At 44.8% G+C, this 72,089-nt stretch overlaps 1 protein-coding gene across 1 annotated transcript; it reads right to left on the reverse strand.

Moving 5' to 3' along the window:
- Positions 1-1,072: 1,072 nt before the first annotated feature.
- TTC34 (tetratricopeptide repeat domain 34) lies at positions 1,073-47,002 on the reverse strand. The gene is made up of 7 exons (XM_077837591.1): positions 45,399-47,002; positions 43,632-43,857; positions 38,776-38,968; positions 30,602-30,768; positions 19,126-19,396; positions 17,864-18,078; positions 1,073-1,594 (listed from the first exon to the last, which is right to left on the reverse strand). Exons 1-7 carry the CDS (start codon positions 47,000-47,002, stop codon positions 1,073-1,075), a joined length of 3,198 nt encoding a protein of 1,065 aa, XP_077693717.1.
- Between the last annotated feature and the right edge of the window lie 25,087 nt (positions 47,003-72,089).

Here is a 72,089-nt window from a genome sequence, read left to right on the forward strand (position 1 = left end):
TCTTAGATTGCAAGCTCTGTGGTGCAGGGGCTGTCATTTGCTATACAGTTGTACAGCCCCTAGCACAGCATGGCCCTGACCTGATTGCCCTCTAGGGAATATCACTATATAAATGTTATATAAGGATACCTGAGGCTATGGGTCTGTATCAGGGGTGGGCAAGCTACTGTCCGGGGGCCGCATCTGTGCCGCCCCTGCAGCTCCCATTGGCCCAGAACCATGAGCATTCATGGCCTGCCATACAATTTCCAGATGTGGCCCTAAGGCCAAAAAGTTTGCCCACCCCAGGTCTGTGTATTGAGAGCTTTCTATGATTTTCCTGTGAACCAATGAATAAGGTACATTTTTAAATCACTTATTTTAAATCCTGCTCGTCTCTTTAGCCTACGAGCAATTGTCTGTATAAAGCATTTGTGGTCTGCTCGGTAAAGGGACTGAGCACCCCCAAACCCAGCTGTGGAGCTCCCCTTATCTCAGGATTGGGATATTGGCAAGACTGAATACCAATGAGCAACATAAAATGCATAGCAAATGTCTTCTTTGCTGCGACAGTCATAATGCTTCCATTTGACCTCCTCATTTGACATATACAGCGCAGGATCTTTGAGACAGCTAATGAATGTTACAGGTAAAGAAAAGAATAGCAGTCAATAGTATTAATACACTAATTATTCACAAACATTGCACGCCATTTAGAATTTCCCTTCAATCTGACAGAAGACTATGTGCTAGCCAAAATTAATCTTCAGACTATCCAGAGAAAATACCTGCTCCATAAGAAAATCTTAAATTTTAATAAATGTGTCAAAAATAATTGAAAAAGATACTGGATATTGAAGTTTGCACTCCTTTTCTTTACTTGAATTTCTTGGTCAGTTTTGCTCTAATGTTTGTAACTTGCTCTGAAACCATTGATTTTGCTGTACACAGTACAGAGTTCATCTTGTGCCATGCAAAAGATACTCAGAACATTAATTGGATGGTGCTGTATATGGTAAACTTCTAACCCTCTCCTTTGTTCTCACATAAACAAAAACCATAGCCAATGGATCACGGGGCAAAACAGAACAGATTAATGAACGCTGCACCCGGACGCCTCTCGTTTAATTCTTGTTTTTAGTTTCTTGAGTTCATTATTGTTTTTGTCAATTATGAGACCGTAATCCACAGTTCTCCAGGCCTCTTCATAATGGGGAATTTCAAAATAATGTTGTGCAATTTGGTGAAATGTTTGGGCCAAAATTTTCCTACCGGGGCCATTAGTGATGCTGCACAAGGCCAGGGACTGGTCTAGTTGCAATGCCTGAATGTACTCTTTAACTGCGGCTTCTGCTTCTGCAAGTGATAAGAGTATCTGACCCTTTGAGCAGTGATCCTCCACTTGAGTTCTTAGGCCATGAGACTCGTGTTTCTGGATCACCTTGTCCACATCCTTTAAAGCCTGGCCATATTCCTTCAGGTGCATTAGGCAGGCAGCACGTTGCCGAAGGTATTGTGGATTATTGTTGCTTGTTAAGATAGCCAGGGAGTAATAATTTAGAGCCGTCTCATAGTGATGGTCCTTAATCAATGCATTTCCTTCCTGGGCTGCTACCTATGGACAGAGAAAGTACTGGTAATTATTCCTTTAAAAATGAGCCAAACAAATAGTATTTCAGCTATTATACACATCCATCCGTCTTTGCACGCTGTGTTGTTTCCCCTCTCTAATACGTTTATGGTTGAAGTTCTGCTTACTGCCTTTGATAGAGTCTGTTCTACACATGAGTTAGTCTCAGCACGAAGGCTTTTCTCCTGAGCACTTTCAGTGCTGACCCATTTCTCAGTTCCTTTGGTACTATCCCTAACTTTAAAGCTCTGATTCAGCAAGATGCCTGAATTAAGCCATCTTAATAATAATGAGTAATCTCACTGCAGTCATTGGGAATACTCACATGCTTAGAGTCTGCTAGCTTCTTCCTTAGCTTTGTACATCACAGTCCTTTGAGCCATATCTCCACCACAAGGCCCTGATCCACAAAAGTATTTAAGCACATGCTTAACTACATCCCTATTCATCTAAGCACTCAAGCCGGTCTTAAAGGCAAACACCAGATGCACATGGGCTGGGAGAGAACATGGGTATAATCATATTCAAATATCAATGTGGAAGTCCCAATCATATTCACATATAAACTTGAAAGGAATTTTGGTCTTGGCAGCCATTCCCCTATGGAACAGGGTCAGCTGCCTGCTCAGCACAACCTTGGGGCCAGATGTCACTCTGCAGGACTCTGCCTCTGTTCCCCTCTTCAGGGCCCCTTAATAACTCAGTCCAGAGGGAAGTTAAACATTCCTCTCCTGGGGTCCCGTTTCTTTGGTCCTTCCACACTGACCTTCCTGGTCCCAACCCCAGTTCAGCGTCTCTATCCCCTCCAGTGGGAGTCCTGAGCCCTTCTTCCCAGAGCTGGGTCCTCACCAACAGTCACTCCCAGGCACTTCCAGGCTGGAGTTCAGCCTCCTGGCTCTGACTTTCCAACTCCCCTCGTGTCAGCATCTTCTCTGAAGGAGCCTTTCTGCAATTTCCTGAACCCCCCTCCTTCTCCCGCCATCTTCCTGCTGCCCTTTACAGGGGAAATCCCTTAATCCTCTATCAGGCCCCATCAAGGTGAAGCACACGTGGGCTGAAGCTCTTCCTTCTGTGACGAGGATTGGCTGGCCGCTGGCCTCCAGTCCTTAGGGGGAAGCCACCTTGTTACCCCCTAAAACAAACCTTTACAGAGCGTGTGTTACTAAAGAGGTTAAATGATGCATTATTTTCATCCAGGTTATTAAAACACTTTGTTTTTCTGTGCCTTGTTTACCCATCTGTAAAACAGGAACAATACTGACCAGTGTCACATGGGTATAGGGGTTCATTAATATTTGTAAAGGTGCTTAATGTCTTTCCTACAAAACTAAACCAGACAAAGCACTAGAAAGTCCCTCATGCAAAAGTCGTATAGACTATGATGGAAAAGGACCACATTAGATTTATAGAAATTGTTGTAAACCATAGAATTGAACAGAGCGTGGTAATTTATCCATGGGTTTTTTGACTGCTTTTATAGAAACGATAGCAGGGGACTTTTTTGTGTCTGTTAAAGTCTATAGAGTGCTTGGGGGAAAAAAGTGACAGAAAAGTCGTAATTTTTCATTATATGGACTTTCTCATAACGGCTAGATTAGACCTCAGCAGTCTTGTCGATCTCTAACTTCAAAGATTCTATGGAAAGACTAATCAATAATATGTAAAAATGGACCCAAGCTTGCAGTTCTTGATCACTGGAGAAAGTTATTAAAAATATCAGGGTATGTCCACAGTGGGACCCCTCCCATCTGAGACAGCAAGTCTCAGAGCCCAGCTCAGCTGACTCAGGCTCATGTGGCTTGTGCTATGGGGCTAAAATTACTGGTGTAGACATTCCCACTTGGGCTGAAGCTTGGGCTCTGGAACCGGCAAGAGGGGTGGGTCTCGGAGCCCAGGCTCCAACCCGACCGGGAACATCTACACTGCTATTTTTGGTGAGCCTGAGTCAGTTCGCCCAGGCTCTGAGACTTGCTGCCACCAAGTTATTTTTTGCAGTGTAGACACACCCTCAGTTTTGTTCCCTAGAGGCATCATGCATGATTTTCAAGGATTCTAACAGGTTGTGTCCATGTAATCTTTCCAGGAAAGTATCTTTATTCTCTTCATTCTCGGATGAGCTTTTGGCGGTTACTGTGAGCTGTTTGTCACCCGCGGCTGACAACGATAATTACCTAGCTGGTATTTTCTTCCTGCCCCTTGGCGAAGACACTTTCCTGGAGTCTCTGTCTATAGTAGCAGCACAAAGGGTCTGTAAACCTCTCAGGAGGGCTGTCCCATGGGAGTTCTGAAAAGTTTAGCCTGAGATTCAGGGAATTTCACAGACTCTATTCCAAACATCTGCTGATAACCCTATGCTTTTCTTTGGGAAAGAACATGAGCTTAGTTACTTTGGGTTTTGGTAAAATTTCCAATGGCATTTGAAAACTATTAATGGAAGAGTGTCTGGAAATGCAGTCTTGTATCTCTAGCTCTATTATTTGTTCAAATCCAATCTGGCCTGGTCATAGGCGTCGACTTTCTAATGTGCCAGGGGGTGCTCCCCCCGGCTCCGTCCCAGACCCTGCCTCCACTCCACCCCTTACCCCAAGGCCCACCGCCGCCCTGCCTCTTCCTGCCCCATTCCGCCCCCTCCCCTGAGCATGTCCCGCCATCGCTCCTCCTCCCTCCCCCCAGCACCTCCTGCACCTTGCGGAACAGCTGATTGCAGTGGGCAGGATGTGCTGGGGGAGAGAGGGAGGTGCCGATGGAGAGGTGGGAGGGGCTGCTTTGCTCCCTCGGAGTCAGTGCCTATGGGCCTGGTAGTGACCACAAGCTGCTACCTAAGATATATTGAGAGACAGCTTTCCAATGGTGAAATGATGAGCTACATGCCTATGTATCAGTTTGGTTGTGGGAGCAGAGAGGGTCATGCATAACTTGGTATTGTGCAATTTTGCAAGTTTTCTCCAGGGACAAGAACCCTGCTACCCAGGGTCTGATGGGTATGACTCTGTAGTAACAAAATAAATAAGCACTTTGCCATTGACTTCAATGAATGCAGAATCAGGAGCTATTTTGGGGATGTGTACTTTTGCTATTTTTTTCTCAGTATGTTCCTTCTGAAGTCCAGTTTCCTCTTTTTAAACTGCTATGTGCAGAAATGATTCATAGATTCATAGATATTAAGGTCAGAAGGGACCACTATGATCATCTAGTCTGACCTCCTCCACAATGCAGGCCACAGAATCTCACCCACCCACTCCTGCGAAAAACCTCTCACCTATGTCTGAGCTATTGAAGTCCTCAAATCGTGGTTTAAAGACTTCAAGTAGCAGAGAATCCTCCAGCGAGTGACCCGTGCCCCATGCTACAGAGGAAGGTGAAAAACCTCCAGGGCCTCTTCCAATCTGCCCTGGAGGAAAATTCCTTCCCAACCCCAAATATGGCAATCAGCTAAACCCTGAGCATATGGGCAAGATTCACCAGCCAGATACCCAGGAAAGAATTCCCAGAAACCCCTTTAATGGAGGAAACAAACCACGAAACTCAGACTGAGCTGTCTCTTCATGGAAACAATTTGCTCCTCTCTGTTTAAAGTGTGGTTGTGCTCTGGAAGATGACTGTATAAAAATGACTGCCTTTTAGTCAATTGCTCTGTGCCCTAGGTGTAGACAGAGTTGAATGCTCTCAGATTAGGGATAATAAAAAAGTGTGCTACTTTTTACTTCTGTTCACATTGCAGAGCCAGCCCAGCAATAGAATGAGCTGAATTATTATCTGATTCACACACCGTCAACAGGTGGAGGCCCAGCTGGAAGGCCAAATTCTAGCTTCTTTCACACATTGAAGATAATGGGGCTGCACAGATTCAACTGAGGATAAAATCCAATCTGCAGAATCTTTGTCATGAGTGATGATGCATGAAGCGGAAAGACCCTTGACTCTTAGATCCTCAGTTGCATTTTAAGTCTGGTAGTGAGAAACCCCTTCAACACACAAAATGTCATTGAGAGATGATTAACATTGAAGCTCATCATGCCACATTTACCTAGTCACTTTTGGGACAGCTCCCACAAGACAGAGAACAAACAGATCTTCCGAGAACTGTTTGGATTTTGCTATTTTCATCTGCTCTCAGATGGTTTGCATAAAGATATTTAAGTTGTTCCTGCACATTATGTCCCTGTCACAGTTTCAGGGCAACTGCACCTGTAGTCCTCCTCCATGGTCCATCAAGGGCAGTCCCTTTAGGCATCCAGCTCTCAGCAGCACCACTCTTAGGTGGATGCCAATGTCACACTCCCTCCTGACCAGGGATTTTAAGTTTACATATCTGCCTGTCTTGCACTCTGTTATCCCCAACAAGCCAGTCTTCCTGAAAAGGCCAGCACCTGCACTTTGCTTTCCCTCCCAGGGCAATGGCCAGTGTGTCACCCGCAGTTACAAGTTACCACACAGCTCCTTCTAAGCAAGCACATTTATTATGAAGGTAAAAGCATCATAGAGAAAGCATATAAAAGATAATAAAGAACCTACACACATGCTAAAACCTTAACAGAGGTCAACCACCAGCTCCAACCTGGGGTTATGGTAGATTTTAGTCCCTCAAAACCCAGAACTGGGTTTTCCTGGTGGTTACCAATTCATCCATCTTAAATCCAGAACCAGAACAGAGACTGGGCAGATCCAGCCATTTCTTTATACAGCTCAGGCCTTTGATCTTGGTTTTCTCTAACAGGTAATCAGCAGACAATGACTCTCTCCACCGAGCATAGCTTCAAACATCTGGGTTTTTGCATAACTGGAGTTGGGGAATTTGCATTCACCTTTCCCCAGAGATTCCCCAGGAAATCCACTTAATACTTATTGTCCCAAAAGTCCACACTTGTCAGGCCTGTTTTCAGTATAGTCTTTGGAACTTAATACAATAAGGTCTTGCAAGGATATGGCCGGAAACTGCCATATCTGTCAGAGTACCAATTCTGCTGGCTCATTGTTTTCATTCAGCTATCTGCCGTGCTCTACCTGATGCAAAACGTGGCAAATAATTCTGAAGCAACCATGTTAAGAGCACAAAGGGGGAATCTCTGTGTAAACACCCAGGTCTTCATAGCAAAGATGGAGCTAGACTGAAAATGAAAGATTCCGGTTTCAGGGAAAATTAGTCATCTGATGGCTTTGCTAACCATTATTCTTGAGCGCAAGTCAGCGATGAGCCCTTGTCAAAAGGAAACAACAACAACAAACAAACAAAAAAACCCACAACCCAACACCACGACTCAGAAGGCTGAAAGAGCCAAATAATTTTTCAGGTTCAGAAAGATCAATAAGGAAAGTTCCATTAGAACTGTGTGCCTCTCATGCATTTCTCATTACTGCTAATACTAATAAATGAAGCAGTGCTTTTACATGCTGTAGCAGAGGGAATGCTTAAGTCATAAACAACACTATCACAAACGTTAAGTCTTAGGCAAGGCTCAGCTAAGAGCATGTAAGCCCTGGATGGCTGGTTTCATTCGTGTCATCATGAATAGAAGCAGATGTTTTAGCCCGTTTCAAAAGGCTGGCAGTTGGAGAAAGCATGTAGCCTTGACAAGTGCGACTGGTGAGCAAACCTTCCAAACTGTGGAAGATTTCAAAAGTTATGTCACAGCGCTTCTTGATATGATACAATTATTTCTTCAATGACCCATTTGTTTTCAGACTGGGTGAAGGTTGGCTGGCTTTGACCATTCTGAACACATGTGGGCTCTCTGGGTGAGGTTGCTTCCTGATGAATTTCTCTGAAATTTCTATCAATGGCTCCACCTGCAGAATCTTTCTGTGGAAGATGGATGTGCTCAGCTTGTCACAGGAAGCCCTGGGCCCTGTCTTAGGCCTGATGCAGGAAAGACTTTAGCCCATATTTAACTTTATGCACCTGCTTAAATCCCTTTGGTTTCAAGGTGCTTAAAATTAAGCATGTGCTTAGGTACTTTCCTGAATTGAGGTGTTAGGGAAAAAGGACGTAACAAATGCTGGGCTTCCTTATTCTCTTCCAGCAGCTTTAAGCATTTTTTTTTATTACTTGGTGTGAATTCTAGTGCCAGTGAAAGGCTTTTGACTAACAGCTGTGGAGAATGGAGTCCTCTACTCAACCATAGTATAGATACAGCATAAGCAAGCTTGCCTCCCACCAGACATTTACCCACTTCTAGGGTAGATTTTTTTTTCTCCAAAAATTCACTTCTATGGAAAGGACCAGGACAGGGCCTATTAAGAAGGCTTATTTAGGACTTCCGTAGTCTGTGAGCCCTGTACTGGCCCTCTGAATTTCACCCCCAGTGCATGGGTTTTTTTGAGGACACTGCCAGTTGTGACGGTGATTTTATGTCACACTGACATGGTTCAACCAGGAACTGGGTTGAAACCCCACTGCCTCATTTCACACAGGTTTCTGCATGGGCACTATATGAGCATAACTTCCAATCGTTGCCAGCCCGAGCTGGATTAGAACTGGTTATTACTCAATGAACCCACTTAGAAGATGCATCAACATCAGTGGTCAAATCTGAGAGCCTGAAAATACTACTTTTCCTGACATGGAACAACTCTCTGCACCTAATGGTCTAGGCAGTACTCAAGGCCAGTCATTCCCACATTAAAAATGTGGAATTCTATTTATGACCATGCTCATCAACACTGAGACTCACACGCCTGCACCTAGAAATGCATGACTCGGGGCCAGATCCTCAGCTGGGGTAAATCAGTGGTGCTCCATTGACTTCAATGGATCTGGCCCTAAAGGTGCCAGGTGGTTTATCCGAAAACACGTCAGACCTCTGTTTGCCTATACTATTTACAGGTCACCAAATGTAATTTATATTTAGAGCTGTTTTGAAAGCAACTATCCAATATACTGGGATTTTCTTAGGGTATGTCTACACTACGGAATAAGGTTGAATTTATAGAAGGCGGTTTTTTAGAAATCGGTTTTATATATTCGAGTGTGTGTGTCCCCACAGAAAATGCTCTAAGTGCATTAAGTGCATTAACTCGGCGGAGCGCTTCCACAGTACCGAGGCTAGAGTCGACTTCCGGAGCATTGCGCTGTGGGTAGCTGTCCCACAGTTCCCGCAGTCTCCGCTGCCCATTGGAATTCTGGGTTGAGATCCCAATGCCTGATGGGGCTAAAACATTGTCGCGGGTGGTTCTGGGTACATATCGTCAGGCCCCCGTTCCCTCCCTCCCTCCATGAAAGCAAGGGCAGACAATCGTTTCGCGCCTTTTTTCCTGAGTTACCTGTGCAGATGCCATACCACGGCAAGCATGGAGCCCGCTCAGGTAACTGTCACCCTTTGTCTCCTGGGTGCTGGCAGACGCGGTACGGCATTGCTACACAGTAGCAGTAACCCCTTGCCTTGTGGCAGCAGACGGTACAGTACGACTGGTAGCCGTCATCGTCATGTCCGAGGTGCTCCTGGCCATGTCGGCTGGGAGCGCCTGGGCAGACGTGGGTGCAGGGACTAAACTTGGAGTGACTTGACCAGGTCATTCTCTTTAGTCCTGCAGTCAGTCCTATTGAACCGTCTTATGGTGAGCAGGCAGGCGATACGGATTGCTAGCAGTCGTACTGTACCATCTTCTGCCGGGCAGGCAAGAGATGAGGATGGCTAGCAGTTGTACTGTACCATCTTCTGCCGAGCAGCCATGAGATGTGGATGGCATGCAGTCCTTCTGCACCGTCTGCTGCCAGCCAAAGATGTAAAAGATAGATGGAGTGGATCAAAACAAGAAATAGACCAGATTTGTTCTGTATTCATTTGCTTCCCCCCCTCCCCCATCTAGGGGAGTCATTCTTCTAGGTCACACTGCAGTCACTCACAGAGAAGGTGCAGCGAGGTAAATCTAGCCATGTATCAATCAGAGGCCAGGCTAACCTCCTTGTTCCAATAAGAACAATAACTTAAGTGCACCATTTCTTATTGGAACCCTCCGTGAAGTCCTGCCTGAAATACTCCTTGATGTAAAGACACCCCCTTTGTTGATTTTAGCTCCCTGAAGCCAACCCTGTAAGCCGTGTCCTCAGTCGCCCCTCCCTGCGTCAGAGCAACGGCAAACAATCGTGCATCTGAGAGTGCTGTCCAGAGCAGTCACAATGGAACACTCTGATGGGGCTAAAACATTGTCGCGGGTGGTTCTGGGTACATATCGCCAGGCCCCCATTCCCTCCCTCCCTCTGTGAAAGCAAGGGCAGACAATTGTTTCGTGCCTTTTTTCCTGAGTTACCTGTGCAGACGCCATAACACGGCAAGCATGGAACCCGCTCAGGTAACTGTCACCCTATGTCTCCTGGGTGCTGGCAGACGCGGTATGGCTTTGCTATACAGTAGCAGCAACCCATTGCCTTGTGGCAGCAGACGGTGCAGTACGACTGGTAGCCGTCCTCGTCGTGTCCGAGGTGCTCCTGGCCACGTTGGCTGGGAGCGCCTGGGCAGACGTGGGCGCAGGGACTAAATTTGGAGTGACTTGACCAGGTCATTCTCTTTAGTCCTGCAGTCAGTCCTATTGAACCGTCTTATGGTGAGCAGGCAGGCGATACGGATTGCTAGCAGTCGTACTGTACCATCTTCTGCCGGGCAGGCAAGAGATGAGGACTGCTAGCAGTCGTATTGTACCATCTTCTGCCGAGCAGCCATGAGATGTGGATGGCATGCAGTCCTTCTGCACCGTCTGCTGCCAGCCAAAGATGTAAAAGATAGATGGAGTGGATCAAAACAAGAAATAGACCAGATTTGTTTTGTACTCATTTGCCTCCTCCCCTGTCTAGGGGACTCATTCCTCTGGGTCACACTGCAGTCAATCACAGAGAAGGTGCAGCGAGGTAAATCTAGCCATGTATCAATCAGAGGCCAGGCTAACCTCCTTGTTCCAATAAGAACAATAACTTAGGTGCACCATTTCTTATTGGAACCCTCCGTGAAGTCCTGCCTGAAATACTCCTTGATGTAAAGACACCCCCTTTGTTGATTTTAGCTCCCTGAAGCCAACCCTGTAAGCCGTGTCGTCAGTCGCCCCTCCCTCCGTCAGAGCAACGGCAGACAATCGTTCCGCGCCTTTTTTCTGAGCGGACGCCATACCAAGGCAAGCATGGAGGCCGCTCAGCTCACTTTGGCAATTAGGAGCACATTAAACACCACACGCATTATCCAGCAGTATATGCAGCACCAGAACCTGGCAAAGCGATACCGGGCAAGGAGGCGACGTCAGCGCGGTCACGTGAGTGATCAGGACATGGACACAGATTTCTCTGAAAGCATGGGCCCTGCCAATACATGCATCATGGTGCTAATGGGGCAGGTTCATGCTGTGGAATGCCGATTCTGGGCTCGGGAAACAAGCACAGACTGGTGGGACCGCATAGTGTTGCAGGTCTGGGACGATTCCCAGTGACTGCGAAACTTTCGCATGCTTAAGGGCACTTTCATGGAACTTTGTGACTTGCTTTCCCCTGCCCTGAGGCGCATGAATACCAAGATGAGAGCAGCCCTCACAGTTGAGAAGCGAGTGGCGATAGCCCTGTGGAAGCTTGCAACGTCAGACAGCTACCGGTCAGTTGGGAATCAATTTGGAGTGGGCAAATCTACTGTTGGGGCTGCTGTGATGCAAGTAGCCCACGCAATCAAAGATCTGCTGATATCAAGGGTAGTGACCCTGGGAAATGTGCAGGTCATAGTGGATGGCTTTGCTGCAATGGGATTCCCTAACTGTGGTGGGGCCATAGACGGAACCCATATCCCTATCTTGGCACCGGAGCACCAAGCCGCCGAGTACATAAACCGCAAGGGGTACTTTTTGATAGTGCTGCAAGCTCTGGTGGATCACAAGGGACGTTTCACCAACATTAACGTGGGATGGCCGGGAAAGGTACATGACGCTCACATCTTCAGGAACTCTGGTCTGTGCCAAAAGCTGCAGGAAGGGACTTTATTCCCAGACCAGAAAATAACTGTTGGGGATGTTGAAATGCCTATATGTATCCTTGGGGACCCAGCCTACCCCTTAATGCCATGGCTCATGAAGCCGTACACAGGCAGCCTGGACAGTAGTCAGGAGCTGTTCAACTACAGGCTGAGCAAGTGCAGAATGGTGGTAGAATGTGCATTTGGACGTTTAAAGGCGCGCTGGCGCAGTTTACTGACTCGCTTAGACTTCAGCGAAACCAATATTCCCACTGTTATTACTGCTTGCTGTGTGCTCCACAATATCTGTGAGAGTAAGGGGGAGACGTTTATGGCGGGGTGGGAGGTTGAGGCAAATCGTCTGGCTGCTGGTTACGCGCAGCCAGACACCAGGGCGGTTAGAAGAGCACAGGAGGGCGCGGTACGCATCAGAGAAGCTTTGAAAACCAGTTTCATGACTGGCCAGGCTACAGTGTGAAAGTTCTGTTTGTTTCTCCTTGATGAAACCCCCCGCCCCTTGGTTCACTCTACTTCCCTGTAAGCTAACCACCCGCCCCTCCTCCCTTCAATCACCGCTTGCAGAGGCAATAAAGTCATTGTTGCTTCACATTCAAGCATTCTTTATTCATTCATCACACAAATAGGGGGATGACTACCAAGGTAGCCCAGGAGGGGTGGTGGAGGAGGGAAGGAAAATGCCACACAGCACTTTAAGCACAGCACTTTAAAAGTTTACAACTTTAACATTTATTGAATGACAGCCTTCTTTTTTTTGGGCAATCCTCTGTGGTGGAGTGGCTGGTTGGCCGGAGGCCCCCCCACCGCGTTCTTGGGCGTCTGGGTGTGGAGGCTATGGAACTTGGGGAGGAGGGCGGTTGGTTACAGAGGGGCTGCAGTGGCAGTCTGTGCTCCAGCTGCCTTTGCTGCAGCTCAACCATACACTGGAGCATAATGGTTTGGTCCTCCAGCAGCCTCAGCATTGAATCCTGCCTCCTCTCATCACACTGCCGCCACATTTGAGCTTCAGCCCTGTCTTCAGCCTGCCACTTACTCTCTTCAGCCCGCCACCTCTCCTCCCGGTCATTTTGTGCTTTCCTGCACTCTGACATTATTTGCCTCCACGCATTCGTCTGTGCTCTGTCAGTGTGGGAGGACAGCATGAGCTCGGAGAACATTTCATCTCGAGTGTGTTTTTTTTTCTTTCTAAGCTTCACTAGCCTCTGGGAAGGAGAAGATCTTGTGAAAATTGAAACACATGCAGCTGGTGGAGAAAAAAAAAGGGACAGCGGTATTTAAAAAGACAGATTTTATAAAACAGTGGCTACACTCTTTCAGGGTAAACCTTGCTGTTAACATTACATACATAGCACATGTGCTTTCGTTACAAGGTCGCATTTTGCCTCCCCCCACCGCGTGGCTACCCCCTCAACCCTCCCCCCTCCCCATGGCTAACAGCGGGGAACATTTCTGTTTAGCCAAAGGCAAACAGCCCAGCAGGAATGGGCTCCTCTGAGTGTCCCCTGAAGAAAAGCACTCTATTTCAACCAGGTGACCATGAATTATATCTCACTCTCCTGAGGATAACACAGAGAGATAAAGAACGGATGTTGTTTGAATGCCAGCAAACATACACTGCAATGCTTTGTTCTACAATGATTCCCGAGTACGTGTTACTGGCCTGGAGTGGTAAAGTGTCCTACCATGAAGGATGCAATAAGGCTGCCCTCCCCAGAAACCTTTTGCAAAGGCTTTGGGAGTACATCCAGGAGAACCGCGAATGCCAGGGCAAAGTAATCCTTTCACATGCTTGCTTTTAAACCATGTATAGTATTTTAAAAGGTACACTCACCAGAGGTCCCTTCTCCACCTGCTGGGTCCAGGAGGCAGCCTTGGGTGGGTTCGGGGGGTACTGGCTCCAGGTCCAGGGTGAGAAACAGTTCCTGGCTGTCGGGAAAACCGGTTTCTCCGCTTGCTTGCTGTGAGCTATCTACAACCTCCTCCTCCTCCTCATCTTCTTTGTCCCCAAAACCTGCTTCCATATTGCCTCCATCTCCATTGAAGGAGTCAAACAACACGGCTGGGGTAGTGGTGGCTGAACCCCCTAAAATGGCATGCAGCTCATCATAGAAGCGGCATGTTTGGGGCTCTGACCCGGAGCGGCCGTTCGCCTCTCTGGTTTTCTGGTAGGCTTGCCTCAGCTCCTTCAGTTTCACGCGGCACTGCTTCGGGTCCCTGTTATGGCCTCTGTCCTTCATGCCCTGGGAGATTTTGACAAAGGTTTTGGCATTTTGAAAACTGGAACGGAGTTCTGATAGCACGGATTCCTCTCCCCAAACAGCGATCAGATCCCGTACCTCCTGTTCGGTCCATGCTGGAGCTCTTTTGCGATTCTGGGACTCCATCATGGTCACCTCTGCTGATGAGCTCTGCACGGTCACCTGCAGCTTGCCACGCTGGCCAAACAGGAAATAAGATTCAAAAGTTCGCGGTTCTTTTCCTGTCTACCCGGCCAGTGCATCTGAGTTGAGAGTGTTGTCCAGAGCGGTCACAATGGAGCACTCTGGGATAGCTCCCGGAGGCCAATACTATCGAATTGTGTCCACAGTACCCCAAATTCGAGCCGGCAAGGCCGATTTAAGCGCTAATCCACTTGTCAGGGGTGGAGTAAGGAAATCGATTTTAAGAGCCCTTTAAGTCGAAATAAAGGGCTTCATCGTGTGGACGGGTGCAGGTTTACATCGATTTAATGCTGCTAAATTCGACCTAAAGTCCTAGTGTAGACCAGATTTTAACAGAAGGTAGAGATAGAACCAGGAACCAAAAAAGCCCACAGCTTTATGTCAGGAGCATCCTAACACAACAGAATTTTTCCTGTGAGTGCTAGATCACATTGCCCTAAAAAGCACAGGGCATTTCTTTGAAATACATGTTTGTACATTTAATAGACAATGCTCCACCCTTTTAAGGATAAATATTTTCTCAGTGACAGAGAAACCACCTGTGCACATTTCTGTTGCTGTCGTGAAGACCTTTTCCAGTTAGCGCCAATCTTTATTGATTAACTTTGCATTGAACTTTGTCGAGCAGGAGTCAGGTTAAGCTCAATACAGCAGAGGCAGCTCCGATTGTTAAGTAAGTTTCTGCTTTGACTCCTTCAGACAGAAAGTAGGGATCTCTGACATTGCTGGATCTAAACAAGCTGGTTGGTGGGAAATTATGGATTACTCCCCTCAACCAAACTCACAGGAAGAGTTTCTGAGAACTAAATTATACTATTCTGTTTCCACTACTGGAATAAACATGGTGATCATGATCTTGCGAGCTGCCTAGTCACTAGTTTATTATAAAGGAATGGTAGAGGGCCCATTTGAATGTACAGTACAGATGAAACACACTAATTAGCAGCCCAGTTTGTACAGCTGCTTCTGAACAAAGACACTTATAAAGCAACTACAGAAAGGGAGTGCAGAAAAAAACATGGAAAGCAGGCTTAACTTTGCTTTACAGCAAGTTGCTTTGCAGTCAAGAAACATCTTTCTTTTTTCGCATCACCAACATGACCTCAACTGTTTAAATGTTTGCATCAGGAAAAATTAGGGTGAGAGCAGACTGTCAACTCCATATGCAGATAATAACAATCTGAAAGAGGACAGAAGCATAAGGCTTTAGTAGAGATTTTCAAAGCAGTTTGGGGCTTTGAATTTCAACAGGACGTATGTGTCTAAATCCCCTAGGTTTCTTTGAAAACCAAATCAAAACCTCTGTTTTCCCAAATGACTAGCACTGCTCCCAAAGCCAATTTTGAGTTTTCCTGCACACAATAGTGTGTGGAATGGGCCAGCATGCTGCCTAACACTGAGGGCCAGTTTCAGATGTTGCTGGAATCACACCAGCTCACAATGGGGCTCCATTGGGCCCTGAAAGTATTTCTGCGGGGATGCAGTTGCAAATAGCCCAGGGGAAAAACCAACAGCAGGCAACCAGCAATAAATGTTTAACCTCTGACATCAGAAATTGCAGGGTCGGACACAGCAAGCTCCTTTTCTCTGACCTTCTGGAGTCAAAACAATCTTTCAGTCTCTTAGGCGCAAGTGACCTTTCTGCTATTTTCAGACTCCTCAGCACCCGGATTCCTTGACTGTAAATACCCTTTGTAGTGGGAGGGTTTTATTATTTGTAATTCCTTTGCTTTTTAAGTTTTTAATAAGGGCTTCTCTTCTGACAAGTGTCAGGAGAGCTCTTTTCTCCACCCTTTCTCATGCAGATAGCTTTTAATTTGTTTTTAACTTGTTGGACCAGACTCCAGGATAACAACGACATATTTCTATAACACCCTTTGTCCTCCCAAACACTTCAGAATCAATGTGTGCAGTACGAGTAGTTAGAGCAGGTATTGGGGGAATCAGGACTCCTCAGCTCTATTTCCAGCTCTGCTACTGATTCCCTTTGTGACCTTGGGTGACTCACTGAATAGTTCTATGTCTCAGTTTCCCACTTTATAAACTGGAGATAACAATGGAACCAACCCCACCAGGGGTTTAATTAGGATGAACTGATTCATCTTTGTAAAGCACTTTGAGGTCCTCTTTTACTTATTTTAGCACAAAGTGTGTCCAATAGTTTCTGTGCTTTTACCAAGAACTCCCTTACACACACAGGTACTTAAATTACCATGTGTGCCCAACAAGGGTTTACAGGTAAAACACCTGGAAAACAGCCCAGAGGGGATTTCAATCACTGAACCATCTGGGGGTGCTTAGTTCACAAGTTTTATTCTGGGCTAATGACTAATAAAAATAATTGCAGCAAGTAACCCTTCTGCAGTCAAGACAAGTGTTCTGTGGAAAGACCTCGAAGTGGCTGAGGTCCAAATGTGCACCCAGTTCCTCTGTCCGTGAGATTACAAACAAAATATTAAGAGAGTCTTGTTTTATTTTTAATACTCCTATCAACTTGCTTCTTTGAAACCAGCCCAGCTGCCTCATCTCTGGCAGGGGAGAGGAATATTTCAGATTAAATCAGCCACTGGCAAAGGTTTTGTTCTGACCCATTGCCAAAGCTGCCCACAAAAGGCAGAAAAAAGCTTCTCTCCCGCTTCTGAAGATTTCATTATCTGTAGCACCACTGAGTGCCCCAAAAGTCAGGCTGGCTTAAACGGTGCAAAAAGTACATTTTTCTTAACAGCAACTCGAAGGAACTCCTGTGCTTTCAAAGCAGTGAGCAGGGATATAGCGGTGAGACTCCCATGCAGACAGAGTGACCTGGCCACTTGGGGAATTCAGCTCTAAACCTTATCTTCACTGACAGGCACCTGCTCTTGGGTCTCCACAGAAACACTTGATTGCACATTTATCTTCTTTATATTGTTGATGGTTGCAAATTACTTCTAATATCTCCTAGCTCTTCCCCCAGCAGAGTGAACATTGCATGTGATCCAGAGGAGAGAGGCTTTTTTCATGGTAATGGAGTGTATCTAGGGACTGGTAAATTAATACTTGTTTACTTATGTCCTCCTGCTGGTTCACTAAAATACATACAAGTACTCCCCTCAAGATGCATTTAGAGTATCAGAGTGTTGCTTGTTTTATAACCCAGGAGAAGGCATAACAATATAGCTTCCCACCAGAGCACACGCAAACCACAGTCCACAAATTGAATAAAAGGAAGCAAACTGATTCTGATTAGGAAGGAGCATTCTCAGAACACAGAGCTTCTGGGTAATTGGAATTGCAGATGCTCAAGTGAATATTAGCACTGCTCATCATCAGACTGACCTTCTCCTGGTTTATCACTTTTCAGAATAAGTGATGCCCTGATGCATGCAATACCTTGGGCAATGGTCTTGTTAAATTTCTATCTATTGGTCCATTTCACCCTTCCACCCACATGGCCCTTGTCACCATAGTATTTGAACTAAATAGGGTCAGGGTTGGTCAACACTTGGAGTGGAGACTTCCAAGGATGGTGACTTGGAATGGTGCAGGAGGTGCTGGTGACTCAGTAGAGACCGAATCAGGATCACTGATTATACTCAAGTAATAACAACAGTCATTGGGTTCCAACTGAGACTCAATCTCCCCTCCAGAGTCAAGAAGGAGGAGGAGGAGGAAGGCAACTATTCATGCCTCCGTTATTTAACCCCCTCTCACGCCTCTGCAATCTTGGAGTTCTGCAAATCACAGGGGCCAGTGCTAATTAACAAAAAAAGTCCATATATTACCCACCATGCTGAGCCTAATTTTGTCTCTTTCCCAAGCCATAAGCAGGCTGCACAAGGCTCCCAAAGCAGATTTGTTTATTGTGGCTTTAGAGGAGGCCTCAAAGAAAGATGTACCTGAGAGAGGTTCTGTCGTTGCTTAGCATCTAAAAAGTTCAAGAGGAATCCCAGCTCCCCGTGGCCTTTCTCAGCTAAAGTGCTCAAGGAGCGAGCAGCCGGCAGCATGTTTCTCCTCTTCAGTTGCAGCACAGCAAGTCGAGCGTTGGCAGATTTGTCGGCTATAGCCTGGCCAAATGACTCCTGAAGATGTAGAAGGGCATCCTCATACCTCCCTGTTGGTCAATACCAATAAAGTGACTAAATATCATAAACCCAATCCAGAAAGATACACCAAGGAAACCTACAACAGTTATATCAGTGTTACAGCCAAATCACTCTATTGTTCTAAGATGGCACTGAAGGTATTGATTTTCACCTTCTACTTGCAATAATCAACTTTTAGACTATGGCAACAGATGTTAAGCATTTGGAGTTCTTTTGTAAGTTAATTGGTTACTATGGAACAACTAACTGAGAATCTGTAACCACGTCTGATTGTCTTGGGTCTTCTAAACATTTCCTTTGTTTTCATCAGTATAAAAAAATGTGACTTTCTCAACCAGTTCACTGTGACTCACTATGATCTGACTATGATCATGCCAGCTCTAACCTGTTAAGCTTTGGGACTGAAAGGGACCAGGTCTCATCTATGTTCAACACTGAGCACCACACTGGCACTAGTCAGATGTTACATAATCCCTCCTTTTGGTGCAGAACTCAACTCAGCTTTAACTATGGAGCTGTCACTGGCCCCTCCATAAGAGTAAATACCAATGAGCCTGTTCAGTAGTTAGGTTGGGAGGTCCCAAAAGAAGGGCCCTGTCTGAAGTGTAGCTGGTGATGGCTTCTGGGTCAGCACCGGTGATGACCTTGCACGGTGATAATAGGCACCATTCCCATTCCAGTGCTCTCTTGGAAGAAACATAACACTGAGGTCATGACCAATGAAGATTTCATAGCCTTTTCCCAAGAGGTGGGATGTTAGCCTCAATGTCCAGTCCCATTGAGTTATCACCTTCTGCCTCCTTACATTCACCTGCTGTTCCAGGGTGATGAAATATTCTGACATTTCTCTCCTAAACAGTTGTATAGTGTGGCTGCGTAACACTTGCTGTCTTCTATCCCAAGAATCTCGACATTCCCCACAGTAGGCAAAGTGATTCCTGCATGCAGCGTATCTAAAGTACTTTGGGGGTACATGGGGCTGTATAGTATCATGGTATCAATAACTGAACTCTTACAGTTAAAATGATATACTGTACAGGAGGAAAAGAACTTACCAACTGCAATTAAGATGTCTGTATATAAGATGTGACATCTTGCTTCCTTGCTGTTAATTTTAATTAAAGATCCACCAATCACAATGAGATCCTTGAGAGTCTCTTCCTTTGGAAGGTCCTTATCGGCAACAAGTTCGGTTAACACAGTCCTGCAGTGGTCAAGTAGCCACTGAGTGATGAGCACTTGGGCTTCATGCTTTAAGGATAGGATCTCTGGGATTACCACTGCTGCATCCTCTTTGAGGGCTGAAGTCAAATCCTGCACTGCCTCCTACATGGAAAACAAGAGCTAATAATAATAATAATAATAACAATATAGTAATGTGTTAATAATTTGCCACTCTCGAGTGACTTCTATTCCGAAATCTGACACTGGCATACTGTGGGATCTTGGGCAAGCTGCTTAGCCTTATTGGGCCTCAATTTCCCCATCTGCAATACTGGGATCATACTATTATTAACCTCATGGAGGGTTCTCAGATTCGACGAACTACTGCTTGTAAAGTGCTTTGAGATCTTCAGATGTGAGGTGCAAGAGAAGGACAAAATGTTATTTCTGAGAAAGGAATAAGCTACATAATCAGAGTCCTAATTTTGCAGTAAAGAGATAGACGGAATAGAAGTTCTTACTAGTGACCTGCTGAGCTGCTACCTAAATGGAGCCATCAGTAGTGTGGACTTTGGGTATGTCTACACTACAACTGAGTATCTCCCCCATCACTAGCATATGTCTATCTAGCACTAGACAGGTTCAAGCTAGCACACTAGAAATAACAGTGTGGATGTTCCAGCTTGGAGTCTCAAGCCTAGGGGTGAAGGGGTAAGTCTGCAGTGTAGACATACCCTTAGTGTCTGACATTCTGCTGTGTCCAGGCGGCCTGATAGGGTATGTGCATGTGAAAGAACCAGCTAAAATACCTCACCACGGTGTTCAATGCCATTCAATGGGTCAGCGCATTGATCCAATGGCAGTCAAGCCCACCAGCTTTAAAGGTCTTCTTCACCTTGCTCACACTTTGGGTAGACAAGGAGAGAGGAGGAAATACAGCATAACTGTGCGAGTCAGATGGGTGTCTGATGACTCCCGGATTCATTAGAATTCCAGTCCTGGTAGATTCTCTCTCTGTGTGTCTCCCAAATCTCAGTATGAGTCCAACCAGACACCCCCCACCACCATGGCTAGGAGAGATATAGTAGAGGACAAAGGGAATGAGAAGCAAGGAGCTTATTCCTCTGGTAGGCTGGAATAGATTGTTCCTCCACCATGCAGTCCATTAGAAAAACACTGTTTGAAAAGTTTTAATTAGATTGAACAAGACCATTACAGGTCACTTTTATGCTCCCTTAAAATTTTTTTCCAAAGCCAAAATGGTATTTAATTAAAGCTTTTTAAATTAGTTTGTAAACCAAAGAAACAAATGCCTTCCATTTCAATCAACCATTCAATATGTAATCTGACTTGCAAAATTAAAGCCTATTGCTTATTGTGATGTGCCTGCTATCTTGAAAAGCAGGCAAGCAAGCAATCATGGGACTATCATTAGGCAACCAGTGGGGGCCTTTTATGTGGAATATTTTGCATTTAAAGGCCAATTAATAACAACATTTTCTATATCAATTCTGGTTAACATGCATAAAGAGGTTTTTTGAAATCACCTTCATAACGGTCTCCTTTGGTAGGGTCTGGGAGGGAGTATTTCTCCTATCACCTCTACGCTGTCCTTAACACATTCATGGAATCTGCCTGTAAACGTAACCTAGCTCTGTTAGTCCCAGAACAGAGAATGTCCAGAGTGCTACGTAATGGTACTGGTCCATCCATTGAGCGGTGGGAATGTTGCAAGGTGATTCATGCAAGGGACTTGGGAGCTAGGACATTTGGGTTCAAGTTTGGGCCATCACTCACTATCTAATATTGTTATCAAGTCATTTATTTGCTCTGTGCCTCAGTTTATCCCTTTTGGTATACCAGTAATATCTGTCTACCCCACAGGGTTGTTCTGAGGCTTACTAATGTTTTGTCTACACTGAAATAAAAAAACCTATGGCTCCGAGTCTCACACCTCAGGTCAGCTGACTTGGGCTTGTGGGGCTCCGGCTACAGGGCTATCCAATTGCAGTGCAGATGCTCTGGCTGGAGCCTGGGCTCTGAGACCTTCCTCCTTGCAGGGTCTCAGAACCTGGGCTCCAGCCCAAGTCCAAACATCTACAATTTTATAGCCCTGCAGCTGAAGCCCCGTGAGCCTAAGTCAGCTGATCCGGGCCAGCCATGACAGTGCCGCGGGTCTTTTAACTCAGTGTAGACGTGCCTTTAATGTTTGCTAAGGGCTCTAAGAATGCAAAGTATTGCTGCCTCTTCTTCTGCCTCAGGAACTGACTGCGATCAGAGTCTGAGGCAGACAGGAAACTCAGCTGCTGCTGACCCAGCTCCCTCTCCAAGATCCTCTTCTGCAGAACCTTGACTGATTACAAACTAACAGCAACATAGCATGTCTTCCCAAGACTGACCATTTGCTCGCACGCTAATAAAAAGAATTTGGAAGACCATGTGTAAGCACCATTGTGTGATGCCTGCCATGACGGTATTATTCCAGCCACAAGTGGAGCTAGTGCACTCTCCAGCTTTAACTAGATTCCTGATCTCCATGGCAATTGCACTTACAAGCACTGCTACACAGAATGTGCCTGTCCTTATCTGTGGTGGTTAATGTAGGAAGGCTGGGAATGATGTAGAAAGGGCAGTTCCATTTGGCAAGCTTAGCCACTTGCCCTACATTCTCTAGCACATTTTATTGAATAATTTCTGTGTAGTGTATTCATATCTGGCATAAGGGCTCATACCCAGAGCCTGGGAGAATCTTATACAGTATGGGTGAAATTCATTCCTGGATAGGAGGCTAGCACAAGACCTATACATCAGTTCAATTAATTAATTAAGTGGGGCACAGGTCTTGCGTGGGGCGTCTGCGTAGGGGTGACTTTTACCCTTTGAAATTTTCCTCTGTGCCTATCATTCTGCAAAGCTTTGCAAGCAGATGCTAAATCTGCTTCCACTGGCCTCGGCAGGTAAATAATGCTAGGCAAGCTGTTCTCTATGGCTGCAGGGTTCCCCTCTTATGAAACTGCTTGCGGGCTCAGAGCCTTAAAGTGTGGGCTCCTCAAGTGTGAGGCTTTTCCTCTTATCTGGCACCGAACATACACTCCTAGCTTTAATAATCATAACACTATTTCTTGCCTAAATTGGAGATGAAATCCACTTGTTCCCCTGCCCCTGGTTTCCCTAATGTCCACGCAAGTGTTTTGCAAATTGGGTTTTAAAGGAGTTACAATGGTGCAGTGAAAATACCCATTTGCTGTTTTATACTCTGAACATTTGGGAAATGGCAGGCTTTTAACAAGCAGTTGAGATGACCACCCAATGGGCTATGAAACATCTTGCTGAAATTGAAAGCAGACCTTCCGAAGACCTTGAAGGGGAAAGCAGACAGCACATGGAGAATTGGAACAGATGGAGCTCAAAGCAGTACTGCGAGCTAGACAGCAAGTCCAGAGATTTGTTTCTGAAACTTTCTTATCTTAATGGCATCTTTTATTTTTTTTCTCTTTGCTCGGTCTCAAGTCCTTGACAAAATTAGTACACGCTGCATCAGGTCCAAGCTTTTATCCAGCAAAGGATCAGATTAGGCAGCTGGTTTTTATTATTTTCTCCAAGCTTTCTTTTACATGGACAAGCATATTCACTGTAACAAGCAAACAGCAATTCAGATTGCTGGATGCCTATCTCTGTACAGCCACAATTTGTATGGAAAGGGAGCATGATCTAGTGGTTTGAGCATGAGACTGAAAGTCAGGAGTTCTGGCATGGAGTCTCTTCCCTACTCTGCTGATGACTTACTTAATGACCCTTGTGCAAATCACTTAACTTCTCTGGGAGTTGGTTTCCCCATTTGTAAAATGGGGATGATAAATACAGCCCTACCTCATGAAGGGAGTTGTGAGGGTTGATTAATTAACCTCTGCGGAACACCTTGAGCTCCTGGGATTAAATGCTTTATAAATGCAAAGCATCATTACTATTTAATAGGGGTACTGGAGTGGGTCATGATAGAATTTCTAAATATTTAGGCTGGGACATAATCTGGCCCTATCACAGCCATGCAGGAGAGTAAGGGGGAGTAAAACATCTCCCCCGTTGGCCTCCCTAGATAGCCATGCTAGCACTCCCCATATCATGGCTGGGCCATAGGGATGAGGAGATAAAGGTGGGGCTGCCTTGAACTGTCTCTGAGCAGGTAGATGGGGAAAGGCTGAAGATAGTTGGAATGTTAGTTCCTTTGCCTCCATGTGCCAGGCAATGGAACTGGCTGGGCGTGGTGAGGAAGTCAGCTGCACCAGTAAAGCGGTGGTGCAAATGATTTCCCTGTGCGAGAAAAAGAGCATCAGGGAAGGAGCTGAGACTGAGTCACGTTTACTTCCCAGATCTCCTCCTGGGGTGCTGCAGATGTGCACGGCCCCTTGCCCAAAGCATTCAGCAAATGTGCAATCTCACCCTTCACAGCTACAGACCCCTGGGGTTAAAGGGACACAGCTGTAACAAAAATACTAATTACATGACTTTAAAATTTCTCACTAATAACCCCTTAGATTACTAACCCTAAAAGAGTGGTCAGATTCTAACTGACATCATTGTTTAACACCCAATTCTACAGAACTTACTGATGTGCCTAATTCTATGAACTTCTCAGCCTGGAAGGATGCTTCTGAATATAAATCACAAGAAATAAGCTTCATAAAGAGTCAGTAAATATTCATTTGAGGGCTGCAGGTCTGTTTAGTTCCTATTTGCATTTCACTGCTGTTGCACAATGAAATTAAGATGACTCAATTTCACATTTGTTTATAAGATTCTAGTCAGTTTCACTTTCTAGTTCTGGCACTCTGAGGGTGGTGCAATTTTTGGGCTGCAAGTTTACAAGGGAATGAGTAATCTATTAAAATATTTTCACTGACTTTTTTTTTTTTAAAGAAAACATACCAGTTGGCACTTTGTTCAAAAAAACCACTTACATTTTATTGAAATTTTTGAGTAAGACTGAAAAAGGTATAGTCACAAGCCATCAACAGTGACAGTATTTTTAAAATATTCATCCGGAAGAGGGGCCAGTTGTTACAAATAAGCATCTTTCTTCCAATGGGGAAAAACAAAACAAATCAAAGAGACAGTTCTTGACTTGATCTGAATGCTTTGGATAAAAAGCAGGAGGGTCTGTCTATATGAAAGTCTATGATGTTGGTCCAAGTATCTGTTTACTTGTTTACTCCCATAAGTTTAATGAACAAACCACAGATCATACAGCTTCAAGCACCTCCTCATCTTATTCTATTAGCGTCTCTGCATAAGACACTGATCAGTTTCCATCTTTCCAGGAAGTGGCCCTGATCCTATAATGAATCCCATGTCCTGGGCTTCCTGTAATATCCTTAACCACATCATAACGGTGGAGTTCCCTTGGACAGTTGAAATACTGCTATGAGACCAGGCTGTAATAATTTGCATCTTGAACTCGTATCTTTCTTTGTTAATACTCATAAAAGAAGTGCAGATATCTCCCAAAACACAATGAATGGATTTTCTGTAAATTGAATCACAGAGGTATATTGCATTTTGTTAGCAATTTGTCTCCAATAGCTGGCACTTGCCCAACGTATGGGCATGGTGTCTTGCCTGAGCATATTCCCTTCAAGGAAAATTTGCATCAATGGTGTTATAGCTGGACCAAGCAAGGAAGGAGACCGACATAGACACAAAGAGAGCTAAGAGAAACACAACTGCCTACTGTCCTCCTTTGTTGTTCTGACTTCAAAACACAGTTGCCAACTTTCACGCAGTAAATAAGCACCCCAGCTTTCACAATAAGCCAAAAATCAAGCTAATCCCATTTCAAAACAAGGCCAAAACAAGCCAATCCCTAAAATCCCCAACACTCAATGTGACTAGACCCCCCTGGCTTGCAGTCGAGGACTGTGGTGGGCCTGCTGTGCACCCCTGACTCTCTCCCCCTGCTTGCCCCTACTTGCCCCCCCTTGCCCCTGCTTGGTGGTGCCAATTAAAAAAAGAAGAAGCAACAAGCAACAAACTACTAGCCAACAAGCAACTCACAAGCCAATTAAGCCAAAAACAAGCCCAATTTCTGTGTTTTTGCTGCGGGTTTGGCATGTCTGCTGCAAACCTGAAACCAACACAAAAATGAGGCTGTACACTTTGGGGGAGAAGGGAGGTTCTCAAACATTTAAAGGGACAGGACATCAGAAATGGGAGCTAAGGTTTGGAAAGTCATATCTGACCAAAACAGCTGAATGATTAGTATAGATGAAGAGGGGTGGCACAAGGTCATGTAAATCCAGCATCAGTACTCAGAACAGGACTGAAGAAAGGAGATGTAAGTGGTGCAGAGGCCTTGTTCTCACACCCTCGGCATAGGGGTGAATTCACCCCACCAAAAGAAATTACTGAAGCAAATGCCACGGTAATTATTGCTCCAGTTCTTCAGAATTAAAAAAACAAACAAACAAAAATCCCCCTTCAAACGTTATGCAGAGCTGATAGGGTTGATATCAACCCGTGTGGAACTACCCAGCCATAGATTTACAGGGATCTCCTCAAACCTGGACATTCTCCCCGCAGAGACCTTACCCTTTGTCGTCATCTTTATAACATCATTCCTGGAGTCACCATCTCCTCCAAGCAATAGCTCCCTGGACCACAGCACAGTATCTGAAAATCAGTGTGCCAATAGACGCCATACAGCTATTTGTACCACTAATGGGTAACATGTTGACAGGGACACTCTACACCAAGATGGTGGCCTTTTTGTTCTATATTTTGGAAGGTGATTGATTGGGTGAAATACCTTGCCTAAACATCAGTGTTTGGACACAAATGCCATTTGTACTCAAAATGAGACATTGCAGTCTGCTCGTAAGTGTTAAGAATGTTTGGTATGTTAGTTCTTGACTCTGTGAAAACACAAACATCTCTGAGCATATGAAATGTGGCAGAAGGAGGGTCACTAGATCAGCTTAGGCCAGCGTCTTGTTTTAATAACACAGGGGCTATTGGCTAAAAAGGGATTTTAAGATTGTCAGGAGAAATTACATCTCTGCAATGTAAACCGTCTAGGCTTGGCTGCTTCTGGTTACAACTTGTTTGCAAAGTCAAAGGATATTAAACCTGCTTCTAATGAATGTGCATGCAATGTTCCCGATGTTCATTCGCTTGGGAAAGGTTTTCGCATGGATTGATAACTGCTGTCCAAGCCAAAATAAACATGAACACTGTGGATCATTTTCAGGGGGCTTTATATCATGTAGTTCATCTCCTGACAGAGAATTTTTTCACTTTTTACAAGATTTTGCTCCTAAGTCAGACAGGTGGTTCTGCTGCACAATACCCATGACTAGGGTGTTGGTTACTTATTTGCCGAAAGGCGGCATGATTACAAAAAGGAGAATTGTTAAAGATTAGAAGTGGACAACAGAGAAATCACAAAAGAGTTGGGACATCTGGGTTCTATTTCCAGCTCTCCCATTGACTTGCTGCGCCACTTAGGTGAATTAGTCAACATCTGTACAGTGCTTCAGACATTGCAGGTGGAGTTTCAAAAGCATTTATCATTGATCAAACACCACTCCCACTGAAGTCAACTCCCATTAACCTCAGTGGGAGCAGAGTTAGGCCGAGGCTGAGGGCTTTTATGAAAAATGCCATTCCTAAGGCACGATACAAATGCTAGATACTACTAAATATAGTGGGGAGGGGCAAGCGTATTTACTTTCTTTTCATTTCACCTCTCACGCATATGTTTCCTGCTGAATTTTGAATACTCCAACCCCCAAGTTGGAATGTCTTTGATGGAGACATTCATATAACTTACACAGCTACTGGAGGTGAGCAAATTCACAAATGCACCCCTGAATCTGAAATTGCCAAATTCCATCCGAATAACCAAACGTTGGCTCAGCTCTAGGTATGACTTGGGGCAAGTCACTTAGCCTCTCTGTGCTTCGTTTTAGAGATTCAGAAAAAATATGTTAATACTAATACTTGCCTAATTATTATTATTATTATTAGAATTGCAGGATTACCTAGGGACCCCAATCATAAACCAGGACTCTATCATGCTAAGCGTGGTGCAAAAAGACAGTCACTATCTGCAAGAGTTTACAGTCTAAGCAAGTTTCAGAGTAGCAGCCGTGTTAGTCTGTATTCGCAAAAAGAAGAGGAGGACTTGTGGCACCTTAGAGACTAACCAATGTATTTGAGCATAAGCTTTCGTGAGCTACAGCTCACTTCATCGGGATGACCCTCACCAGGGTGTTGTGAAGCATTCTATAGAAAACATTGATGGAGTCAAACCAACACCCCAGATCCAAATTTTCTTGGGAGAGAATTCATTAAGGATCCCATTTAAAGCCTACTGAAATCAAAGGAAAGACTCCCATGGACCACACCCTCAATACTTCACTACCAATACCTTGCTCAGCTCTAGTCAGACCCACCAGAGGGGTTTATATGAACTGAGTATTTATCTGTGTGGGGGAAGGATCTTGGTCCATTCCCTAGCGAACAGGTGTCCATATCATAGCTGGCTCCCTTCAGGGCCAAGAATTGAACAGGCCATGGAGCCTGAGCTATCTTTGCACCACTAGAGATGGTTTTTCACGACTGAAGGCTCAAGGACACTGGTTAGGCAATATGCAGGGGGCTTACATGGATGCTGTCTAGGCCAATGCTGACCTGTGGCTAAATCAAGGATTTTAGTATCTAGCACTCTCAGTCTGGCACTATTCAGCTAAGCACAAAACTTGACATAAAGCCTGCGCTTTGTCTGACGACATACATGGCAGGACATGGCTAGAAGTTCTGCCAGTTTTTCACCGGCAGAGAGAGTTGCTGTGTCATCAGTGAGAGATGCTCTATGGATGTTCGATCACGTCTCTGAGTTTCCTCTCTGGTATTTCATTCTGCAACCTACAGGAAGGACTTCGTGGGACAGTTGTGTGAGAACTACCCCAGACTCAGCATGAAGGAAGCAGCACAGGGCGCATGCTTGGCACAACCGAATGCCCGCACTGGGCAAAGCTCACCTTGTGCAGAGGGTCAGCACAATGTCTGTGAGAACCACTCCACTCCTTAAACTGGCACTTGAATGAACCTTACGTGGGGTCTGAACCTGGCACGATTACGCTGGTGTGTGGAATTGGTAGAAAAAAAGGCTTCTCAAGGCCCTATCATGTACAAATAATCGCTTTCCATTCCCAAAACCCAGGATGTGCCCTGTACCATGCTAACCACTTCTTTTGGCTGGATGTCTAAAGGAGTGATCTACCAACATCCTGACAGGGTTTGAGACTCAGATCAGAGTGCAGAGCATTGCTCAGGTATAATAACGTACTTGATAAAGTGCTTCCCTGGCTGTGAGAGTCTGTGCACTGGAAAAGCAGTCACAGCATTCCACCAGCCAATAAAAACATGATAAAATGCTGGAGGAAAATGAGGCAACTCCTCCATTGCAGAGAGTGAGGGAGAAGGGCTCTGTGGATGCCAAAATAATTGGATAAATAGACAGAGAAAAATATTCCTGGTGGAGGCAGGAAAACACGTTTAGACCTTATAGTTCTAAGCACATAATTCAGGAAGGAGTTGCTCTCATGAAACAGTTTCTGTTCTGTTCCTCTGGTACAAACCCAGAGTTAAGCCACTCAGGCCAATGGAATTACTCTGGATTTGCAGAGGAGTAAATGAGTGTGGAATTTGGCTCAATAGATGTAAATTGACATAGCTCCAATGAATTCAATGGAGTTGTGCCAGTTTATAACAGCCAAGGACCTGGCCCAGTACCTCCAATATTGCTAAGTTCAGTGGTGCTCTGAGATCTACTGATGGAAAGTGCTATATAGTAGCCGGGTGTTATTATTGTTATTATTAAGACTGGCCCTGCAAGAGGCAGATGATGCAGGCAAAAGTCTAGGGTGACCAGATAGCAAATGTGAAAAATAGGGACAGGGGGTTGGGGGGGTAATAGGATCCTATATAAGAAAAAGACCCAAAAATCAGGACTGTCCCTATAAAATCGGGACATCTGGTCACCATACAAATGTCTGACGTGCCACTTAACTTGAGGATAATGAATGAAGCCCTGCAATTTCTAAAGCGTGACCTACCACAAATCATAAGTGGATGTGCTGTGTAGATGCAGCAGTGTTGGACATATTATGGTTTGGCATCAAGTGCTGCTATCCTCTTTTTCCACTGGAACAGACAATGTAGCAACAAATGTAAGAGGAGCTTTTTTGTAGCCTTGCATATGATTGCATGGTAGTGACGCAAATGAGGATGTGACTACGGGTTCTCCTTCCTCTCCTCTAGACACAGGCAATTGAGTTCTTAATGGAGGGGGAGGGATAGACATGCACACAGGAAGAGCTGGATACCACTTTGAACCATGGCTTTGATCTTGCATCACAGGCTGCCTGAGAGCGGCATGTTTCTGCTTCGGAGCCAAGGCAGTGAATGGTTGGGGCAACAAATCTACAGAAGTACCGTGGGCCACATCGAATCAGGCCTTTTGCATGCAGCAGAGCCCATGTATTTTACCATTTACAATACATTTTTAGATCTTAAAATAATATTTCAGCTTCTTGGCTGTGCTAACTGAAGCCCACACATACACAGTATGGCAGCGCTCTGGCCCCCTATATATGCTGGGCAACATATAGAGGTGAATGAGCCTGCTATGATTTTTGCACTAATGTATCTGCCTCTCTGTTCAAGTCCCATTGCTAACAACCCGTCCAGGACATTGAGTAATACAGTGATTCTCACCTTGGAGTATGTGCACCCCTGGGGGTACGCAGAGGTCTTCCAGGGGGTACAGCCACTCATTTAGATATTGGCCCAGTGTTACAACAGACTACATAAAAAGACCAGCAAAGTCAGTACAAACTAAAATTTCATACAGACAATGACTTGTTTATACGCCTCTGTAGACTGTGCACTAAAATGTAAGTACAATTTTTATATTCCAATTGATTTATTTTCTAATATGATAAAAATTAGAAAGTAAGAAATTTTTCAGTAACAGCGTGGCTGTGAAACTTTTGTATTTTTATGTCTGATTTTGTAAGCAAGTAGTTTGTAAGTGAGATGAAACTTAGGGGTAGCAAGACAAATCAGACTCCTGAAAGGGGTACAGTAGTCTGGAAAGATTGAGAGCCACTGGTGTAATATATACATGGATTTAGGCCCAGGCATCAATGTATATAGCGCCCAACCTTCACCCCACTTGAATTCGATGGCAGATTTCCCATTGATTTCAGTGGGGGCATGGTCAGATGCATGGAGCCTGAGATAGTTCTTGTAAATATTTTATATTTACTGGGCAACACGTGACATGAATCCAACACAGCAACATACCTTCTGCTGGTTCAGGGCAAGGTAAATGAATCCCCTTCCGCTCAGGGCCTGTACATTTCTAGGGTCCTCCTTCAGGATGGCATTAAAATCAAAAATCGCGGTTTTCTTCTGGCCAAGGTGTCCATAACATCGGGCCCTGGTGAGAAGGGACTCTTCAGCGTAGCCACCTGGTCAAGAGAGAAATGTGCAAATCAAACAGAAAGGATGCTACAGCCTTCTAGTATGACATGTCCCAAATTGGCACTGTGGGTGAAATCACACCACAGGCAGCATGCTCTGCTCCACAAAAGCCCTATTTAGAGGACTTAGGTGGTACATGGACCTTTTGCAACTCTTGTGTAGCAGGACATAATGCTCGTCAGCTAGTCAGCTCTGAGGCTGGGGTAGAATAGCAGGAGACTGAGCTGGGGCTCGGTCCCCAGTGTTTGGAAAGCTGGGGGAAAATGTTAAAGCAGAATGGTGATGAAGAAACCTATCCAAAAAATGCAAAATTCACCCCGGTGCACAAGAACGTAAACACCCCTTTCAAGTCCTCAGGATCTAATCTTATTTCCCACTGAACTCAATAGGAATTTTGCTGTTTGATTCAGTGAGACCAGTATTAGCAGAGTGTTTAGTGGTTCAACAGGGCCTTTCATCTGCACTAGAGGAATTAAATGGGACTTAAGGGTGCATAGGGTTGTGCTGGCTCCCCACACGGAGGTGGCTTTCACCCTTAAAGACTAAATCAGTGAGGGGCACTAAAGAGATTATTTTGTACATGAAGCCCAGAAATATTATGGCTCCAATGTTCGGACACACACTGATGCTGCAATCAGTATTTGCATCCTGTATTTCCTTGCACCTTATCATGTTGCTAAGTCTAGTTCTGCCCTCTTTATGCTGAGTGGTGTCTGACTCTGCAGCTAATACCATGGACTCAATAGGATGGTTCCAAGTGAGCAGAGACTGCCCCTTAGACAACTGAGACTTTACTCTTCACTTTCCCAGTGATTGTTGCTCTTTGGAGTTTTTATCAAGTAACTGTCCAAGGTCTCTTGGATGTCTCCTCTGAAAGCATAATTGGTTCTTAACGCCTATTTGAACAGTATAATTTGTTTTGATAATCCCCTCCCCCCAACCTGATGTGTCTGAAAAATGATGGAAGGAAAATGGTAACTTCACAAGTGAAATTTCTAAAATGATTCCTCCCCAATGGACTTATTTCTGACCTCCCTTCCACGTTGCTGAACTTGCTATAGTTACAATAACTGCAGGGGACTTGAAACCTTGAAAACATCTGGGGCGGGAACTGCCCCAGCATGGAGAGACACAGCTGTCTGGTTTCTGTCAGCTGCAGCGTTTTGAATCAGCTGTTCGTTGCACCCCTGCCATCCCTGCTGCACACAGATAATACATGATGCAGCCAGTTACACGGAAAAGCGATCACGTCTCTTGTGAGCTTGGCTTTTTGCATTTTCAGTCTCTCCAACCTTCCATATGGAAATGGCCCTTGTCACTGAGGATGAAAAGCCAGTATCAATAGTGTGGGCTAGATTGTGACTTGGACTTACATATCAGTGACGTGGGGTAGAAGCTCCCTTACTTGCGGAAGCTATCCGGACTTGGGGCAGTAGATAGAAGGGGAATGGCTGGGATGGGTGGGAAATGGGCAGAGCCCCCTATGCGCTGGCTGGCACAGAGGAGTGGTATAGGCCAGCCATAAATTACTATCCCCTGGAAACAGCAAGGATGCAGGCAGAGAATCGAGACTCAGTTGGGGATGTGAGTGTAACCTCCATTCTAGCTGAGGTAAACAAAAGTGTTCACAGCCATTCCACCCCGCTAGAGATGGTGGCAAAGTTCATATCCCTATGTTACATCATGATAATAACACACGGCCGTGGAATCTCCGGAGCCATTTCCCTGCAGCCCCTCACCCAAGCTCTGATTGTCTCAGCTGCTAACCAAAGCTGCTTTCCCGACAGCATTTTTACTAATGGCATGTTTCTTGCACTTCCCTACTCAATGCCTTGGCCGGGATTTGTACATCAACGGAATCCTCGTTCCCCAGCAGAGGTGGAGAAACCAGGCTTTGCACATCAGGCAATGAGAGAAAGAAGACTGTAGAGTCTGAGGCAGAACTCCAGTTAAATACAGTAGTTGAAATCAACAAGCAGCCAAGGTGTGCATTACCCAGAGAATGGCTGTCTGACCTTCGGAGGAATAGGTGTGCCCCAGCTCCTTAACTGTAACATGGGGGGGTGAGGATCCTTCTCTCACCGTTGTGAAAATTAATGACTGCTTGGGAGGTACCCAGATACCCAGCAGCTATGTCCAAAGGGATCTCGCCCTATGCAGACTCATAGTGATAGCTGCAATAAACTTAGCCATTAACATTAGGATTTATTTCACCCGTTCAGTAATAAAGGAAATTAAAAACTGCACAGCTTCAATGCTTTCCCTTAAAACGTTTACAGCATCTGCCTCTTGGAACTCAGTGATATTTAACCAACAATTATATTTTACTCAGTAAAACAAAACAAAGAAACTGTTGATCATATTCAAAAGGAATTCAAAAATAATAATGTTTTAGCTTTTTAAAAAATTTACTTTATTTGTTTTTAAAACGTGTACATGGGGAAAATAAGCTTTCACCAAAGTTTTCCATAAGGATAGAGGATGATTTACTACCACCTAGTGGAGATACATATGGAGTGCTGCAGGACAAGTTTTATTTAAAGTCAGAGGCATTCAATTTTAGTTAGATCAGTGCAAGCTGATCCTTGTGTCTGTGTGGATCCAGTTACAGGACTGGGCCCTGAATTGGTAAATATGGACAAATTACTGATTTCTCTCTTCATCCAAAAAACAACTTTACCTGCTTTGCAAAGTATTTTGCGATCCTTGAATGAAAAAGCAACATGCAAAGTATTTTTGTTCTAATTTAGCTTTAAACAACAATAGATGATGCTCATACAAAACCAGCTCATACAAAACCATCAAGTCAGTGGCTGAGCTGGCATAGAGCACAGGAATCCCTGTTTTGTTTTTGCTGATGCTGTCATCACATAGTATATTGAATGCTACTACAATTCATTTAAAAGAGCAGCTGAGGATGGAGACCGAAATGGAAAATATTTACTAAATCATCCAAGTCCAATGTTCTGCATCTACCTGCCATTATCATAATGTCAGTGTTTGAAACGTCCTGTCAAAAAGCCAGAGCCAGCTAAAGACTCCTGGTGAATAAAATGGGATTGCACTATATAATCAAAGGAATATTTTACTTCTCAGATGAGCCTTCCCACATGAAGTGCTTTGCCAATTAGTCTTGGGAGAATAATTTCAGCATGCTGTATGCTGGAGATAATCAATTTCTGAAGATGACTAAGATGATATAGGAAAAGGTGTCTCTAACGCTTATCTATGAAAATAGACAGCAGCTGCTTTGCTTAGAGTGGATGTGTAGCTGCAATTCACGTTATAGTCTAATACTTTGATTGCAGCAGTGCTCTTAGTTCCCAGTCAGAAAGAGGGGCCCCAGTGTGCTGGATGATGCACAAATGCAGTCCCTTCTCCAAAGAGTTTACAAAGACAAAAAGCACATTGTGACAAAGATGGAGAAGGGAGGCGGAGGGTAACACCAGTAAGAACACGCAGTTACATAGATCAGTCATGTGCACAGGTTGCTGGCCCCAGATAAAATAAATGAATCAATACATAGTGGATCTCCCCAGCTAGCTGTCATTGCTTTCTGATTATCGTCAGGTGTCCCAGCAGACGTGGGTCTCCTGAAGGGATTTGGGGGAGGAGCTTGTAATTAGCTACATATGAAATTTTCAGATGTGGCCCCTGTTTTTTGTTGACTCATTTGACACCCAGAGTCTCTGAAAAATTGGGGCACCAAAGTGAGCAGCCACATTTGAAAATGTAACTGTTAGGAGAGAGGTGCATTCAGTGGAAGTTCTGAAAGCCAGGCCCAAGATCTCTGAAGCTGGGCACCCAGAACTGAACCACTCAGAGTTAGTAGATCCTCTAGAAAATGGCCTTAAGGAAAGACTTAAGTTGACATCACTGAGCCTGGGATCAGGTCCTCAGTAACCTGCCTAAGGCCATACACACAGGGCAGCTCTGGAAGCAGAATGCAGGTCTCCTGGGTTCCAGGCTTGGGCCCTGTCTAATGGATCACACTACCTTCCCCATACATTAAATACATGGATCTCTTAGATACTTTCTTTTCTCTGTTTAATTTTTATTGCTTGCAATTTTAAAGGTAGGGGAGATTAAAAGGGTTAAAATGTTTTTGCTTGACAGAAATGACCACCCAAGAGACTCAGAACAGACAATAATCCCATTGCTTAATATGCCACTAGAAAGCGTTCAGATATCATGATGCTGAGGGCAGTATACGAGCCTATATAGAAGAGAATAGAACCAAAGTTTCTTCTGGTACTAATGAAATCAGTGGTGCTGTGGTCATTCACCCAGCAGAGATACTGGCTCTAAGTTTGTCTAAGCTTAGAGTTTTTCCAACACTTGCTTTGTTGAACTTCCATCTTTGCATTCCGTTGGCCCTCATTTTGGTGGGTTGTTTGTCAGTTTCCATTTCATGTTATTTCATTGGATGGCTCTCTTCTTCTAGTCAACGTTTGCCAAATTGACAACTGGCAGGACCTGCTTTTCAGAGCAATGCAGCAGGCTCACAAGGGTGACAGCTTCTCTTTTGTGGCTGTATTTATTTATTTACCAAACCCTCTTAGGTTATTTGAGGTTCCCTCAGAAGTGGGATTGCTCAGCATTCCTTTTCTGCATCTTTGTCCTTGAAAATGTCTGCACGCAGTTAAGAGAAATCCCACAATTGCAGTTCGCTTGGTTTCTGCTGTTTGTCATGAAATTGCTTTGATCAGGCAGTTTGGTTGAGTTTCCTAGGAAACCTGGAAAGCTTCTCTCTAAGAAGTTCTAATGGTCCCCTCTCCTCCTTCACTCATTGGTGGGAACTGGAGCTGGACCTGTCAGAGGAAACAGTGTGGTACTGCAGCCAAGGAAATCAGAGGTGCTGTTGGTGTTTGCAACCAAACCAAGAGGGGATGGCTTGAAAGCACCTCTCTATTATACCCTAGCAAAGAGCAGCATTCCTTTCTAGCACATAGCAAAGGGAGACACATTACCTAATGTAGCTCCAAAGGGACATGATATGGCAACTTAGCCAGTATGGCCAGGCCCTAGCTAGTTAGAAGGACACCTCTAAAGGTTTAGTAGATATAACCTACAAGTGGCAGGACACTGGGAGAAAGAATCCCCTGGATGAGAGGGGGTGCTGGGAGGCAGAAGCAGAACCATTTAGCCGGGAAAGGAGTTGGTTGGAGCAGATGGGGTGGAATCAGAAAATGTGCACGACTCTGGTTTGGATAATAACCCAGACGGGTCTGTCTCACTGTCTCGCCGTATAATGCCGTAGGTCAAGACATGTGAATGTGTGATATTAGGATTCCCTTTGCTCTGATCGCAAAAGAATCAATCATTTGGCTATGAAATGTACAAAATATTCATCTGAAAGCTGCAGAACATGAATCTCTCGTTCATTCACACACCTTTTTCCTTTCAAAGCAATCTCGATAAGCATCTTCATGTACTAAGGGTTGTGATCAATGACAGTGGTGTCCCCATATTGGATCCATTGTACATTTTTCTTCATTGGGAGGTCAGTGAGCACAGCCTTTTGCCCAGCTGCCTGGAGAGATGTGCCAGAGGATCCACATTTTCAGTTACAAAGCTTTCACCCTCAAGTTACGCTCCAAACTTCCACACTAAATGTTATTAATATTTGCAGGTTTCAGAGTAGCAGCTGTGTTAGTCTGTATTTGCAAAAAGAAAAGGAGTACTTGTGGCACCTTAGAGACTAACAAATTTATTTGAGCATAAGCTTTCGTGTGAATGCATCCGACGAAGTGAGCTGTAGCTCACGAAAGCTTATGCTCAAATAAATTGGTTAGTCTCTAAGGTGCCACAAGTACTCCTTTTCTTTTTATTAATATTTGCGGGGCTGTAATGATCCGCGCCAATAAAAGACCATGTCCACTTCTTAACAAGCATCTGTACCAGCAAGCGGGAAGCTGATAAGCCAGAACGCATGGGCTGTGGAACTGAGCTACCTCAAGGCAATTAGCAGTTTTCCTTTTCTTTTCATGATCTCTCTTCTTCTAGATGCTACTGTCATAACATTTGCTCTGAATGAAAGTCAGATTTCCATAAGAATACAGTTCTGCTTAGAATGTGCCAGAGACATTTCCAAATTAGCTCAGCCCCTCTCTTTGGGGAAAGCTGAGATACTGTTTCATCCTGCCTACCGCCAGGTGTGTAACCTTTTAGCAAGCAATGCATCTGAAACACCCACAAACTCCTTGGAGCAGGGAAGCTCAGCTGTGGGTAAGCAGGATTTGGGTGGCATTTACAATATTTACCATAGGTTAACACAGAGGAAACAGAACATATCCCATCAACAGTACTAATGTGGGAGGTTTCAGGGGATTAAATGGCCGAGCAGACTGAAAATGGGATGTGAGCCTTCTCCAGCTAGGTAGCCTAGCCCAGACTAGAACTAAACCAGGAGCCATTCCAAGCCACTTGCCATCTGTGTGAAACAAACCCTGTGTGAAACAAGGCAGCGATCATGGGGAGAAGTTTCAAAAGTGATTTAGACACTAAGGACCCAAGGTCAATAGGACTCCATTGTAAAATTTTCAAATGGGCTTAAATGACATAGGTCCCTAATCCCACTGGCAAAGTGGAGCCTGAAACCTGGGCTCCGCAGTGGCATGCTTTTGAAAATTATACTCTATGAGCCAAAGAGAACAGATGACCACAGCCCCAAAGCACCATTACAATCATTTATGAGAACAGCCAGAGTGAGTCAGAGCAATGGTCCATCTAGCCCATTATCCTGGCTTCTGATAGCAGACGGTGCCAAATGCTTCAGAAGGAATGAACAGGTGATCTATCTCCTGTCGTCCAGTCCCAGCTTCTGGCAGTCAGAAGTTTAGGGACTCCCACAGCATGGGGTTGTGTCCCTGACCAACTTGGCTAATAGCCATTGATGGACCTATTCTCCATGAACTTATCTCATTCTTTTTTAAACCCAGTTATACTTTTGGCCTTCACAACATCCCCTGGCAATGAGTTCCACAGGTTGACAGTGCGTTGAGTGAAGAAGTGCTTCCTTATGTTTGGTTAAAACCTGCTGCCTATTAATTTCATTGGATGACCCCTGATTCTTGTGTTATGTGACAGGGTAACTGACACTTGTTTATTCACTTTCTCCACACCTGTCATGATTTTATAGACCTCTGTCATATGCTCCCCTTAATCGTCTCTTTTCTAAACTGAACAGTCCCAGCCATTTTAATCTCTCCTTGAATTATTCATTACTTATTTTACAGTAGTGTCTAGAGTCCAGCATTGTGCTGAGTGCTGCACAAGAACACAGAGAAACTGTTACCTTATAGAGCTAGCAGTAGACAGAGACAAGAAGTGGGAGGGGAACGAGAGGTGAAGTGACTTACCCAAGGTCACGCAACAGGTCAGCAGCAGAGCTGAGAACAGAAACCAGATTTCCTGAGTCTTAATGTGCTGCCTCTCCACTAAAGGATGATGCCTCCCTGCTTCTAGCCGTGGCTGCGTTCTGCAGGGGAATTTCCAGATGGCCAGGATGACCAGCATCTCACAGAATCATAGAAATGTAGGGCATTTCAAGAGGTCATCAACTCCAGCCCCCTGTGCTGAGGCAGGACCAGGTAAACCTAAACCATCCCGTATAGGAGTTTGTTCAGCCTGTTCTTAAAAACCTCCACAACCTCCTTTGGAAGTCTATTCCAGAGCTTTACTACCCTAATATCTAACTTAAACTTCTGGGAACTACATGGACTCCAACCAACTCATTTCACACCTGTCACAAAGTAGTTGTTGTATGTTAAGGACTTTGGTCATTGTCTCTCTGGGCCACTTCATAGCCAGTTAGAGGAGAATGATCATGGAATACAGAGCCCTTCTCCTGAGCCACTTACACCCTCCCCTTGTAAAGATTTTGTTTGCATTTTATCACCATATTTAGAGGGAAGCAGAAATAATGGATGAGGATTGAAGTCTGCCCACACACTGGCCTAGTTCCCACAGAAGTAAACCTCTCATAAGCCTACCTGATGCAATGATAGCAAAGGAAAGGTTGGCAATAGCTTCTTTGACGTAAGTATCTCCCTGCTTATTCTTCAGGATGGTCATAGCCCTGGAGTGGCAGTGAGTTTGCATCAGCTTTCGGTCTTCGTCTTTGAAAATATCCATGATCAGCAGAAGGCAGGAAGTGTCTCCGATTTGGATCACTTTCTTTAGCAACTTAACAAGGACAGAGAAAAAGGGGAGGAGGGTTAAATTGACATACATGGAAATCGGAAAGGATCAGAGGCAGCTGAACTGTGGGCATAGACATAGGAAAACACTCCTGAGTCTAACAGTTTGGCATTGAACTAGAGCAGTATTTCTCAACATGATCCCCAGGGTTGGTGATGAAAAGCAGTGAGGGGTGGGGTGGGGGTCAGAAAGTGTCAACATTTTTATTCCAATTCTAAAGCAAGGAAAATAAAATTTTCCAAATAACTTCAGTGCAGCCCAAACCTTCAAAGTGTGTGAGGTCATATACTAATAATAAAACTCCTGTAACTTTGCCCCTTTCACATCCACACAGGGGGCCTTACCCCCTTGCTCCCCTGCCAACCTTCACCCTTCAAGGTCAAGTATTCCCTTGTCAATCTCTTGAAACACACACAACAATAAATTTGATGGGCTTTGCATTGCTATTGTTAATACACTTTTTACTTTCCCCTTTATGATAAATCCAAAGTGGGGCAGGTGATGAAAATGTTTGACTTTCAATAAGAGACTGTCAACCTGGAAAGGTTGATAAACACTGAACGAGAGCCTACCATTTATAAGGATCTCCAATCTCAATGTAGATGCCACATCACGAGGGAATAACCAGTTTGGCAATGCAATATTTGGGCATTCAAATGCAACAGCATGTTAGCGCTACTCTCCCTGGCTCCGGATGGAGCCATGAAACATAGAAACAGCACACATTTTGAAATAAAGGCAGGAAAAATGTTATCCAAAATTCCCAGCTTTGGAGTAGGTTTGTTTTGAATTTGGGGAGAAAGGTTGGGTTGGTTCTTATTAGAGAAGGTAAAGAAAAGGGAAAAGAATTGTGAAAAATTTCATAAAATTCAAAGAGAGCTGAACGGTACTGTAATGGCCCCTAAAGAGATTTGGTCTGGTGGAGAGACTGGGGGAAGACTCTCAGTTCTGGGCCATAAAAGCAAAAATCAAGGAGTTCATGAAATGTCATCGAAGAACCACCCCTGGTTAGTGCTTTTTACAGCTGAACTGACAATTAGGGTAAATGTGTAGGTCCAAATATCACAACAGAGGAACTTTTCCCTCTAATGTCCCCTACGGTGCTGAAGGCCACTGTGCTGCTATCTTTTGGATGATAATACACAAACCAATCATTAAAGATCCCATTTAGAGTATTCACAAGAACAATGTCCTGGCTAAATTCCAACTCAGAGCACAGCTGCTTTTTGGACAGTCAATACAGTACCTGGTTGAAAGTGCGCAGAGAACTTACCATAGCAGAATGTGATTTTTCTGTTACACTTCACCACGGGTGAATTCATTTTAGTGGCAGGTGACATGAACTTCATTTCATTTGCAGGGGATGGAAGGTTGCTGTGTAAAGGTCAGGGTATCTTTATTACCTCCTTTTAGAAAAGGTGCTTTCCGTTGCACCAGAAAGGCAAGTCCACAACTTGGATAGGAATTTTTGCATATAAAAACATGGTGCAAATAGAATACAGAGGCACTGAAGGCAAAATGAATGTAGTGATTTCAGATGCTCCCTCCCTGCCACCCCTTAGGTACCAATTTTGATGAGAAAAAGCTGACACTAGGCTCAATTCTTCACTGCCATATACATGCAGCTGAGCAGGTGTAAAGCAGATGTGAAGTCTCACCACTCGAGGATTGCACCTACCCTGTACACTTCTGCAGTGATTGACACTTGGTGCAAAACAAGCGCAGGTGGACTAGTGCAGGCATGTGAGCTGCCACATTATGGGGCAGAAAGAAAAGGAGGACTTGTGGCACCTTAGAGACTAACCAATTTATTTGAGCATGAGCTTTCGTGAGCTACAGCTCACTTCATCGGATGCATACCGTGGAAACTGCAGCAGACATTATATACACACAGAGATCATGAAAAAGGTATTGTTTCATGATCTCTGTGTGTATATAATGTCTGCTGCAGTTTCCACGGTATGCATCCGATGAAGTGAGCTGTAGCTCACGAAAGCTCATGCTCAAATAAATTGGTTAGTCTCTAAGGTGCCACAAGTCCTCCTTTTCTTTTTGCGAATACAGACTAACACGGCTGCTACTCTGAAACCTGTCATTATGGGGCAGGTGGCAGTGTGGGAAATCTGCTGCTCTCTTTCAGACACTGATCTTCAGGGTTTTCCCAGTGTTCCTGGTGGCTATCAAAGCTTGCAAGACTTGGAAAATTGGAAAGGAAAGAAAAATGTCCACAAGAAGTTTTATGCCATCAGTGTCAGAGTTCAAGTGTGATTCCATCATGGAATATGCCCCTTTGGGTAACATGTCCTGGCCAAAGAGTAAAGCAATGGATTTTCAACCACTGTTTTTGTGTATATCCAAAAGGGAAAAAAAATTGTGACTCCAAATAACAAGTACATTAAAAAGTTTGTTCAAAGTCAGACGTTCCAAGGACTATATGTGAACTCTGATGAGTGGTATCGCTAACTCAGAGCCCTCACATTCTTAGCACATAGCACAGAAGCTTTATACTCCACAGGGGAAAAATAACACCTTTGGTTTGGTGGAATACTTTTCTCCTTTTCATCGGGAGGCTTTATTACACAGTTTTAAAATGCAACAGTGTCCTCTGCTGGCAAACTCCGGTCATTTAACCATTTAATTTTGGCTGTTACATCTGCTTAGCAGAAATAAAAATTCTTGAATTCCTTCCAATTTAATAAGCAACCTCCCTACGTCCACAGGCATTGGTCTCTTTTATCCAAGGGACCCCAAAACACTTCTGCCAGTGATAACATATTAAGCTTAATATTTTTCTTACTCTATTTATATTTTAGTGGCACCTGCAATATGCTGCGTTCCACCTAGATCTGCAGGAAGACACACTTTCTGACCAAGAAGCTGCCTTCTAAAGTAGGCAAGTCTTATTAATTATCATCACTTTTGGATCCAATGAAATGCGGAAGTTAAAGAACGTGTTAAAGTCCATGCAGCAAGTTTGTGTCCATGAATCCCAGCTGTCCTGATTCCTAGAGCTTTGCCGTCGCCGCTAGATTCAGTGCCACTAATACCACTGTGTATCGGATCATGGTTACTGCGTTCCTCCTCCATACCTGTATGTGCCACTGATGCTCTCCCCCTGGGATGCCCCACATTGTTAGGAAGTTACAATGGGTGGATGCGGTTTTACTGTGGCAAAACACTTCTTCCTAGAGTTTCCAAACTTGGTTTCAGTGGGAGCTGTGTGTATGCAATGAACAGGATAAGCAGTCTGCGGGTGCTGAGAGGAAGATTCTGTTTATCAACTGACCTTGGAACTTGGGTGCTCTTTAAGACAAGCCATTACCTAAAACCAGAGAGGGGAAGGGACCTCTGGTTCTCTTAGTAAGTACCAACCAGGGCAGGGTCAGAGCTAGAAATGGAGGTCATTGTACCCCAACTTCTTAGTCACTCGCCTTCCTGGTAGCTTTTCACCTGACGGGTCAAGTATTAGCTTTCCTAGGTGCAGTTGGTAAGGGAATTAGATATTCTCAGATTTCAGGTGAATGTACGATTTAAACCACAATTCTCAATCAATGATTTCCACCTGTGAGTTGAGTGATTCCACAGAGACTCTAGTTCCCTGGTGGCAGACAGTAATTCTTAACCCATCCACTAGGGAATAAATTTCATAAGATTACAGCTTTATTTGCAGGGCCATAAACACAGACATGTTCTCTGCTTTGGAGAGACATGAATCCGCTAGCCTGTGAGATCCCAAAATAAGGCAACAGTTTGCAGATCTTCTTGCTGCCTCATGTAGGCACCGGGAAAGAGTTGCAGAGACTCATTAGCAAGACTGGATAGCTGCAGAAGAAAGGCAATAGCCTATTTCCTTCCCTTTTAACGGAAAATTACCAATTGCATCAATGATATTACCACCACGGTAGCACATTCAATCATGCTCTATCTAGTTAAGGGGCTCTGCTGAAAGGTGTCATTAAATGAAATGTGATGAATGGGCTGCATTTGGTTGTGTCCTTGTACAGCCTGTGTTACAATCCAAGAGCTTCCCCTTCCAAGCCTGAGTCTGGATCATCAAAGTTGTGTTAGTGACTGGGATACTTAAATCTAATTTTAGCTCTGAACTTCACCATGTCTCCACCCCGGGGTCTGCTGCTATGGAGTCGTGCTGCACTCCAGCGATTTTAATTTAAGACCTGAGAGGCACTTGACCAGGCTTGTATTATTTTTGGTCACATTAAGGATGTTATCCCACATGTACATGGCACTATTTGTGGCAGAGGCTCCACACTGCTGGGTGAAGGGATGTGTAAGTAGGTCCACTGTAACTATCCACAGGGAAATGACGATACCCTGGGAATTCATCTGAAACTTTGCACCTCCCAGAATTAGAGCAGGTTGACAAGTTTTGAATTTGAAAATCTCCAGCAAGAAAAGGGACTAATTTTTCATGAAAATGTTCATGAAAGACTAACCCGTTTTCCAAGCAGCTGGCCCCAGAACGTTGCCAATATTCTTGTCCCAGATCACGACACACAAATTGTTTGCAAATACCACTAAGTGCGTACATACAGCATCCCTAACGTCAGCCAATGAGAACAGTGGACTCCCCAGTCATTTCACCCACAGGACTTTGCCTCGCCCTTGTTGCCAGCCAGATGCTTTTTACCTGAGTCCCATCGTACAAGAATCCCTTCTTCAGCTGCAGCAGCGCCAGCCTTGCCAGGATGGGAGACCTCTGGGGATTCCTAGAGAGGGCTACCAAGAGGACTCTGTGAGCTTCTTCCACCCGATCCAGCTGGTACAGGGCATCGGCACACAGGATCTGAGATGCTTCATCAGAAGGGTCCAGCTCCATCAAGAGAGAAGCCAGCTGGTGAACCCCGAAGGCATCCCTGCATAAACAAAGGAAGAACTGCTCATAGTTCTGGTGGAGCTTATCTATTGCTCAGACAGAGCAGCTGGCTCTGAATGAGCCCCATATTAAAATGGTGGCCAAACGCCACAGTCTCCAGAAATGGAGAACTTCCTGTCACTTAAACATCTGAGCCACATTGTAAACATTTCATCAAATGCCCATTTGTAAATGTGCTTATAAGTGCAGGTGAAAGCATGGCTCCAAAAGAGGGTCCAGGTCCAGGATAGGGACTCCTAGACACTATTGCAATACAAACAATAAAAATAATAGGTATAGAAAATCATGTATTGTCTCATTTGAAGAACTCTCTCCTGCTAAAAATTGCTATAAAACACGTACATGGGAACAGCCTTGTTAGATAGCCTCCTGCTGTAAGAACACTGGAGTAGGACCCAGGAGATCTGGGCTCTAGTCTAGGCTCTGCCACGGGTCTATTGGGTGACTATGTGGAAGTAATTTCCTTTCTGTGCCTCAGTTTCCCAATTTGTAAAATGGCAATAATGACACTGACCTGCTTTGTAAAGGGCTTTGAGATCTACTGATGCAAAATGCTATATAGACCTAGGTATTATTAATAAGAGACCTTTCTAAAGTATCCCCAACTGTATAGGCCAAACTGTGCTGTCCGAGTGAGGGACTCCATTTGCCACCAAATTTCTAAACCCATTTCTTTCCCAATCTTTAGAGCCGGTCAGAAAATAGTTGAGTATTTTCCAGGAAGAATATAGAAAGAAATGAAAAAAATAGGGTTTTGAAAATGTTTTACAGAAATTTTCTGTTTCTTCGGATGAAACGCTGAAAATTGGACACAAATGTTTTTGGTTTTCAATTCCTTATTGAAATAGGGGGCAATTTATTAATAAATACAATTTTTCACAACCCCTTCCACCCCCCACCGCAAAAAGCCATTTTTCATTAAAAAAATCAACTGAAAAATACAACCAGCTCTGCTAATCTTATTTATAGCACCCTCCCTCGAAAAAAGTGGAGCAGAATCTTAAATGGATTTAGATGCCATAACTCTGCTTTGATTTGTTTTCCCCCTTAAGTGTTACATTCATTAATTTAGCATTGGATAATGGTACCAGACTGCCAGCCCTGGATATGAACTTATTCTCTTATCCTCCAACAAAGGTGCAGCACGGGTAGCAGAAAATCAAACATCCCTTGCAGTCATTCATCCCTGATAGGTTAGGATCTCTTTTAGAGCGCATAGGAGAGTTGTCTCCATGGCCCATTCAGTGCTTGAACTCTGCTGAGACTTCCAGTGAGGGGGCTTATGAGCACCAAAAATGATTGTTTTTGTGATCTGGATATCTACTCCATGAGAAACCAGAGTGAGATCCCTCTGCCTCTTTTCATCAAGGACACTGAGCAGCCATCAGATGTTAATGGCTTTTGCCCATTACCAGTTTAGGCTGGGTTCCCACCAACTGGTGACCGAGACATGAAAGGGTCTGAATCCCATTCCCATTCACCTGAGCCAATCAACCCCCCAAGCCATACCCTTAGCCATACCCTTCTTTTGTCAGGAATCCATTCAGTCCTGCTCCTTTCTTTTGCCTGAAGGCTGAGCTGCCTTTTGGAGATGGCTTTTTCTGGAGTATCTTCTGCCCTTCTTCCTGGAGCACCTTCAGGAGCAGCCCTCTTTGGTTCCAGGGCACATAGGACTTGACAGTGAGGATGGTTTCATCTAATCTCAGTCGACAGGCAGTGATATAATCCAGGGCTGTGAGGTAAGGACTGCCACCCAAAATCCGGATAAGTCCCCGCCCGCACAGGGCTTTCACACAACTGTTGGGGTGTGGGGAGTCATGCTCAATGACCTTCTGGAAGTCTGGCAGGGCTTGCTGACAGTCATTGGCATGGAGGTAACAAAACCCTCGCAGGACCAGGAGGCTGTTGTAATAAGTATTCTGCTCAGACTCCAAGAGGTGGCTGCAGATCTTCAGGGCGCTGTGGACGTGCCTGCTCAGCAGCTGGCAATCCGCCAGCCGGACACTCAGCTCACGCCTGGACCCTGGGGCGATCTGAATGAGGAACTGGAGAGTGTGGATGACTGGGGAAAGCAGTTCTCTGCCAGCATCATCTCGGAGCTCCGGCCGAGTACGCACGGCTTCCCTGTAGGCTGCAAACTCTACATCCAGGACAGCTCTGGCCTGTTCTTTAATCCTCTCAGTGTCACAAGATGAGAAAAGCTCATCAAAGTGCTGCTTTGCTTGGCCAGGGCTTATCCTGAAGGCATCTATCAAGTCCTGCATCATCTCCCGTGTCCGCCCACCCAAGGAGAAGTAAGCAGCAGCCCGGCCTAGGAGGACACCCAAAGCTCTCTCATCTCCGAACTTACTACCAGCAGATAAGGCCTCCATAGCCTTGCTGTAAACTGCCACACACTCATTGAATTTGTGTTTCTCGTAGAGGTATGCGGCCTCTGCCTGGCATACCTGGATGCCATTCGGTGCTACAGCAAGAAGGAAGTCATAACAGTCACCCAACTGGCCATCCAAGGCCCTGCTATCTGGGCCTGTCTCCCGGTGCACTGAAAGGTAATCAGAGAAGGTCTGGATCACCAGTGGCAGGTGTTCCTGCTGCCTGCTGCGTAGATATGCCACTGTCTCAGCTCGGTGCGTCACGAAAGCTTGTATATAGTCCACCACTCCGTTCCCAGATTGTGTCCCTGACAGCACCCGTGCCAAAGCCCTCGTCAGCAGCAGGTCCACTGAGTGTTTGGGAGGAGTGCTGAGCAGGGCATTGCACCGGCTCACCACCTCTTCATAGTGCCCCTGCCTGAGCATGGCCTCCAGCTTGAATACAGAGGAAGCCAAGTTGTTGGGGCTTAGGGTGGATAGGAAGACTGCAGCTATTCCCACGTTGAGTGACACAATGGCCAAGTTGTTGCAGTGTATGCTGGGAATCTGACTCCTGCCTGTGCACCATATCTCCAGGGTAGCTATCACTTTCTCCCAGGGGCCCTTCCCAAGGGACTTGACTTTCTGCACTGCCAGGAGTGCACTGCAGCTGAATGCAGCCATGTAGAAAGCCGTGGCCAGCGGCAGCTCATTCATAGCTAGGTGCTGGTCCCCTTCCTTGCAGAGCCGCATGGCAAGCTCCTGAGCTGACATTCTGAACACAGAGGCATTTACATCTTCAGCAAGTGTCGTTTCACTCACACCCTGTCGTGTGCCTGTAGAACAGAAATTAGAGCAGTTAAAACTAAGCACGTTGCCACGGCTCGTGGGTATCCATTGTTTTTTCTAAGCCATCAAGCTGACAGACACAAACAAGGGCCTCAGATGTTTTGAAGGTCACAGAGTCCTACAAAGAGCAAAAACTTTGGTCACTGAAAAGTATGCACTTGTAACCGAAAAACAGTCCCTTCCCCAAGCGCTCACACTCTAAGGATATGATGGTAGACCTTGGGTGGATACAAGAATCAGGGGGAGCACAGAATATGCTACACAGATCTGCATGTGGAACAGAGAGGAGAAATTTGCCCTCAGTATTTAATCCTGAATTGTGTTGTTATATTCCATTTGACAAAATATATGAAATATTTTCAGTCAAATACTGGAGAGGGGGAATTTAAACATACTTGTGTAATAAAGAAACCTACCATTACTCTGCTGCTGTCTTCCGACTATCTCCTTTCCCCATCAAGCACATCTTTCTCTACCCTCCAAACCATAGAGGGCTGTTCCCTCCCTTCCCCCAACCATCCTTTTGGACCTGTTGTATTAATTTAGATGGAACATATGGGCCCAAAGAGTCAAAGGTGTTAACATAATCCAGTCACTGTCCAACATTAAACCATTTTAAATGAAGTTCGGGGTTTGGTATGCAGAGACCTTAGCTTGGTAAACTCACCATTACAAATCATTTAAACCTTTTATTAAAGATACAGAAAGCAAGGAAATATAGTTAAAGCATTGGAAAGGTAAAGTATTAAGTAAGGCTTTCATTTTTAACAACATCTCTTGTTCCCTTTCCCTTTTGCTGGAGAGAGTTTTTAGAAGGAGCTCCCCTCCCCTTGTTTGACAGTCTATCAGATGGTATCAAAGATGGCAATCATAGGGGAAAAGACAACGAGGAGTCTGGTGGCACCTTAAAGACTAACAGATTTATTTGGGCATAAGCTTTTGTGGATAAAAAACCCACTTCTTTAGATGCATGGAGTGAAAATTACAGATACAGGCATAAATATATATTGGCACATGAAGCGAAGGGAGTAATCTTACAAGAAAAGGGGGGAAAAGAAATAGGGGAAAAGAGAAGAAGTTAGCTGAGATGGGATGGAGCTGGTGTTATTGCTGCTGTTGTGAAAGTTCAATCCTGTTTCCTAAGAAGATAAATGCTCACAAAAGTGGAAAGAAAAGAACAGCAAAGCTGGAAAATGCAGATTCTGGCTTTGGTATTGATCCACCCTGCAGGAAAAACAGGCCCAGCACATAGTCTTATCAGCCACTCCGAGACCTGGCAAACTTGTACCAGCCTCGGGTTATTGTGGGCATTGCTTTTAGCTGCCTCTCTGTTCACGGGCTCACAGCAGTGCTACAGACTCTTATTAAACAGAAGACAAAGAGGGAAATAGGAAAGAGAAGGAATAAAGTGAGGAGGGAAAAGGATACATTTGGGGGGTAGAAACAAAGTCTCCCATCCCAGATGGTGCCAGGGATCCAGCCGGAGCTGGTGAGGGTGGCCTATGAAGATTCCTAAAACGAATATTGAACATTCAGGAGCAGTTGGGGAAAGCAACATGCAGTTGCCCCAGTTAGCTTTCCACTACGACCCCGAAGTGTCCCTACTCTTGCAAACAGCACCGTGCCCAGAGCACAAGCCTTCGGGATACCAGTCCCATATCTCACCCTGGAGACAGCAATCCCAGCAGCACAATGCATTGCCTCAATGCCACATCAGTGAACTAGTTCAGGTCTAATTTCTGAATCCCCAGCACTCAATAAAGTCATCATCCCTTTTCGGCTTCCATGAGAACAAAGGGTACACAGCACCTTTTACATGACCATCAAGTCAGCTTTGGGCCCACAGAAGATACCATTTGGGGCCCTGTAGTTGGTGCCTTTTATAACTTGTTTACCCAAAACATTTGTTGCATTATCCAAACTGAATGTGTACAATTTTTTTTTAAAAGAGGAAATAATGTAGATGCTCAGCATGCCAGTTCTTTGGTGCTGAGGCTGCCTTTTCATTTTGTATGCATGCAGCACCTAGCACAATGGACTGCTGCTCCACACGTGGAGTCTCCAGACACTAATTATAACCTGAGGGGTAAATTTCCAAATGCCCTTCCCTGATTCTGGTGTTTGCGCTGTCTGATTCTGCTCTGCTCTGTGCTCCTCCCATCCCTTTGTCTGACCCCCCTCCCTCCTCACCCCACCTGCACCATCAGACTCCCTCTGACAGCTGGACGCTAGGAAATAAACAAAACCAACCCCCCGCACACACTGCTTTGCCCGCTGTTTGCCTTTTCCCCTCTATCAGAAATCAGTCAGACATTGTTGCTTTTGTGGGTGCTGGGAGAAAGCGGGGAAGGGGAGGAGGCAATTTCCAGCCTGTCTTTGTTTCTGAAGCTGGGTGTGTGTGTGGGGGGGGGTGTCAGACTATTGGCACAAGTAGCCAAGTCTGCATGGATTCTTCCCAGTTTTGGTATTGGCGGTGATGGGGGGGTCACATTCACTCCTCCCACTATGAAAAGGTGGGAATCTACAAAGGTTAGACAGGGACCAAACCCAGAGCGCCTCACTCCCCAGACAATGGGACAGAAGAGCAGAGGAAACAAAGGGCAGGGGGAGAAGGGCACGAGCAGGGCCTGGGAACTCACGTCTGAACACGCTCGCTGCAGTGGAGGTGCAGGGTGATCTTGGAGATTCCTTGCTGCTGCACTCGGGAGAGGTGACTGCCGCTGGGAGAGATGGGGTGAGAACTGGCTGGCTCGGTTCATCCTGCCACATGCCCTGTTACCCGGGAGACGGTAAACACTAACACAGGCTTCTGTTCCCGCAGGCAGAGGATGGCTGCACGGTGCAGGCGTACAGTCCCTGGCTGGGGCACTATGGCAGGGCTCGAAGCCTGAACTGCCAGATCTATCTATCTATCTATCTATCTATCTATCTATCTATCCCCACACATCCCCCCCTCTATCTATCTATCTATCTATCCCCACACATCCCCCCCTCTATCTATCTATCTATCTATCTATCCCCACACATCCCCCCCTCTATCTATCTATCTATCTATCTATCTATCTATCTATCTATCCCCACACATCCCCCCATCTATCTATCTATCTATCTATCTATCTATCTATCCCCACACATCCCCCCATCTATCTATCTATCTATCTATCTATCTATCTATCTATCTATCCCCACACATCCCCCCATCTATCTATCTATCTATCTATCTATCTATCTATCCCCACACATCCCCCACATCTATCTATCTATCTATCTATCTATCTATCTATCTATCTATCTATCTATCTATCTATCCCCACACATCCCCCCTCTATCTATCTATCTATTTATCTATCTATCTATCCCCACACATCCCCCCCTCTATCTATCTATCTATCTATCTATCTATCTATCTATCTATCCCCACACATCCCCCCCTCTATCTATCTATCTATCTATCTATCTATCTATCTATCTATCTATCTATCTATCTATCTATCAAATGACCCTTGCGGTCCCTTCTAACCCTATGATTCTATCTCTCTGTCCTATTAGTCTCATGCAGTGTAGTTGTAGCCGGGTCGGTCCCAGGATATTAGAGAGACAAGGTGGATGAGGTCATACCATTTATTGGATCAGCTTCTGTTGGTAAGAGAGCCCAGTTTTTACCTCTCCCACCTGATCTCAGATAGAGATTGCAGCTGGGCTGATGTAGCTACGACCTAGCTGCAGTTCCTACTTCACTGTCATGGCAGAGGCTTGTCATTGTCTCCCTTCTGCTCCCCATCTGGTGTCGGGTGATGCAGTGATGTAGCGGTGGCCAAAGTCATTCACCGGGGCTTTGTTGAGCTCCCTGACATGGCAGCTCTGCATCGCAGAAGCAGCTCGCAATGTTGTGGAGGAGGAAACATCGGGCCACAATATGGCACCTTTCCGCTGAATATTGCAAGGTGCTCTGTAAATGTAGGTCATTCAAATCCTGCAGCGAGTTGGCTCCCTAACTTTCTTGGGCTCCTATGAAGATGCCAGCCTCTGTCGTTATTCAGGAGAAATGCCTGTTGCAGTCAGTGGTGGAGTCTGGCCCATGAAAAATGGAGAGGGAACTTCAAGATTAGGTCTAGGATGAACGGAAAAAAAGTAAAATACGGTTTTGTTTTAAAGGTAACCATTTGGTCTGACCCAGTATGGTTGTTCTTAGGTTCTTATGTTCATTTCCTGGAGGATTTGACTGCAAACACAATGTGCATTATATGGCTGGGCAGCCAGGAAGGGAACCTAACATGTAAATAGAAAATGAAACTGACCACTCTATTGTCACCGTCTAAAATAGTGAAATGTGGAAAGGGAGCAAACAGATTCAATGGTGCACAATGGATTTTTGACATTATGAGTCACAGGTAAGGAATATTTTTCAGGATGTGGCTCGCCTGACAGTGTTCCTTTAAACCAGGGCTGATTCTGAAGTCCAACGTTTCCTTGATCTGTATTCTTTGACATTCAAAGGGGAAAACATTCCCTATGATTAATATAGAATTTTTTGACAGTTTATTAAGAGATTGCCCATTACTTGGCTTTGATTACTTTCATTTTAATTACCCTAATGAGCCATCAAGAAATAATTTAGTACTGCTGTCACATCAGGCCATAGGTGATATTGCTAGGAAAGACCGGAAGGCATAAAAAGGAACAGTTCTGCAATAGAAATCACATTAGCAAGGGCCGAGTTGATCAACCACATGGGCCTCATCCCTCCTCCACTGTGGTTCGAGCTTGTGGGAATGCACACAATGAGGCTGGTGCTCTCGATGAGTTGCGGTCCATGTTTCAAAAATCATTACCCATAATTTGACTTCGCTGAGGGAGGGAGGGAGGTTTCATATCACTGGTCTGGGTATCACTTCCAGGGACATCTTGTCCCATGGATACAAAGGTCATGGAGAAAGACAATGTCGTCCATTCATTTTAAAAAAATAAAATAACCTTAGCACCAGATGAGATGAGGGTTCCACTGTGCTGGGCGTTGTACATGCACATAACAAGAGACGGTTTAACAATCTAAGTGGACAGGACTGGCAAAAGGTAGGAGGGAATAATAGAGACACAGAGAGGTGAAGCAACTTGTCCAGCATCAGACACTGAGTGAAGGGCCGAAATAGACCTCAGGTTTCCTGGCTCCCAGTCCTGTGTCCAAGACACTGGATCATGCTGCTTCTCCCATATGGTAAAGAATTACTGTGATGCAAATGCTCAAACCAACACAGAAAAAGAGCAAGAAGACTGTTTATCCAAACATTAGTTAAATATTAAATACATTACAATAGCTTCTCCTGTTGTTGTAGCCAGGTGATAAATTTTTAAAGGGGGCTGGAGCGGGTAGGGAGTACAGATGGCATACTAGCTGGAGTGCCCTTGAAAAGAGTGCTGTTCAGCAGCATGTGGATGGAATTACCTTCCTCCTTAAAGATGCGGGCTGGGTGCTAATAAGAAGTTATTATGATAATCGTTGTATTTGTTTCTGGAGTGTTCGCAATGCTGGACAAAGCTGGGGGCTATATATAACGGGATGCTGCCTAGAGGGGTTACAAGCCAAAGGCACAACAGAAGCATTATAGGAGAAACAATAGAACTCCATAATGCATATTGTAGACAGTAAATAAATCTACATGCTACAGACACGGATGGGAGTGGGGATAAAACCCCATGATCTTTGGGATCAGAAATATGGGCCTCAACTACTTCAGTTGTTACTGGTTGTAGGGCTTTTTGTTATACTCATAAGAAGCACACGGGAGAAGGCAGCATGCCACATTTATTGAGAATACAACAATTAGCATATGCTTTTCAATCACACACAATCACACACACAGTCCTGCCAGTTGATGTTTATATTTACAGTCCAGAGTTTGGATCAATCTAGTGGCCAGCCAGATTGGTCACAGAGGGGAACAGGGCTCGGTCGGTTGCGATCTGATGGTCCTGGAGTGTGGCAAGACAAACCCAAAGTCCCATAGCAAAGCACCCTGTTCTTAAAGTCTTTTTTCTCTGTTGAAGTCTATGGATTTTGCTGTTTCAGTTTGTGACCGGTTACTTCTTAATTGGTGTATCTTTTGATGCATCTTCCAATACACCTCCGAGAGGGTCATCCTGTCCTGGTTCCAATTTAATCAATTGTCCTGTCTTTAGAGGTGCGTGCCAGTCAATCTTCCCTTCCTTCATTATGGATGCACGTTGATGATTCTCTGGTCCTTAAGTCTCTTCACTCCTTCCTCCTTGACCATCTGGCTATAACAATGGCCTTCACACCTTATCTTTTCCTGATGCATACATTCCTCGTTCACACAGTCTTTTACAGAGACCTTTGAGAATACAAACAGTGTCAGTTTATTTTGAATCTCCTTAACATAGACACAATACAAGATCCTGTCTCTTACTTACTAAACCTTAAAACAAAGAAATGTATATTTAACTAGAGTGCCTAATTTGTTATACATATAGGAAACCATAGTAGACATTATAACTTATTCTAAAACAAAAGGGTGACCATAATCAGTCATAAGGATTGTTCTGGTCTGTCCCTGCCTTAACATCAGTACAGACACTGGCAGTCTGTCAGATGCAGTCCTACCAATGTCCCAGAGGGTCATTCCTTTCTGCTATTCAAAAAGGGTGGCTGGTAAAATGAAATCAAGACATAGTACCTCTATTCTTATAGTACAATTATAAAATCCTGCTCCTACATTTTGTCCTTTCTAGAGAATGTGGCCACTAGAAGGTGACAGTGACACAATCATCGTTATACCGACAAGGTGGATCTTCAGAAGATTTTTGAAGCTTAGATGGAGGTTGGCAGGAGTATGGAGAGGCACTAAATACATACACGGAAGTGAGAGGGGGAGGGACAGAGAGAGCGAGGGGATGTGCTTTGGGGATCTAGTCCTTAGCCCATTGAAGACAAGGGAAAGAATCCCACCGATTTTAGGGGATTCTGAAAGCACCTTAGTGTAGGGTGACCAGCCAGCAAATGTGAAAAATTGGGATGGGGATGGGGGGGGGGTAATAGGAGCCTATATAAGAAAAAGACCCAAAAATCGGGACTGTCCCTATAAAATCGGGACATCTGGTCAGCCTACTTTAGTGTCACATTAGGGGTGAACTAGACCCTCAGGACCTGAACGAGGCTTCCTGTGTGTGTGTTCAGCATTAATAGTACAAAAACATATAGTATGTCCCCTATGTATTTGTGAGAAAGATGAACCATGTGTGCAGAGGAACGGACTGAGGAGGAAACACTGAAGAACTTAAATACATATGATTTAGCTAACTTGTGAATCAGGGTAGCTTGAAAATTGCATCTACGTGACATGAAGGGTGCAAAATCCAAGGAAAGATAGGAGTTCCTTGCTTAGTGCAAGAGTCTGTAATCTAGGAGCAGTGAGCTACATTTAGAAAAAGAAAACACCCCAAAAATGACTTGTGACCTGTTAGACTGAGATTATCAATTGTGTTGCTAAGAGTCAAGGGACCAAATCTTGCTCTCATCTTCACCTATGTGAGGGTTGAGGACAATGGAGTGACTCTGGTGTCAGGGAGAGAAGGAGCTGGCCTGTATTGAATAATAGATGCTAGGTGACTGAGAGCTCATGACACTGAAGTCAAGAGGCTCTGCTGGATATCATCAGCTTTGAAGCCAGATGATGAAATTTCATCCCCAAGTGTGTTCAGTTCTGTGCTCACTGCCTACCCTGAGAAGTAGATTGTGGGGAACTTGGATGTAAAACTGAGCTAGGGAACTCCTTTCTTGTCAAGGAAATCTGCATCCTGAAATCTCCATGCCCCCCTTGCTAGTGCTGTTAGAGTAGGAGACTAGGAGTCAAGACTCTGGAGGTGTATTCTTGGCAGGGCTGGCCAAAATTTTTTTAATTAAACATTTTCTTGTCAGAAAATGGGATTTTGCTGAAATCAAAATGTTCTGTTGGGAAAATCGAAACTCAACGTTTCATTTCAGCACAAAACCAAAGGTTGAAATATCGGAAGTTCCTTGTCTTGATCAGCTCTTCTTTTTTCTTCCACTAACTTGCTGGTTGCTGTTGGGAAATCTGCTTTACCCCTGTGCACCAAGTTATGCGTCCGAACAACAGGGAGAACAATACAGATCTGGGGCATTTAAAGGCGACCCAATCAATGTTTGTGAAGTGCTTTGAGATCCTCGGCTGAAAGCTGTTACAGAAAGGAGAAGTCTTATTTCATGACTCAACCCCAATTTCTCTGCAATGTTTTAAAACTTTTTGTGCTGTTTACACTTCAGTAAAGCCCGGTAGGAGTAGTCTTTACTGGATGACTTGTCCCATTCAAAGTCCTCTGCTCCCACCACCTGTTTTTGCCCTGTCAGCTGACCCCAGCACTCCTGTTCCTTATGTATATTTAATCACAAATGAGTCAGCACATGAAACAAAACTGATATATATCTATAGCTATACATAGATGGGTGGGGGAGAAGGAAAGCAGAAACCCCTTACTATTTCTCTATGCAACTGCCCAGTAACCCATGTCTTTAGCCCAATTACAATTACAATGCATATGATCCAAGCAAGGGATGAAAGGATGTACTGGTAAGAGCATTTGAACAAGATTACAAGAAAGTTATGGTTACTCTGTTAGAGAGAAGTAACCCTTTTATTAATATTATGGAGATTAAAAAACAACAGCAGAAGCCCCTGAGGGTCACCCCAAAGGCTTTGCTGGTGCAGCCATTGTTTGGGATGGAGCTATGGGGGACAGTGATGCACCAGCATACATTAATTAGTTCCCTGCCTCCCAGTGCTAACAGGGGCAAAGCAGAGCTCCCAGCCAGCCAGGAGGAAGCCCTTCTCATCCAAGCTGGGTAAGAAGTGGGGTTTGAGCTTGGAAGAAGGCCCCTCGTTTGGTCCCAGTGTCTCCACAGACTCTGATAACTGCTGAGTGACACTCATGCTGATTTGATGCAGTTGCATGTAGTCGCTGAATATTTGGCAAGGGGCAACATTTTTAGTTCCTGGGCAATAATCAGTGATCATCTCTAACCACCTTGCATTCCAGGAGCAAGGCTGAGAAGAAAAAAATGAGCACCTAATTCTCTGAGCCTCCCTTGCCTCTGTGGAATGGACCATTCCATTAACCCTCTCTTCAGGTCAGTTTTTCATTTCAACATGATCCAGAGTGTGGAAGCCTGGGTCGTCCCGTGGTGTGATATGACTCACCTAATGCTTCGGGGAAGCGTAAAGTGCATTACAGATGGATTGGCCCCTCCACAGTCATTGCTCCCAACTCCTTCCTTCCTTTCAATTACCGCTGCTCTAAAATCTATGCGTGTAGACATTCCTGTTTGAAATGTCATGATCTGACCTGTTCCAGTGGCATTTCCCATCCAGTTCTGCAGACGTGAGAAATTCTGGGCCAATCTTGCTCCCACTGACTGAGAAATATGCAGACATTGAGGGACTTTTATGAATTGAACCTCAGAGCCTTTTACCTGGCATTTATCTATCTAGCTTGGGCCTGATTTTCAGAACTGCTGAGCACCTACAACGCCAGTGGAAGTCAATGGAGAGGAAGGTTTTGCTCTGTGGTTCAGGCACTGTGCTTGGGTTTCGAAGACTGGGTTTAACTCCTGTATCTGCCACAGGCTTCTTGTGTGGCCTTTAGCAAGGCAGTTAATCTCTCTGTGCTTCCATTCCCCCATCTGCAAAATGGGGAGAATAATCTTTCATATCTACCATCCTTTGCCTGTCTTGTTTATTCAGATAGTAAGCTCTCTGGGGCACACTCATGTGTGTGTGTGAACTCGTGAGCACACAATGGGGCCCTAAACTCAGGTGTGGCTTCTGGACATTGTTGTCAACATAAATAATGCTCATGTTTACAACTCCACACTGGGTACTCAACTCCTCTGAAAATAAGGCACTCACTCATCTGAGCACTGCAAGACCAGAGAGTGAGGAACTGGTGTTAATCAACCTATGTTACTCCTTACATTTCAATATTGCACTTCCAAACATTTTTCTCTCACTCTTTCCCCACGCTGCAACTTTATAACCAAACGGGGATACAACAGCAGGTGACTGTTGGGGATAACTGATTTGGTTACACGATGTTCTCAACTTATATTGGTTTGAACTAAGTTTATCAATCAGGCATGGAAACATTAATCACCCAGAAAAAATAACACACAGCGAAATGACTTTTCAAAATGTCGTTGGTATAATTATCATCTTGCCCATTACATTAAATGCCACCATTTATAACTGTAATGTTTAAGTATGCAAACAGTAATTAACTTGGTAATGAACTAAGGACCCCTGTGCCTCTCCTCCCTCAGCTAATTTGCATGTTAATTATCATTAGCAACTGGGGAAACAAGTTATAAACAGCTTAATTAGCAGCTTAATCATTTTTACAAGAAAATGTGCCACACTTTGATACATGAGCAAGAGTTAGATTAATGAAGTCAGATGAGAATGTTTTTCCAGCATCGTTTCCAGACACAGCGCTGTGCTTAGAGCTGGGAGACCTGGATTACCCACAGACACACACATGCATCTCAGGGGTTCGGGCTTCATTTTACAAGCAGGGATTGTGCAGGTAGAGGGCTTTCTCAGCATCTAAGGAGGAACTGGCCTGCTTCTTCATGTTGGAAAACAAACAGTTCATTTACAACCATCAATAGGCCATGGTGGAGTTTGGTGCTTTGTGATGACAGGCCATAGAACCATGAGACTTTGGGCCTCAGTGATAGTTGTCTGTTAACTATGCTGTTGCTGGTCCTTTCTGCTGTCATTTGATTGGCAGACCACTAGGAGATGCCTGGTCTAGTCAGCATCATGTTAGATACATTGGGTGTGCCTGTGTAGTCCACACCCACTCATTGTGGAGCTCTCTCCCCCTCTCCTGGTGAATGGGCCATATGTGGAGATTGATGAGCCTGTTACAGCCTTGGCTAATGGAGTTGCATGTAGTAGCTGAGGACGTCGAGGTCTGTGCTTTTAGAGCCAGAGGTCCTAGGTGCTCCACACACAACACTAGCTTCCCATTGGGTATTGAACCCTGATCCCCCTAAGGACTCTTACTGTACACAAATATGGCAGCACCGCAGATCAACACATTCTCAATGGCCATAGTCTGGGATATCTTACAGCACAGCCCATGCCAGGGTTGCACCTGGAAAACCCTGATCAATCCAACAGCTTAGCTGGTACATTCCGCCTTGATTTGCTAGTGCTTGCTACATATGAGCACAGGGGATGAATAGGTCTTCTTCTGAATGTGCACGCAGTGGTTGGGCAGATGTGTTCTTCCCTGTGTGTCAGTGCTAAGCCAATGCCCAAGAGGGCAGGCACGTACCCACTCGGGAGTGCCACTTTTGGGATAAGACATAAACACTGAAATTTGGGCCAAGATTTTCCAAAATCATTTCCTGCCCTTCAAAGGGGCCAGATTTTCAGAAAGTACTGAGCACTTGTGCTGCACAAATCAGGGCCTTTTGCAGTCCCTCAAGTTGGGTACCTAGCAATCAAAGCTTTCCAGTTCATTAGTCTCTTCTGAAAATGGTGGTCAGTAATGCCTCCTTGTGGGTCACATCCAGGGGGGTATAGGGACCAAATAAAAGCTGGAAGGGAAATGTCACAAAGTGGCTAGTTAGATTCTTTAATAACAAAGAAATTTGTTTATTTGATGGAAAGCTTTGAGGCTTTTTTCCTCCCTGAAAGCGACTAATTATGAAAGAGGCAGGGTTGGGATTGTTATCCAGAAACTTCTGATTTCTGCTTCTTTCTCAGCCACTAATGTGCTATGTGGCCTAGGGCTAGTCATATAGGTCTCTGCCTCAGTTTCCTTATCTGAAAAAAGAGAGAAGCAATTAGATCTGCCTGTGGAAGGTATTTTCTGGGAAAATTTGTGAAAGAAATATACCAACAACTTGCATTTTTTGCAAATATTATTTGCAGACATTTTCTAGCGTTTCAATGAAAAGTTGCAAACCAAAATATTTTGATTTTTCAGTTTTTTTTCTCTCCTCCCCCCTCAAAAAAGGGAAATTTTAGAAAGAAACAAGTATTTTCTGCACAAATGTTTGTTTAAAAAAAAGAGGTCATTTTTCATATCTCTAATACAAAATATTCAAAGGAAAAATTTCAACCAGCTCTAGTTGCTGTTATTATTATTATCATTACAATGGGGATGGGTTTAATACGAAGGAGAAACAATTAACCCAGTTTGGTCACATTGGTAGCGTCACGTGCCCCCATTTAATCTACACTAAGGCAGAGGGCATTGTCGGGTTACCTGGCATTGCTCTTCTGCGTGTATGGGATGAGGTGTCTACCTCACACAGGGGAACAAAAGGATAACAGTCAAGTAAGAGCCCAATTAGCCCACCTGGCTGCACCTGCAGGTGCCAGGCTTGATTTATTACCCCTGGCTGGGCAGGAGCTGGGGCTTCTTCACAAAAGAAGAAGTGAAAGCTACGGAGGGGTGGGCCAGTAGAGATACCCAGGAGAGAGGAGGTAAGGACTGCTCTCTCTCTGGGAAGGAAAACTGAAGAAGGCCCCAGGGATGGAATTAAACCTCATGGTGGGGCATGGAAAGGGGGCAGGGCACAGAGAGGCTGTCCTAAGAGGTTGGTGTTCCAGCAGAGAAGGAAGGAGCTGGGAGGATCTAGGGAGACTGCAGAGACCTGGGGACCAGAGGAGCAGCTGTGTTAAGCACAGGCTGCAGGGAAGCTGCACAAGGGTCTTGGTGGTAGGAAGTGGCCCAGGCAAACAGCAGTGTGGCTGAGTAGCAGACCTAACTGCTCCGTACAGGGTCCCTGAGCCAAAGCTGAGAGTGTGTCTGGATTCCCTTCCCAGCCCTGAGGAAGGGGTGTTTGAGTCTGATGTAAGGACTGTTGAGGCTGGGGGGTGTCTGAAGATGGAATGTCATGCATGGGATGAGGAATAGCCCAAGATGGGGCAGAAGGATCTTTTGTGTTGGATGTTTCATTGTACTTTTGTTACCCCTGATGTGGAGCTGACCTCAGTGGAAACTCTGAGTGTGGAGTGCCTACTGGCCTGGACCCTGCGTGGTTAGTTAGAGAACTGATATTCCTTGGTGGGAAAGAGGGAATTCAGACAGGTGACTTTTCCTGCATGGATTTCTTGTTGTTGTGACTAAAGGCTTTGCCTAATGCAAAGTATAACAACGCCAGGACCACCAATGTGCTACGTGCAGTGGCCACATATTCTTCATGGCTATCTTCAGGGATACAACATGGAAGTTTTGTCTTTAAAAATTCTAGGCCCCCTAGAATCTGAGCTGAAGGGGAATCTCTGGCCACTGTGACAGTATTAGTCTGTTATCTTTTGTGGGCAGTTGCTAGATAGAGTCTGACATTGTTCAACTGGTCTGAAACATTCTATCCAGTACGGTGTGTGTGCACAAACCCACATGCAATTGTGTTTTGGACATACACAACTGTGTGTGCAGTAAGGAGAGTGAAGAGCAGAACATGTAATTCCTGGCCCCAGCCATGCTTCCTCCTAAGAATTCATGTAAGGCTTGTTCTGTTTGGTTTTAATCTTGAGGTGGAGACCTTCTTTGCCAACATTTCCCTTGTCTCCCATTTCTAGGCATTGTTAACTTGCTGGGAATTGTTCTTTCATTGTTTCTACTTTGTTATCTTTAAGTGGGCTTCTGACCAGGAGGAGATATATCTATATCAGGGCTTTGGACCTCACTGCAGCTACCCCATTTTTACTCCAGCTGAGCATCTTGACAGAACTAGCTAAAACACCCTACCTGTCCTTTCTTTGCAAGCAGTGGATCTCCTGTAAAATCTGGAATGGGTTGTATAATTGAATTAATAAACTCAAAAACCCTACCTCCATAGTCAGATGAAGACTAGATAGAACTTTCCTGTGGGCCTTTATGCTTCTAGTCACCTTCTTGCTAGGTAATGATCTCCAGATGGGAACTCTCCCTGTTGCTTATGTAATGAATAAACGGTTGCCCTGGGAGATTTTTCCATGTTAATTTGCCAAGAGGGCTTTGTTTCTTGATCAAATGAACTAACGTGATGAAGGGGTGATGGAGATATTTGTTTGCAATAGCGTAAAAGCATTTGGCTGCAGAGGAACCGTGGCGTTAGACTGGGAGGTTTGGTATCTGACAGGGGCCATGGTCCATTAGGGCCTGTTGCCAAATCCCACAAAGTTCATTTCACTGCAGGCTTAAACCAGATTCAAGAATTCTGCTTGCTTGAGTGCCAGAGGAAACTAGTGACTCAGTCCTTGGAAATAGCAAAAGTTATTAAAGGTAACATGTTACACAACATTATTGGCTCAAATGCACCCTGGTGTTACTCCATTTTGACCCTATTGGCTGACTGTGTATTGAACTGCATTCAGTAGCAGTCTTGCCTTTTGGGGGCATCTGGAGGCAACACCATGCTCAGAACATGAGAAGATAAAGTCCCCTTCACCCGTTTCTGTGCACCGTTCACAGCTGTTACCAGGATCAGGCTTACGTCTTCCGACTGAAGGATCCATGCCAGGGTGCTCCCGGTGGCAGGGTGCGTATTTCAGCCAGGGCTTCCACAGCCACAGCAGCAATGGAGTTCTGGGGAGGCACCTGTGCGTGGGTGAGGAGAGAGTCATTGCAGGACTTTGCCAAGTGCCCTCTTTTAGTAAGTGTAAGTGCAGCTGAGGGGGGTCACAGGCTCTGACTGAGAGTTTCAGGCTGAAGAGTTGTGGCATAAGAGTGGTTTCTGATGGTTTTTCTCTAGGGCAGCTTCATTTGCAGTGTCTAAATGATATAAATCATTTTGGAATCATGACCTGTTCCCAAACTGGAGAACTGAATGCTGGATTCTAGGGAAAACTCTCTCATGAGTTCTGAGTGTTAATGTAAAGGAGCACCCAAGTGACTTTGCTATTGAAAGAGAAAAGTATCCTTAGACACCACCGTAATACAAATGAAAAATAACAATAGAACCCAACAGCACAAAGCTTGGGGATAGTGCAGTTTCTGCTTGCGGCTACTGGAAAGGCATTTCAAATGGGACATTCGCAGAAGAAGTGATGGGATAAATAGTTTAAGCAACATTAAACTAATGGGTAATATCACCAGATGCTCACATTGTAACGTGCCAACTGAATACATTAATTCTGAGAACAAATTGGTACTTAACTCTTTTCAGTGGATTGTGTTATGGGATTATATATCTGGAATAAAGATACAGGCATTGCATATACAGGTAAATAAGGTGCTTTGATACCATAATGAGAGTATAGTACAGATACCTTAACGGACAGAAAAATCCCTTGTATGTGAATTGATTGACACTGTAAATCCACGGTAAGTGGAGAATAAATTCCTGGTGGAGAAAATTGATGCCAATTCATATACCCTAGTTTTATGGTGTGTGAAAAGAGATCTGAATTTATACAATTAAATAACAAGCTCTAAAGCTTTGGGATAAAGTGATTGTCTGTTCTTTTCAAGCCTGGATTGTACTGTAAGTAATTCTCTCTGAATTTCATCCTCCTGTCATTCTAAACCATTACCAGTAGAGGGTACCAATGCACTGTTTGTGTTTATACGGATAGTCACCTTTGGAAATCCTGAATCTTTCCTTTGTGTGGCTAAGCTGGAGCCAGCACAAAAGCAGAAAGCTGTTACCTTATGGGGCTTGGGAGTTTTGCTCACAGAATTTGCACCAAATGGCTGGTCGCGGGAGCCTAAATGTGATGGTCAGAACAGAGGGGTTTGTCGTGGAAACCTGAGACTCCAATTCTTTTCAGACTTGAAAATTAATTTATTTTGTGTCCTCTTCTAAATCTTTGCATAATGACAGTGCATCCGATGAAGTGAGCTGTAGCTCATGAAAGCTTATGCTCAAATAAATTGGTTAGTCTCTAAGGTGCCACAAGTCCTCCTTTTCTTCTAAATCTGTGTTGTGGGGCATCACTGGCCTGCCACTCTGATCTCTCTCTCTCGTTTCACATGGGTCACGGTGTGGGGTGACTCTCTGAAATTTCCCAGATCAAATTCAGCTCAAGCAGGAGCGTGGCTTCCTCATCGAAGCGTATCTCAATGGGCTTGAGCCACGTACGTGTATGTGTGTGTGTGCACAGAGTAGCCTGGGGGGAGAATTTCAGAAAATCAGGCCCTCTTGTGGGATATCTACTCTTTTCTACTTCCAATCAGTTGGGAAATATCATAATAATGGAATTTCTTATCATATCAGCTTCTAGTGTTAGCTGGGACTCAACCCCTTCTTCACCTGTTATTTTCCATTTTTAACGGAACTGTATGCACCTCACAACAGTTGTGGTCTGGAATTTGGGTGAAGGTTTCCAGAGAACTTGTGGTCGGTGAACTGGTTCGTCCTGAATTAGGATCTAGAAATTCAGCCAGTATTTTGTCACTTTCAAAGAACAGGTAAATTATGATAATCAGTGCAGAACATCTCTGAAGAACACGCAGACGATCTCCAGTTTTGTATTCATAAGTGTCCCGTTCCCATTAACCGAATACTACCCTAAGTGGGCCTGAGGCATGGGTCTGTAATGAAGTGTAAATGTTTAACTCCTGGTCCAGTTCAAGCTAGAGGAAGCTTTGCCATTGACTTCAGTGTGTCCAGGCTCTGACTCCTAATTTTGGTCTCTTCTGTTGAGACCATTAGGAGTTTGAATCCATTCAAGATCAGTTGTAGCTGTTCACTGGCATCTGTGTAATGAGCTGGTGGCTTTGGTCTACTGTGGGCAGGTATAATTGAATGTCACAAGAAACCCACCCCCAAGCACTGTGCTAATACACAGCACTTTTCATCCCAAGATGCCCATCCACTTTGTAAAGGCGGGTTTTATTATCCTCACTGTACAGATGGGGAAACCGAGATGCAGAGATTTGCCCAAGGTCACATGCTGCATTCGTGGTAGACTTGGGAAGCAAACTTAGATCCCCTGACTCACAGTCTGCGGCCCTGTTGCCTGTATCATGTTGCCTCCTTAGCTCTACGAAGAGGCCAAGAACTGAATGGATTTGGCGGCTGAGTTACCCTCTCAGTTCTAGGGCTAATCTCTCATGGCTGGCATGAGGTGTGTTGCTGCTGATTTGTTAATGATCAGATGACATTCGCTTCCATAGCTCACAAGCTGGCACCTTTCACGAGCACTAAATTAAAATATTATTGCACCTTCATGTTAGGGTAATGCCTGGAGTCCTCAGTCAGGCCCAGGCCCTGCCCTATGAATATAGACAAAGATGACCTGTGAGCCAAAGAATTTACATTCTGAGAAGGTAAATGATGTATGAAGGGTGGGAAGAAGAGGAATATAATTCATCTAGACACATCCATTTGCATTTTGTAATGTATTATCGCTAGATAAAGAGTCAGCTAAATGCTGAGAAATGGAGACTTTCCTGCATCATGCAAGAAGGTACGAAGCTGATCGTCATCTGGGGGAAATCCAAGCAGCCCACTGAGGCCAATGTGCAAGTCAAGGGAGCGTCTCTGGTTTACACTAGCCGAGACTCTGGCCTGGTGTGTGTTGTTTCCTCAGTCAGTGGCCCACAACACTTCCTTGCGAGGTGTGGTGCCCTCCAGAACGGCATCCAGTGCCCAGAGCGCATCCCACGCTACCTTCTACATGTTCTTGATCAGCCCACGTAGTCAGTGCTGCTGAACGTTTCCTTTGATACTGAACCTGGAGTGAGCGTCTCTATTTTAATGTAAAGGCACGAAACGACAGCTCAGGGGTTCAGCATCCCAGTTTAAACTTCCTCTTTAAGGGCATTTATGCTTCAGCAAATAGAATAATCATTTAAGAAAAGAGATGAGACGCTGATAAAGGTGCTCAGTGGATTGTTTCCAGTAGCCTGTAAATACCAGGAGAAAGCCCCTCTGACACCTAGCACAAAGCCAGAGGCAGCTTTGCTATAGAATCCACCCTGGTGTTTTCTTTCTCTTGTTAGCACTTTAGTGGGGACCATCTTGATGAGCCAATCAGCCTGGATCTTTTGTTCCTAGAAGCGTAATTGTTTGCCCTTGCTGCTTTTTTGTCTTGGCCTGATATTGTCTTTGGGGTAGTCTTTTCCTTGAGCCTGTGCAGTGCTTACCACAATGGGGCTCTAGCCCTTGGTTGGTGTTGCTAATAAACCGCTTGTGGTATCCCAGCTGGCTGGTGTGGAGACTTCCAAAGCAACATATTTACTCAACCAGTTCTGGAGCTAATCCTGCAAACACTTGGTTTCAAGAAGCACTATATGCTAAATAAAGCAGTAAGAGTTTGTGGGATTGGGCTCTTATGCCCTCCTCTTCCCTGCCACTTGAGCAGAGGTGTGAGTACATCCAGAAGAACACCAGAGGGAGCTATAGGAAGGAGTGAGGACAAGGAGAAAAAACGAGATGGTGGGAGCACTATGGATTCCCATTGATTTCACTGGGCTTTGGATCAGGCCCTTTGGGAGTCTGCTTGAATAAAGAATCTAATTTAGTTGCACTGGCTACTCATCTGCGTCACCCCAACTCCACCAGAGAGCTGGCCTCTGTACACACATGCCCTTGTTAGAAACCCAACTAGGCAGTCGTTGCCTTTGGGGTTGTTCACCAATGCTCCTGGTCTGACAGACAACCACTGCGACACCCTTTGACGTGTCCTCCTTGTTCCTAGAGGCAGGACTGTGCTATGGCCACTTCCTTCTTCTGGCCACCAGTTGCAGCACTGCTGACCCTTCACATGCAGCCTTCCAGAGCAGGGAGCAGCTGTTATAACCTGCCCCCCAGCACACCGCGCACACACGCTCCTTTCCCCAGCAGTCAAAAGAAGAGGAGATTAAAGAGAAGTAAACATCAACATTTTTCTTTTTTCCTTCCTTCCTTCCTTGGCCCAAACCACATGCTTGTCTTCATTCCTCTCTATTGTGATCGTGCTTAGAGGCTCAATCCCACTGTTCTAGACACAGCCCAAACAAGCCCTTGCCCCAAACAGCTTACATTTTAGGTGTGAGATGAGAGGCAGGTGGCTACTGCAAATGGGGGAAGCAGAGAATAACCATGAGCTGGGTACACAACGATCAGACCTTTGTGGGTGTTTGAAATCAGTAGCCGGATCTGAATCCTCCAAGGTGGCCCCCTCTCTTCTGTCAGACATTATCCTCAACTTAGTCCTGTTCCAATGATAGATTCCATCCTGGATCCAAATGTGGGACCTTGAGCGTATCCTTTGATCTCTGGTCTTGTCTGTTTCATGGATTGGGATTGCAAAGAAGAAACAGAACATTTAAGACAACAGCCTGTTCATTGTACTAGGATGTAAATACTAAAACAGTGGGGAAAACAAACCTATAGATTGATAGATGCCTGTAGTTTATAAGTTATTAAGCACTAGGTAACAGATTTGATTAATTTTGTGCCTGGAGGGTTTTTCTTTTCCTTTTTTAAGAATTGGAGAAAACAAAATATTTTTCTAATTAAATAAATCTACGGTACCCGCTAATGGGGCCCGTCTGTGCGCTTGTCACAGAGCACTGGGAGAAGTGGAATAATGATTTTATTTTTTCATTAAATAGAATTATAGGCAGTTACTCAAAGCAACTGTGAGCCTAATTGAAAGAAAACCATTTCTTCTTAATTTACTTTCATGGTTCCGGATGATAAAAGAGTGTGTTCGCTGGAAAATTAAATAAAAAACACAACGCAAGGAAGCTTGAAATACTGCTTGGCAGGCACAGGTGGGATAGACGAGCCCGCTGCTAACATGACTTCCTTTTAACTTTAACTCGAAACTTTGAGTGAGTTCAGATACCAGGGTTTCCACTGAGAAGCCATCCTCCCTGCTCCAGCCCCTTCCGAAGGTTTTATTCAAGCCTTCGCTTCAAAGCCAAATCGCTCAACTCTTAATTTAGTCATCCCCGAAATCAACCATTCCATACGGTCTCCTCCTGCGGTCATGAGCCTAGAGTTAGATTGTGCCTCGGACTGCGCTCTGGAGAATGGCAGTCAGAGGGAGTGAAACCCCGTTCCTCATGCCCTGCATGGGCTAGCCTACCTAGCCTACCTAGCCTACCTAGCGGGGGTAAGCCAGGAGGAAATTATGACCTCACATGAGTACTGGAGAAGCAGAGCAGGAATTGTGACGCAGAGGGGTGTCTATGAGGCACGGGGCCTCCAGGTGCAATGAAGAGTATGTATCTCCCCTGTTTGGGTCTGCACCTAAAGGTACAATCTGGCCCATAGAGAGCAGATGTGAAGTAGTGGTCAGAGCAAGAACCTGTTATTCAGGACTCCTGGGTGTCAACGTTTTGCAGGCTGGGTGGGTGGCCAAGAGCTAGTGGATCGCACTGTTGGGAAATGCAAGTCAATGTGCAGGGCTTTATTTCTTTTGCTGTTCTCAAAGCCATTCAGTTCTCAGCTGAAGCCTGTGGCTGTCCAGGGCCTGTACCGGGGAGCTCTCTGCATCCTTGCAAGTAACTCACAGGATGGCCCAATCTCCCCTTCCATCACAGGGACTGGAGTGGGGAAGGCAATGAATGGCATGATCATTTTTATCCCCTGGCAACTGGCTGGGACCCCATTCTTGCTTGGGCACCACAGACCATTAGGCTGGGCTTGGGGGTGCACTGCCCCATGCAGGCCTGCTTCTCCTTGAGTGAAACTTCCAGGCTCCCTGAGTGTGTATGTTGCACCAGCACTTGAGAGGTTATAATTCCATTGTGAGGGTCCCTACATGGCCATTCTACTGCCTGAGATATGGACACATCTGCTCGGGATCACAGAAGCAAACAGTGGCTGCAGCACTGACAGGAGTCTGTTTCCACTAACTGTTCCTGCTACTTCTTACACTAAACAGTCCCTAAAAAAGGCATGAGATAATGTTTCCCTGTGGCTGCTGTCAGACTCTCTCAGGGTTGCCATTTGCTCCATCTTTTGGATCTACTGGGTCCAGGATGAGATTCAAACCATCCTCCAAGGAAGCAAGATGTCTCCTTTTTTCTGTAAGAAATTAACTTTCGCTCTTCTACTGATGACATTGAAGAGGCACAAGCTCATTCCAGGGCTTTGAATGGCCTTGGGTCTGGTTAGTATATCGTGAAAGGGGGTGGGAGGGAAAGGGGGAGTTAACACAGTGAGGCTGAGATGCTACTCTGAAACAGATCCTTTTTTGCTTTTTAAAAACTAGCCTGAGTATTAGGAAGCAGATCTGGGGTGGGAACCAGATACTTCATTTTTATGGGGAATGCTGCAAGTCTGAATGTTTTGGGTTTCATTCCATTTCAATCAAATTCAGAAAACGGGAGGGTGGGGGGGGGGAATCTCTTTGAGTCAATTTAGATGTTTCCTTTTGATGAAACTGAAATGTTTTCTTCTGATTTTGACTTTTTATATATAATAGATTTTGCATGAAAGGTCATTCCGAACTAGACAATTGAATGTTTTGTCTGCAAAGGCGCTGTAGATCTTCTCTCAACCTTTTTCTTTTGAAACAAACTTTTTTGTCAATTGTCATGTTTCACTTTTGACAAATCGGCATTTTCCAATGGAAACATGCTCCTCTGGAGAACTTCCTCCTTTAGGAAGCTTTGGGATAGGGATAGGGGAAGGCAAGCAACTTGGCTCAGATCATTAGTAACATGATACTGAACTTCCCATCTCTAAGCCAGTAGTTTGGATCTACTGAGATCAACAGTGACCACATGTCATTACCATTTGGTGGCCTATGTGAAAAGAACCAGTACATTTCAATCCCTGTTTAACAGGATCCTATAGAAATTACATTAAACCTTCTTTGCTATTGTATGGGACAGTCTGAAAAATCTATGGAAAGGTTAAAACCTTTAATTAAAATCTAGACACTTTTTCCATATGGAGAATGAGTGAGCATGGCAGCAGAAAGTGGAGATTCCCAAGAGACATTGGTGAGGTCTCCAGCCCTGTATGTCAAACCCAAGACTTTTTTTCACTAACTTTTGAGTTTAGCCAAATTGACTTCAAATCTCCAGACCTTTGGAGAATTGCCAGTCGTTAGCTTGATCTCTCCATGATGATCATTACAGTAATGGAAGTCACAGCCTCATTGCGCCTGGCGCTGTACATACACCTAGTAAGTCCCTGCCTCAAGCTGTTTATGGGCTATCCAAATAGATGAGCTGGGCAAAAGGTGGGAGAATAGCAAAAAATAATCGTTTCCTGTTGCCATTAATAATCCTACTGACCCATTTCTGAGCATCCAATCTAAAAATGCTCTGATATGCCTTTGCATACCTGATAAATGCCCCTTTCAAAATAAGGATTTCTGCCAAACTCTTTAATACCTCCTTAATGTGAACTGACATTTTTCTCCTTTGTAATCACTGTATTAAAGTTTAATATAAAGTATTAATAAAACATACCATCCCTAATGGCAACCGGCAGAATAGTCTGAACATGGCTGCTGTGCAAAAGATATTCGTGTGACCAAATCATAGTGTGTTTAATCCTTTCTGTGCAGTCCAAGGGTAGGGGGTTCCTTTGCTATTTGGTGGTCCCAAATAGTGTACTCTTGAATGCAGTTACCACCACAAGCGCACAAGCCAGTAACGTATTGGTCATTTGTCTGTGGGGATCATTCTTGTCTTAAAAAAAAAAAAAAAAAAAAAAAATCCACTTAGAGAACTCGGGTCACTCAGCTAAAGGAGATGATTAAAAAAAAAAAAGACTGAAGTGGGGGTGTTGCTGTTTTCTGCCCCTGTGGATTTTTAAAACCTCCATTTAAGGCCCAAAATAGAGGTAGAATAAAGGGTGAATAAAGGGTGTGTCTTCCACAGCTGTTCCAAGGGGGAAAAGCAGGAAACGGTGCTTGAGTCTATTTTCCTGGGTAGTTGATGTGACTAACTGCTGGCAAGCTTTGCCATACTGTAAGTGTGTGTGTGTGTGTGTGTGTGTCACCTGTTGAAGGCCTATGGGTTACATTAATGGACAGGGCACCACCAGCATAAAACTCATAAGAGTGACGGGGGGGTGGAGACTCCCTGACTTACCTGTGATTTACAGCCTCCTAATGTTTTAAGCAAGCCAGAAGCATTTTAAGTATATAGGGCTAGGTATCTGGAGTGGCCATGCTGTGTTCAGTGCAAGACCAGGGAGGAGTAGGGGCAAATGGTCTTTAAGCTCCCTGCTTCCTGGGACTGCCCCCAAGGAAAGTTAGGGCAGCCTGTTGTCTGCCATGGCCCCATGGGGCCTCCCCCAGCAGCTGGTGATTAATGGGCATTGTGGGGCATAGGGGTAACTGGGCTACATCCCCTTTCCCTTTGGAATATCCTATGGAGAGTGGGTGGCATAGAATTGCTCAACCAGGAAGCTGTGGATTCTTCTGATGCAAGGAGAATATTTATGAGACTGGCTTTATTTTCTATTTTTTGCCACAAAACAGCAAACCGAGCGGGAGGATGGCCTTGTTATGGTGCTGGGCTGTAGCTCAGGAGCTGTGGCTTCAATTCCTTCCCTTACCACGTACCTTCTCTCTGACCCAGGCATAACACTTAATCTCTCTCTGCCTCCATTCTCCAATCTTCTGCCTGCATGTTGCTTCTTTCTCCCTCCTTTGTGGGTCTTCCCTATTTAGGGTCTTTGGGGTAGGAAGTTTCTTTTACCTTGTGTATGTACAGCATTGAGTGCATAAGGTCCCTAATCTCAGGAGAGGACTCTCTTCTACAGGAAGATAAAATTTCCCCAAATCAAGAGAATAGTTTTTTAAAAAATTGCAATTTTAAAGAAGAACACTGGGTTCTTTTTATTTACCTTCTGGATTTTCAAACTTCGAAGTTCCAGTTTTCAAACTGATTTTCAACCACGAGAGTTAGAAGATCCTTTTATTTTTAAGTGAAAGCTGCAAGTCTCATGTAATCCCAGGACTCCGGCAACCAGCACTTCTAGGGACCCACCAAATATTGTGAGGCTTGTAATAAAATCAGTGGAGCTGGCAACTCTAAAGTCCTGGTTCCACTGAAGGAAAAGGACAAGGGAACCAAACATTTCTGTTCACGTTTGTTTTCTGTAGTCACCCCAGCTCCTTTGCTTCACTTTGTTTTAGCCTGTTCTGAGGATATAAAAATATCAGAAGGAGAGACCTGCACAATTGACTATTTTATAGACTCAATGGGGAAAATAGTTTCACATGCAGAGTAATCTGGGCTAGGAGGAGGGAAAGGAGAGAGAGAGAGAGAGAGAGAAAATAAAGATCCAGGCCTGGGACTGCATGAACGAGAGGTGTCGTGTGAGGGTAAAGAGTGACTTAGATACTAGAGGGATGGCATTGAGAAGCGGCAGGCGGAAGGAAAAAGGGGAGGGGGGCTGAGGGGGAAAGCAGGAGACATGGTAAGTTAAGTAAATTCACATTTATTTCTCCAAGAATTTGTTTCAAACACTCTTCCTGCCCTCACTGAACATTTGCTGTTTGGACGCCGTCCACTCAGGGGAGGAACAAAACCGCTCTGTGTTATAGCACGAGTGGCCAAGGTGAACACCAGGTCACCGGCGGGCTGCTGCATTCAGTGCCTGTGCGCTCTACCTGAGGCGCAGTGTGTGTGGAGAGGGGTGAATCAGTGGGCATTTGGCCCCCCACTAGCACTCCCCCAGGCTCCATACTGGGCCTACAGTTCAGTCCTGTAAACGAAACCCCAGTGCTAATTGTTATCCATCTCCAGTCAGTCCCAGGCAATCTGTTACTAGCAGCTACATACTGCAGAGACTAGTCACCCTGGTCTCATTATGCTTTAAAATCTCTCCACAATGGTTCATGCAGAATGGGCAAGCTAGCCCACCGCTCTGTAATTCGATATCCTCAAGTCCAATATCCAGTCCGATGCAATCAGAGAGGATAATGCTGCAAGATAGTCTCCCATTTAAATTAGGCCCCCGAATATCAGCACCAGTGAAAGGGTTTTCAGCACCAGGGAAGACAAAATTAGTTTTACCCTTAGCCTAACCTTGCCTTCCCTGCATGGCAGATAGCAGATATGCTCCAGCTTA

This window comes from Eretmochelys imbricata, chromosome 18, assembly GCF_965152235.1.
Source record: "Eretmochelys imbricata isolate rEreImb1 chromosome 18, rEreImb1.hap1, whole genome shotgun sequence".
NCBI lineage: Eukaryota > Metazoa > Chordata > Testudines > Cheloniidae > Eretmochelys > Eretmochelys imbricata.

What these genes read in the sequence shown, in the direction of transcription:
- TTC34 (XM_077837591.1), bottom strand. Translation starts at nt 47,002, where the DNA reads ATGTCAGCTCAGGAGCTTGCCATGCGGCTCTGCAAGGAAGGGGACCAG. An exon ending in GGATTCCTGACAAAAGAAGG is followed by an intron (nt 43,858 to 45,398) that starts GTATGGCTAAGG and finishes TTGTTTATGCAG; the next exon opens with GGATGCCTTCGGGGTTCACC. An exon ending in TCTTGTACGATGGGACTCAG is followed by an intron (nt 38,969 to 43,631) that starts GTAAAAAGCATC and finishes GTCCTTGTTAAG; the next exon opens with TTGCTAAAGAAAGTGATCCA.